Genomic DNA, 71,398 nt, shown 5'->3' on the forward strand with positions numbered 1-71,398 from the left:
ACAATAAAACGAAATTGACTAGAGAGAGAGAGGAGAGGGGCGGCCACAAGGTCTAAAGAGAGAGTCTCTCAATCTCTAACTTCAGTGGAATATGAAAAAAATGAGAAGAATGAGGCTCCTATTTATAGGAGAGGTCTCACCTTCAATAAGGTAGTTTCCTCTTCTATAGAATATCACATATTCATGAGCCAATTTCCTCTTTTCCTCTATGAGATACTCGGCCAAGGCAGCCTTCTAGAAGGCTAGGATTTGTTTCCTTTTTTGTTCCTTGCCTTGCCTTGACTCTACTTGGGCGCCCACCTTGATTCCTCTTAGGGGAAATTTGTTTCCTCTTTTTCTTTTGGCAAGTATCATGATACATTTATGCACAAAATATTCTCTCTTTCTTTAGGTATGTTGGGCGCCTAAAACAATTCTAGAAAGGCCTTCTAGAAGCTTTTCCATTTGTTCATGACAACATGAAAAAGGCCCATTAAGAATTTTCAATAAAATTCATATGAAATGAAATTAATCCACAAGGCCCAATTAATATAATATTAATATAATTTGGCCGAGTGATGTTAAGTCATCAAATGACCTTGTCAAAAAATTTATTGACATTCATTTCATCCTATGTCTCAAAAGACAAAAATACCATTTTGACAATTTTCGTTCTTGTTTTGACTTAGCTTCCAGTTTAACTATTCCTACTCGATGTGATTCGTGATAGTGACCTCATGGACCCAAATGAACAAAGCTTGAGCTAAACACTTGGACTCAAAAGTTCACAAACCTTTACCAAGTTTAGCTTAATGTCAACTGGCTCCACTAAAGAGTTGACACTGAAAATCTCTCGGTTCAAATGAATTTATTTTCTACTCAAGAATTCAACCTAATTGTAATGAGTGGATCCACAGAATATTATCAGTGTTTACCCTTCATGAATATCATCAGCTAGTCGGGATTTACAAAATTACCATTTTACCCTTCTAACTGTTATTTCCTCAACTCCTTTGTCGCTTGTGAATAAGTTAGAAAAAATGTATTGACGAGGAGCTAACAAGTCACATTGTTTCATCCAAAAGAGTCAGGACTCAATTTGGACACTGGCCACTTCATTTATTCACACTCCAAGGAACAAAGCATGAGGTGATATACATTGCATTTCAGCAATCTTGTACACGAATTCCATATCTATGAGAACTTCACAAAGTTACTCATGACATTCTCACAACTTAGTACTTCACCAATAGGCCTTGTTCGGAATCACATAGTGAGTCCGAACTCTGACTTTCTCAAATGAGAATACGTAAGGTGTGAAATGGCATGTCTCATTTCAGGATTAAGGTAAGCACGATGCAATTCATACGTAGTGACTTCGAGACATAAGAGGTTAAATGGTTTGTTTTTATCTTGTCTCTAGAAGTGCACTGGTCAATTCAGTACCTTCGGAAGATACCTAGAAGAACTATAGAGTCTCCAACTCTCAATGCCTCATAACCAGACATCATAAATTCTTCTAACAATCATACTGAGGTCAATAGTCCTTTGACCCTTAGATTGCGAATATATCGTTTTAAGCAAACTACGAAGAGTTTGTTCATGCAAATCTACATTTGTCTCTTCGCAAGTTGTTAAGTTTGTTTATGGACTAAAGACTAATGTTTTATCATAAAGCTTCAAACAGACAAGGAAGAATGAATGAACGTTTCAACTTTTTATTAATGAATAAGCAATTAAGAATGAATGAACGTTTCAACTTTTTATTAATGAATAAGCAATTACAAGCAAGAGTCTTCATGAGACTTTATTACATCAAATGTACAATATAAGGATTACAAGTCTTCTTGTGGGCACTATTGACAACAAACTCCCACTTGACTCAAAGAAGATGTGTGTAGTCCTTCATGCCTAATCTCTCTCGATGTTGGTCGAAGACCTTGTTCGCTAGGGCCTTTGTGAATGGATCTGCTAGGTTGTCCACCGTTGAGATCTTCTTCACTTCCACGTCTCCGCGCTGCACGATCTCTCGAATCAAATGGTATTTCCTCTCAATATGCTTAGAGCGCTTATGGCTTCGAGGTTCCTTTGAGTTAGCGACAGCCCCACTATTATCACAATAAAGGGTCATGGGCTCGTCGACGTTTGGAACAACTTCCAAATACTTAAGGAATTTTCTAAGCCATACAGCCTCTTTGGATGCTTCACAAGCGGCCACATATTCTGATACCATTGTGGAGTCAGCAATGCAAGATTGCTTAATACTCCTCCACACGACAGCTCCACCATTAAGGATGAACACAGATCCCGAAGTGGATTTCCTGGAATCCTTGTCCGCTTGAAAATCGGAGTCGGTATATCCCGTCATAGTCAGGTCAGTACCTGAGTATGTAAGCATCAAGTTCCTAGTTCTTCGAAAATAATTAAGAACATGCTTAACAGCAATCCAGTGCTCGGGTCCAGGGTTGGATTGGAAACGGCTAACTACGCCAACGGCGAAACAGATGTCAGGTCTAGTGCAAAGCATAGCATACATGAGGCTTCCTATGGCAGAAGCGTAAGGAATCTTCCTCATGTCTTCAATCTCTTGTGCAGTCTTGGGAGACTGTGTTGTCAATGGTGCCCACAAGAAGAGTAGTAGTGTCTTTTTATGTACATTTGATGTCATATAGTCTTACGAAGACTCTTGCTTGTAATTGCTTATTTATTAATAAAAGTTAAAACGTTCATTCAATCTTCCTTGTCTGAAGCTTTATGATAAAACATTAGTCTTTAGTCCATAAACAAACTAAACAACTTACGAAGAGACAAATGTAGATTTGCATGAACAAACTCTTCGTAGTTTGCTTAAAACGATATATTCGCAATCTAAGGGTCAGAGGACTATTGACCCCAGTATGATTGTTAGAAGAATCTATGATGTGTGGTTATGAGGCATTGAGAGTTGGAGACTCTATAGTTCTTCTAGGTATCTTCCGAAGGTACTGAATTGACCAGTGCACTTCTTGGGACAAGATAAGAACAAACCATTTAACCTCTTATGTCTCGAAGTCACTACGTATGAATTGCATCGTGCTTACCTTAATCCTGAAATGAGACATGTCATTTCACACCTTAGTATTCTCATTTGAGAAAGTCAGAGTTCGGACTCACTATGTGATTCCAAACAAGGCCTATTGGTGAAGTACTAAGTTGTGAGTATGTCATGAGTAACTTTGTGAAGTTCTCATAGATATGGAATTCATGTACAAGATTGCTGAAATGCAATGTATATCACCTCATGCTTTGTTCCTTGGAGTGTGAATAAATGAACTGGCCAGTGCCCAAATTGAGTCCTGACTCTTTTGGATGAAACAATGTGACTTGTTAGCTCCTCGTCAATATATTGTTTCTAACTTATTCACAAGCGACAAAGGAGTTGAGGAAATAACAGCTAGAAGGGTAAAGTGGTAATTTTGTAAATCCCGACTAGCTGATGATATTCATGAAGGGTAAACACTGATAATATTCTGTGGATCCACTCATTACAATTAGGTTGAATTCTTGAGTAGAAAATAAATTCATTTGAACCGAGAGATTTTCAGTGTCAACTCTTTAGTGGAGTCAGTTGACATTAAGCTAAGCTTGGAAAAGGTTTGTGAACTTTTGAGTCCAAGTATTTTAGCTCAGGCTTTGTTCATTTGGATCCATGAGGTCACTGTCACGAATCACATCGATTAGGAATAGTTAAACTGGAAGCTAAGTCAAAACAAGAACGAAAATTGTCAAAAGGGTCATTTTGTCTTTTGGACATAGGACGAAATGAATGTCAATAAATTTTTTTGACATTGTCATATGATGACAAATGATTTAAACCACTCGGCCATATTGATGAATTTGGGCCTTGAGGATTAATTTCATTTCATAGAATTTTACTTGAAAATTCTTAATGGGCTTTTCTTATATTGTCATGAACAAATAAAGAAACATCTAGAAGCATGTTCTAGAAGGCCAATTTCGTGCATACCCTAGAGAGAAAGAGGAATTTATTTTGTGCATTGATGTATGAAGATACTTGCCAAAAGAAAAAGAGGAAACAAATTTCCTATACAAGGAAAGAGGATTTCAGCCAAATGGGTCAAGGGAGAAGCAAGATAAAAGAGGAAACAAATCCAAGGACTTGCTCCTATAGCTTGCACGTCCAAGATAGAGAAAGGGAAGCCAATATTTGCTCATAATATGTGATATTCTATAGAAGAGGAAACTACCTTGTTGAAGGTAATCCCTCCCCTATAAATAGAGGCCTCATTCTCATTGTTTTCTCATTCCAAAGTTTAGAGATTGAGAGCTTCTCTCTCTAGACTTGGCCGATCCTCTCTCTCTCTCTCTCTCTCTCTCTCTCTCTCTCTCTCTTCAATTTCGGTTTAATTGTTTTGGCACCTAGGTCCTCATTTGACCTAGAGTTTAGCTCTGCGACTTCAAGACTCGTTCTTAAGTCGTAGTGTTTAAAAGTGTCCACTCACTGATTCCTTTTATTTTGAGTGATTTAGTGATAGAAACTTTCGTGGTTGCTCGAGTCGCCGAGGAAAGAAAGAAAGACGTGTTGCGAGGGAGACGAGTGTTGCAACTTTCCAAAAGCTTCTCAAAGTTCAAGCTTTAAGAAAAGTTAGTAAACTTCTATGCTCATAATAGTTTTATTTATATGTACTTGCTCTTTGTCTAGGTTAGTAAAAAACTATTTTTACTTGAAAAGAAAATTTTTAAAATTTCGCCGCTTAACGAAGCGTTAAACTTTTTCTTAAAGCCTAGATCAATTCCAACAGACTCATCCTTAGAGAGTGAGACTCCGTGCCTAAAGGGTGTTTGGCCATTCTTGGAGTCTTGCATCGAGAAGCGATCCATCACCTTATCAATATAAGATGCTTGAGAGAGCGACAGGGTCCGGTTTTTCCTATCTCGAAAGATTTGGATTCCCAGAATGTACGCGGCTTCTCCTAGATCCTTCATATCGAATCGCTTTGCCAGCCAGGCCTTAACCTCAGATAACTTACCCACGTCATTACCAATGAGTAGTATATCATCGACATATAGTACCAGAAACACAACTTTGCCTTCGTGTAATAACTTGTAAACACAAGGCTCATCTATTGACTGTTCAAAACCGAAGCTCTTTACAGTTTCATCGAATCTAATATTCCATGACCTAGATGCTTGCTTTAATCCATAAATGGACTTAAGCAACTCACAAACCTTGGTCTCTTGACCTTCTTCCACGAAACTGTCTGGTTGAGCCATGTAAATGCGCTCGTCAAGATCCTTCCCGGCGCCGGTGTCGGGAAGGATCCCACCCTCCCAGGTGAGGCTGCTGCGCAGGTGGCTAGCGACGCAAGAGGCCTGGGAGGCCTAGGCTTGGTCGAGCCTGAGCGCGTGCACGCTGGTGAGGGGTCGCCGGAGGCAGGCGACGCCGCTGGTTGGAGCGCCGGCGTCGGACACGAAGGGTGCCGGCCGGGCGACGTCGGCCGGGGGGCGGCGGCTGAGGCGCTGATCGTCCTAGTCCTAGGGGCTGGTGGGCTAGGGCTGCGCGAGGGGAGCCCACTTGGTCGTGGGTTGGGCCGCGCTGCTGGGCCGGATGCGCACGCCATCTGAACGGGCGCGAGCCTAGGTGGCCCAGGCGGTCCGAGCGCATGGAGAGGTGCCCCACTTGGGCTGGATGCTGGTGAGGCCGGCCCAATGGCCTTGGGCGCTCCACGTGGGGGCCTGGATGGGCCTGTCGGGCAAGACGTGCATGGAGGGGCCCGTTCGACCGGGCCGAGCGCGGGCGAGGCGGAGTTTCTGGCCAGCCCGGGTGCGGGCGAAGAAGCATGCCCGGCCGGCCCAACCATCGGCGGGGGAGGCCGCCTGGTGAGTCCTAGCACGGGCAAGGGAACCTAACCGGCCGGCTCGGGCGTGGGCGAGGGAACAAGATCAACCGGTCCCGAAAGCGCTGCGGACCTACGGAGCTCGGCGAACCCCGAAGGCTCAGGCGAGTCCCTTTTGCCTCGTTTGCCGGCGACGAAGGTGCGTACCCCGACCGCTCAAGAGGAGGAGCGCGCCTCATCGTTCCCTATCGGGGAGGCGGCGATTCGAGGCGGCTTCGGTTGTTCCGGGGTCGACTTCCCTAGCTCCCTTTCACTCGCGAGCTTCAGAGGTTTGAGGAAACGGTTCAGCATTCCGCTATCCGTATCGTTACTGCAACCGTTGCCTGAAGACCTTCCGACTCGCCCTCGGAAGGGGTATGCCGCCGTTCACAAGGCGAGTCTTCGCGGGGGGCTGCGATTGCCTTTTTAGTCTATGATCCAGGATCTCTTGGTCCGTCTCAACGTCCATGCGGCCCAGATGTCTCCATCCTTCTACCGCATGGTGGCCGCCTGCCACATGATGCTGCATCGAGCGAAGGGCCGGGCCGTGACGGCCGATGATATTAGGAACCTCGTGTCCGTCTTCGACGTCCCTGGGAAATCTGGCTTCTACAAGGTTCAACATCGGAAGCGGTTTCCCATCCTCACTAAGCTCACTTCTAAACATCGTTACCCTTGGGTGTGGGTATCCGAATCTGCCTTCGGGACGGCGCCTCTCACCTTCGGCCCCGTGGCCGATTACGTCATTGAGAGTTCCGAGCTCGCGCTCGTGGTCGGAGCAGTACCGGATCTCATGGCGACTACCGGGGTGGTTCGTACCCAAAGACGAAGGTCCCCGATGACCCGGACCCGGCGCGGAGGTCGTGGCAGACCCCGAGTCTGAGGCGGGGGGTTCGTCTGCTCCCCTCCCCGACGTGGGGGGTATTAACCATATACGCTTTTGTGCTATCGCATCTCCTTGTTGCTTGCGTTTATTCTTATGTTCTAATTGACTGACGCCTTTTCCTTTCTTTTGTAGATACCATGGTTTGAAACCGATCGTGCGCGCGAGAGCCGAGAGTAGAGCCCACTGCCGAAGCTCTGGCCGCGGCTCGTTCCCGAGTCGAGGCTCGTCACGGGGGATCGCCAGTGCGGGCGAGGAACGGACGATCTCTTCGAGCAAGCGACCGTCGTTGGACCACTTTTTCCTTCTTTGACGCCATGTTCCCTCCCCTGGATGACGAGCCACAGGTGGACGACCTGCGTCCCCAGGTTCCCGCGGAGGCTGCTCAGTCGACGAACCGCCCGCTTGACGGAGAGGCTACCGACGGGTCAGGCGCCCCTCGCCCCGAGGATGATGAGGAGCAGGTCGATTTCGGCTCAGAGTAGCCAACTTTATTTTAATCTTCCGCGCACTTATTTAGCGCTTGCATTATGTTTCCTTTCGGATACTCGTTATGTTTTTCCTTGTTGGATATTTGTCGTACTTTCGCGTTTTTCCCGTTGGGTTCTTTATGTGACACTGTTTGCTTTGGCTAAAGCTTCCTTGATTTATTATGCGTCTTATTTTCTCGATTCACTATGCTTAGCGTAATCGATCTGCGCAATCCGATTAGTGCGTGTCTTACGACCCTTGGTTTACTATATCTAGCGTAACCGGTTTGCACGGCTTACTGCCACACCTGGTGGTGGAGTTTCCCGCGGACGCGGGCTAGACCAGTTTCATCGGGCGGATGCGATTCTTTGCCGTCGATTAGTGACTCGCTGCCTATCGGCATGTGCGAGTTGGGTGGCTATCGCGCCCACCTTCCGGCCTGTACGCTACCTGTCGGCGTGCGTGTTGTGCACCGGAGTGGGTTTGAGGCGAGCGTAATTCCCAGTGATTGTGATACCTGTCGGTACATGCATCGTGTTTAGGGTCTTGGCTACCAAGATCAAGGATCCGGTGCGCGGATGTGATCGACCGATGCCGGTATGTGAGGCGTGGAATCGCGCGGGAGCGCCGCGCGAGAGACATACAGGGTCGGAGGTCCGGTGCGCGGATCCGATTTGTTGGCATTTCGCTACCTCTCGGTGCGTGAAGTGCTGGGTCGTGCATGCAGGGTCGGAGGTCCGGTGCGCGGATCCGACTTGCCGACATTTCGCTACCTCTTGGTGTGCGAAGTGTCGAGTCGTGCGAGGGCGTCGCACGAGGGATGTGTAGGGTCGGAGGTCCGGTGCGCGGATCCGACTTGTTGACATTTCGCCACCTCTTGGCGTGCGAAACGTGGAGTCGCGCAAGTGCGTCGCGCAAAAAATGTATACCTGTTACCCTCATTAGCCACCCAAGTTTCTTGTGTACTCGTAGATGAGACTAGAAATTATAATACTATAGGATAAAGGTTTCGAAGTGAAATGTAATTCAATTATCATGTCGAAATAGTCAAAAATTACATCCCCAGGACGTTGGCCTTACTTGAAACTTGAAATTGTCTTTGCTAAAATCGAAAATAAGATGAAAACAACAAAACATAGGGAAATCGGGAGTGGGCTTCTATTGGTAATATTGTCGTAGGTGCTCCGCGTTCCACGGGTGCGTGAATACGAGTCCCTCTAGGTTCTCGAGCTCGTATGTGCCGTTGTGGATGGCTCGGCGCACACGGTACGGGCCTTCCCAGGTGGAGCCCAGAATTCCCGCCCCTTGCACTTTGGTGTTTTGGAACACCCTTCTAAGGACGAGGCTTCCGTCGGCGAACTTCCGCAGCTTGATCTTGGAATTATAGTACTTCTCGACCTTTCTCTTTTGCGCGGCAAGGCGGGAGAGTGCGTCCGTCCTCTTCCCGTCTATGAGGTTCAGCTCGAGTCTAATTGCTTCATCGTTAGCGGCTTCTTCATACTCCTCGATGCGCAAGGTTGGCAGCTTGGTCTCGACAGGTACCACGGCCTCGACGCCGAACGCGAGAGCGAAATGGGTTTCACCGGTCGCATTTCGTGCGGTAGTTCGGTATGCCCACAAGACCATGGAAAGCTCGTCGGCCCAAGCCCCATTTCTTTCTTCCAGCTTCTTCTTCAGGTTTTCTTTGATTGTCTTGTTGACCGCCTCGACCTGACCGTTGGCTTGAGGATGGCGGGGAGAGGAGAAAGTCTTGTTGATGCGTATTTGTTCGTACATGTCCCGGAGGCGCGCATTGTCGAATTGCTTTCCGTTGTCGGTCACAATCGACGCGGGGATCCTGAAGCGGCAGACAATGTTCTTCCAAATGAAGCTCGTCGTGTTTGCCTCGGTGATCTTCGCCAACGGTTCGGCTTCTACCCACTTCGTGAAGTAATCGATGGCCACGATTGCGTGCTTGTACTGCCTCGGGCCCCCAGGCAGCTCTCCAATGAGATCGATTCCCCATTTCGCGAAGGGTCGAGGCACAATGATCGGGCACAACGGGGCCGGCGCTTGGCGCGGTACGTGGGCGAACCTTTGGCATTTGTCGCATTTTTTGGCCCATTCATGGGAGTCCTTTTTCAAGGTCGGCCAAAAATATCCGAGTCTCAGTAGTTTCAGTGCCAAAGATTGTCCAGCGGCGTGGTTTCCGCACACGCCTTCGTGTACCTCGCGGAGCGCTTTCTTTTCCTCGACTTCGGTCAGGCATCAAAGAAGGGGCATGGAGTAGCCTCTTTTGAACAAGTTGTATTCCTTCATTGTGTATTTCGGCGCCAAGCTTCTCAGCTTTCTGGCCTCTTCTTTATCTCTGGGGACGACTCCTCGCTTAAGGAATTCCATGAGTGGCGTCATCCATGAGGGGGGCGGAGTTCCATCAACTACCCCTACGTCGCCTCTAGAGACGTAGGGCCGGGTCAATACTTCTATCGGGACGCTGCCCTCTCCCTCCTCGTCTATCTCGGACGCCTCTCGAGATTGTTGGGAATATTGCCCACTTGAAGATAATGAATAAATGATTACTAAATTCGATAATAAGATTACTTTATTAGCATTATATGATTAGTGGGTTGAGTTCTAAACAATTAGAATCAATAACAACTATCTTCCATAGCCTCCGTATTAAACTGAGTCACGTGCTGGGCACTTGAGTTCGGGCGGTGAGCTAAAACGAGATCGATGACTGATATACGCCTGGAAAGCTATATCTAAAGTCATATATGTGGAACACATAGGTGAAGGCTGATCACTATGTGGGAGCATTCTACACTTGTGGTAAGTGTACGCCTTGGACAGGTCTTGGTTGTAGATGTGTCGTTTAAGGACCGTTACGACACACTAACCGAGGTCACTATGATGGTCACAGTGAGACTTGATCTAAATCTTGAAGTGATCATGGACACTGGGTTATGTTACTGAGCTCTTTGACTCATTCGCTAAAAGGCTATTCATGCTAATCACAACTTATGTCTTGGGAGTTTTCTCATAGCATAATTCGAGTGGGAAATGATTTACAGATACGGAATCCAGCCTTCCTGAAAGAAGGTTAATGTCCTCTCACCTAAGGATTGATTCCAGAACCGATAGTTTGCTAGCACTTTCGAAGTAAGTAACGTTCGAAAGAATCTTTCGCTGGGGAAGCAACAATGCTTAGGGCTGGTATGTATCAAGGGAAGTATAACGGAATAAATTGACTTCTCTCGATACGGGTTGAACAGTGGACACTCGTCACGATGAGTAAATATAATTCTAGTATAAAGGAGAGTTCAGTCTTGGCTTGCAAGGTGGAGTATTTGACCAAGATTAGACGAATCGATGGAAAAAGAGAAAGGACTATTTCGTCTTTTTCATCGGATTTGTTAAGCTTCTATTACTAGGTCCATAGTCCCCGATTCGGCTCTGATAAAGGCGGATAAGAACTTTCGTATAATAATGTTTATCATTATTAATCTCACTTGATGTAATTGTGATTGACAGCATTAATTCTGGAAAACGGGTATTCGTAGAATTAAATAAATATTTATGGTAGAATTGTTTATTTATTGTTTGATCAAGTAAATAAACAATTATTAATTATTTGTTTATTGTCGGACCAAGTAAATAAATAATTAATTGGGTTTTAAGCAATTGGGCCTTGCACACATGGAAAAGTCGAATTAGGTTTTTTGGCACTATGAATTGCGCAAATCACCTTGGCCGTGTGCCTAAAAAACCGAATTTTATAATATTGGTATTTACCAATATTTTCTCTTTAGTTGTTTAAATAAAGGAGAGAGAATAATATAAGATATTGTCTTTTATTTTCTCCTTATTTAAAGGAAAGTATTTAGGAGAATATATGAGAATATATTTAAAGGGAAATAATATATTCTCCTTTATTCTCTCACTAAATAAAATATTCTCTATTTAAATAGAGAATAATATCCCATAGATATTGATATGATGGATGAGAGAAAAAGTAGGATTCACTTGTTGAGATCCAATGGCCTAGATTTAATCCACCAGTGTGAACACAATAAAAGGAAATAAAATATTCTGGAAGATTCCATGAATATCTCCTTATACTACTATAAATAGGGGTTCATGAGAAGACAAAAATTAAGGATTTTGACCTAATAATTTCGTGGCTCTCCCTCTTGGCCGTGCGAAATTTTTTGCCTCTTCCCCTCGGAAATTCGTTTCCATTCTTAGTAAAATAAGAGTGAGATTTGAAACACCACGTTTCTCATCTAGTGAGATAAAGACTGTGCCCACTCATCTTTCTTATTCGTCTCGGAGATTACGTTTCGGAAGACTAAGGTGTCATCATCGAGTCCTTCATCAAGACGACGCAAGGAGTACGCGATTGGTTTAGGAGCGTTCTGTAGCTGAACCGAAAATCAATGTAAGTATTCGTTTTTCGCTCAAATCGGTTGCTTGATAAATATGCTCTCGTGAATTAAATTAATTAAACATAACTAAATCTTGTTAATTATAACCATAATTTAATTAGCTTATGATAAGCGTAATTAATTATTTTCCGCATTAATATGATTATGTAGTGGAATCATCTCAAACGAGTCGTATCAGAGCGATTGTTTGTGTCTGATACGAGCTTGATTCAACCAACAGGAACACCAGAATCACGCAGGTCACGCGTCCCTTCGCTAACTAAGTTTATCATGAGACGGGACGCAGCGCCTTCAGACATAGGTTGACCGGCACCCTCATCCGCGCCATGCCCAGTCGGCGCGCACTCCTCCCGAGGCTGAGGTGCGGGCGCGGTTGCGCCCAACTCGCCCTCTTCAAACCCTACTCCACTCCACTTGGATCCCCCTCCACGTGCAAAGGAACCTCCCCTAATCCCGAGAAGAGGTCGTCCTCTGCATGCTTAGAGTCTTGAAGCAAGAGAGAGAAATCTATCTCGGGATCCTCAGTTGAGAAAGGGAAGGGAATAACCATCGTGCAAAAGTGTAGAGAGAGAGAGAGAGAGAGAAAGAAAGAAAGTGGAAAAAATAGGAGAGTGGTGCCTGTATTTATAGACTCCTGAGGGGTAGGAATCCAAATCCTACTTCCACAAGGGGAAAAAAGGGAAAAAAAAACCCGTCAAAAGTCAACTTTTCCCATGCAAACGTGTCACCCCCATGCGCAGGGCGTGCACCACGCGGATATTCTGTGCGCCGCGCACCACCAAAAAAAATGTGTGTATCCACGCGATGGTGAGGACTTTGAAAATAAAGCTTCCTCAAACACTCGGGTAAAATTGAATGCCGAATCAAGCGCCCAAGCGCGCTCCCAGGGTTTTCTACCGAAAATATCCTACGCGTCCCGCGGGCCCGCCACAACAAGGGACTTTCGACTGAGAGTCTCTCACACCACCAAGGGAGAGAAAACACACATTCTCTCTCGGGTCACTCGATCCCAGAGTTCTGAGACCTCGCTGAGGACTCCTCTGCGCTCCGCCTTCTCTGTTGAGCACATCCTTCAGGCTCCGCGCTCATTCAGCGTTACATACGCCTTGAACTACGTTCTGTCCTGATCCCTGCTCACGAGGGTACGTAAGTAGCCTACACAGAAGGGCACGGTCACGGCTCCTATTCACTCCTTCTCCCCTCTGAGAAACCCTCCGTCTGGAGGAAACCCAACTCGAGACTTTCGAGTTCACACATTCGGCTCGAGTGCGGCCACTTGGTCCGACCTTGGGTCGTACCGCCCGAAGCTTTTAATAATTATTCATTTTCGTACGACAGCTACTATTAATATTTATTATCTCAATAATTTTCTTTAATGGTCTCTCTTTCCTCTGACAAGTAAATGAAAGAGCTACAAATTCTATTTATTAAGTACTTTCAATATTTATTAGCAATTTGTCTGTTATGAATATGAATTCCAATGGTTAATAAAGTACCACGTGTCATTATCACAAGAATCCACGTGCCATCATGGTAGCAAAAGCAGGAATAGGCTTAGGTTCTTATATTACTAGTTTTATCATCGCGCTACGCGCGAATGATTTGAGCATATTATAAATGATAATAGCAAGTAAAATTTGTAGATGTTAGTTTATGCTATCAAGATTCGCAAACAATGGGCACCAAAGAAATCGACAATTAAGAAAAAAAAACCCTTAAAAATCATGAACGAATAATAAAATGTAAAAAATTTATTTTGTACATTGATTAGACTTTCATGGGTAAATAAAACTTGCGTTCGCTTTCCAATGAAATATGGAGACACATATAAGGTGAAGGTAAATAAATATCAAAGAGAAAAAGAAAGAGAATTCGATAAAGGAAATGTAAAACTAACGTACCCTCAAAATAATGTATGTTATTGATATAATATAATATAGTATCAGTAATTATGATTATAAAATACTTAAAAAAAAATTACAAAAAATAAATTGATGAGAGAGGGAGGAAAAAAACAATATACATAAAAAAAAATTTCAAAATAGATTGAAAAAAAAACTAAAAAAAAATGATATAGTATAATTAAGAAAAAAAACCCTTAAAAATCATGAACGAATAATAAAATGAAAAAAATTTATTTTGTACATTGATTAGACTTTCTTGGATAAATAAGACTTGCGTTCGCTTTTCAATAAAATATGGAGACACATATAAGGTGAAGAGAAATAAATATCAAAGAGAAAAAAAATAGAATTTAATAAAAAAAATATAAAACTAACATACAGTCAAAATAATGTATTTTATTGATATAGTATAATATAGTATCAGTAATTATGATTATAAAATACATTAAAAAAAATTATACAAAATATATTGATGAGAGAGGGAGAAAAAAAACAATATAAATAAAAAAAAAATTAGGTGAAGGGAAATAAATATCAAAGAGAAAAAAAAATAGAATTTAATAAAGAAAATATAAAACTAACATATAGTCAAAATAATGTATGTTATTGATATAGTATAATATAATATCAGTAATTATGATTATAAAATACATAAAAAAAATTATACAAAATATATTGATGAGAGAGGGAGAAAAAAAACAATATCAATAAAAAAAAATTTACAAAATAAAAAAAATCTTAAAAAAAAAAAACTAAGAAGACGGAAGATCATCTTGGTTTTCTTCAGGTTTATTGAACGTATATTGGATATCAATTTTCTTGTATAGTTTTATACCCAGCTTTTCTCTCATTATATGTTGCACCGAGGGGCAAGAAATACATATAACATTTCTATAACATAAATAATAAACAAAAACTCCCCTCCCAACTCTCATCCACGTGGCGGCCTGTGGATGAGAGTTGGGAGGGGAGTTTTTGTTTATTATTTATGTTATAGAAATGTTATATGTATTTCTTGCCCCTCGGTGCAACATATAATGAGAGAAAAGCTGGGTATAAAACTATACAAGAAAATTGATATCCAATATACGTTCAATAAACCTGAAGAAAACCAAGATGATCTTCCGTCTTCTTTTTTTTGTTGTTGTTGTCTTCGTTGGCGTCCACTAATAAAACTAAGTCAATTTAATCATATTAATTTATTTTTAAATAAAAATAAACTAGTATTATAGTAATTAAATAAAACGATGGCATCACGTATTTTGATCAAAAGAATGGCACCAAAAAGAAATAGAAGAATTCATATATATAAGAGATTTTGTAACGAATTAGCCATTTCATAAGGGGGAAGTTAAAATTTTGGCCAAACTATCAATTCTATTAAGGAAATAGCCAATAAATGTATCATCTTCCTATTTTACCCTTTTGTAACTGATTACAGAGTTGTTCTTGTTCCTGTATCTTCACTTCTGCGATTCTGATCCTCTCTGCGTCTCACTCCTTCGACGAGAACGGAGACGATTGTTTTGCCCGCCTCCATCGCCGCCCAAAGCTAACCCTAACCTTAGCCCATCGAAGACCCAACCTTTGATCCACATCGGCCAACGGAGAAGAGCGTCGAACAGAGCCAGATCCGAGGGACGGCGAGTCGACGGGATCGCCCACGCGCCGCCGCTTCGGAGAAGGGGAAATGGCTTCTCCAGGCGTTTGCCGTCGTTCCCGGTGCCGGAGTCGAGCTCCGCGACGGCGATTGCGTCAAGATCGGCGAGGCGACCTCGATCTTGGCCAAATCTGAGACAGGTATGTTGTTTTTCAAATGGTAAATATTATTTACTATCGAACGGCGATTTGTAAATATTATTTACTATCAAGGTTATGATTTGGACAAATTGGAACGAGCCGACGAGTATGTGTAACATTACTAGAGTTATTTTTCATTTTGCATGTTTTACTATGAAAGATGAAGAGAAGAGATCACACTATAAACGATATTGACTTTCTCGCTTCAAGATGTTGGCTTTTTCAAATGGTAAATATTATTTACTATCGAACGGCGATTTGTAAATATTATTTACTATCGAACGGCGATTTGTAAATATTATTTACTATCGAACGGCGATTTGTAAATAATATTTACTTATCATTTTTATGAATAATCTAACCCAAAATCGTTCGGAGATGACGTCTAGGGTTCAGTTAATAATATTTACTTACAATTTAATGGTTAATCTAACACAAAATTCAGCGGGGATGAGGTCTAGGGTTTCAGTTTGGGTGTTTTATGAGATCGCAAAGAATTGTTAATAATATTAACTAACCAATTTACTTCGTCGGCGCCGGAAGTGGAGAGATTGAAGGATTTGAAATTACCAGAGATTGAAGGTTGAGATACTCACCATTTTTTCTTCGTCGACTTCGGAAGTGGAGAGATCGTCGGTTTCGTGTTCGCGAATGAGGGTAAAAGAAATTCGTTTGGCGGAGAGGTTTGTTTCGAATGAGGGAATTGTGTTTTGTGCTCTATTATTTGAACTAAGGGTAATATAGGAATATTAAATTGTTTGGTAGTGGATTGGGCTACTTACTTAAATTTTGTGATAGTTGGGCTATAATTTTAATAGAGGGGGTCAATTTGGGCTAGATACCTAGCCGCCCCTATATATAATGACGGGTGTGACTTATTAATAACTAAGAAGCATATATGAGACTACCGATCGATATATTAACACCGAATATGCATCATAACTATCAGAAATATATATATATATATATATATATATATATATATATATATATATATATATATATATATCAAATTCAAAAGAAAATAAAATTAATAAGAATATGAACGTAGTTCATATATACATTTTAAAACTATAATTCCCAAAAAAGAAATCCAACAACTTTAAATTAAATATATCTAGAAGAAAAAAAGTAGAGGATAATATTACATTGAAGTTTTTGATGATGTCGATTTCATAAAATAAAAAACTTCCCAACCATTATTATACATATACAGAGAACGTGTAATATCATATAGATAGATATATATATATATATATATATATATATATATATATATATATATATATATATGATCGTCCTTTCTCTCTCTCTCTCTCTCTCTCTCTCTCTCTCTCTCTCTCTCTCTCTCTCTCCCTCTCTCTCTCTCTCTCTTTCTCTATATATGTATTATAAACCCTACTACTTATTAAACTTCAAAATATCAGTCTCGCAGCCGAGGTACTGAAACGGGAAGAGTGTCTGGGTTGAAGCTGTAGGAGCGGGATGATGATCGGATGACGATGAAGGGTGACACTTGGCGGCTTGATGATGATGAATCAGGTTGTTGCTTTGGTGGTGGTGGTGGTGACTGTTGTTGTTATTGAGGAGTTTGTCAAGGAAGGTCCAATCTCCGCCATTGAAAGGGCGGTGATCAGAGGTGAGAGTGAGAAGGTTGTGATGAGTGGAGTGGAGGTTGAACGGGGTCGGGACGGAGGAGGGCTCATCGGGGACGGTGTACAGCTGTGGGAGGTGCATTGAGGCATCAAAAGGAGCACTATTACTCGTGTTGTTATGATGATGATGATGATCATAGAGAGCTTGTTGATGATGATGTTCTAGTGATATTGGAGCACTTGCCTTCATGTGTGGATTCATGTTGTTGTAGGAGATGTTATTATTGCCTTCTTGATTGTTGATACCACCGATTTCTTGTTGGAAACTAGCACCACCACCACCATTGCAATTACCTCTGATATGGTTCTTCTTCTTGAACACTCTACACACAACCCAACCATCTTCCTGCTCATACAAATATCACTCTCATCAGATTAAATAGTACATAATCTTACTTTATTTGAATGGTGTAATATGAAACACAATGCCTAAAGAGAGGGGTTAATAATTAGTTTAAGAAAATGACCTTTAAATAACGAAGAGGTGATTGGCTAACTTCTACTTTATTTCTATTTTCAAAAAATAAAACGCAAAAGCACGCATAGAGAAAAACACAATGGATTTTGAGACGAAACTCCACAAACAGGCCTAAACCTAAGATACTGACATTAGAATGATCAGTTTTGAGAGTTTATACACAATGATAGAAAGCTACTATAAATTAAGTACCTGAACGTGATCGGAGTTGTTGGTGTCGTTGTCATCGAGGCGGTACTCGTGCATGATCCAGTCAGTCTTGTGGCCGTGAGGAGCGCGGCCGGTGTAGAAAACTAGGGTTTTCCTCATCCCGATCCTCTTAGCGTCGCTGAGGTGGATGGCCTTGTCCCTCCCCGTCGCCTTCCAAAACCCGGCCGCTGTGGCCCGGTTCGTCCTCGTCCCCGTCGGGTACTTCTTGTCCTTGTGGCTGAAGAAATACCACTCGTTTTGCGGCCCCGACCCGATCCGGCATTTCTCTACACCACAACAACAATACCAAAAAAAAGAAAGATTAGTGACACAACTAACTAGCAAATAAAAGAGGATATATATATATATATATATATATATATATATATATATATATATATAATCGTATTACCTTTGAGGTCCCAAGGTTCGAGCTTGTTGAGATCGATTTCTCGGATGACGTCGAGATCGATGGCTTCGAAGGAGACCTTCTTGCGGAGGTAATAGTAGAGCAGCTCCTCGTCTGTTGGGTGGAATCTAAACCCTGGTGGCACTGTTAGTTGTCCGTTTCCGCTTCCCCCCATATTCATTTTTGCTTCTCTTTTTAATTTATACTTTAATTACTAATTACTCCTGTGTAAGAAATTCATCGTCAGGACACACAAATTGATGTCTTGGATCCATATATTATTTATATGAATAACAATCTTCTGCATATAAAAATTGAAGCCATTATTTAAATTTATATTAATCGACTCTCGCAATTCAATAAACAAGGTACATTATGAGATTCAGCAACGGTTTCATAAATATAGAAGATTATATGGATATATAATTCTGATCAGGGGATAAAAAGAATACGCATATTTCTTGGAACTTATGTAGTCTACATATCTGGGTACCTAGTATTATGTGCACCTATTTGCTATACCATGCATGTGTACAAGTATATAAAATGGAAATATTGATGAATAAACATAAGGCCTCAAATTTAACTAGGATACACAGGTGATAAAACCTTTTAGCTTGGCCTGACTTGCAATAAGCTTACCATAAGTAAGAACTTCAATGAAACCCTTGAAAATGTTCTCGAAGTAGGGTTTCAAATGTAGTACGGTGTATATGGCTTCATTATTATGTTATGGTTCTAGTTGTGACAAGAAGGCCAAAGTATAGATGCCCTTATTACTAATCCATGCAAGTACTCCATAGAGTGCTTCTCTTGTTTGTCTTTAGCTCTAGAGATCACGAACTAAGAAACTGAACTAAGAACAAAGCTACACGCGAACATGTATGTGTACTAAAAACGAGATGTGTATGTAAATCCTCAGATGTAGTCTATGTCGAAATAACTACTGTAATATTAGTGAAAGAGACAAGAATATTAGCTACAACGATAAGCTCAAGAAAAACAAAAAATATACAGCGGGAAAGATAAAGAGAATAAGAAGAGGAACGGGGTAGATGGGAGTTTAAGAAATATAGCAAACCTGGAGAGAATTTGAAGCAGGTGATTAATTAGGGTTTTCTTGAATGACAAAGAGCCTCTCAGAAATTAGGCCGACAGATATGGTTTAACACTTCTTGGCTTCAAGGGCACGATGTGTTGGACTTGGTTTAAAGACACATTTCTAGAGAGAGAGAGAGAGAGATGTGGATCAGTGCCGTATTGCTGGCTCAAAGGAAATGGGCACAGAAATAAAGACAAGGAAACAATAATACTATATTCACTCTTAGTTATTAAAATATTATTTTCTGAATCCAAATAAAAAAGATGTAAAAGAAAGGTATGAATACTTATAGGGATTCATTTAGTGGTAAAAAAAAAGGTAATTTAGCAAAATAATCTATTTAAACGTTGGAAATTGCTAAATAGTCAAAGTTTGATAAATAATAGATAAATAACCAATTTTATATATTTATAAACGTAAATATTAAATAAATAGTCATTGTCATATTAAGTCACGTCATCATTTATGACTATTTATCAAATATTGGCTATTTAGCAATATAAAACGTTTAAATTGGTTATTTTTCTAATTTTTTGTAAAAAAAAAAAAAAAGGGTTAATTTATTTATGGTTCTAGCGAGATGAACTGTATAGTATAACCATCGATAAATAGTATGTAAAAAAATGACTAATTAGATCTCATATCTGCATGATCATATATCAGTTGCACATTTCAACTGTACTAGCTCGAACTCCTGACCACAAACAAAAAAAAAAAAAAAAAAAAACGCTGTGCTTGAGCCATATTACACGTGATTTTAACACTTTACGACGTGTCGTAACTGCTGCCTATTTTTCTTAAAGCCTACCGTCTATGAATTTTGAAAATTTGACATATAGTTTTTTTTTGTCTTAACTTTCATTGTTTATTTTTGGATAAAATCTATAGCGTGAACCAGTTGACCTTATCATTCAGGATAACATAATACAAAAAAAAAAAAAATAATAAGGACTCCAATTGGTGGACAATACAAAGATTAATTACATTGGATACATATTGCTAATAGACAACATTTAGTGTAAAATCACATGAATCGATCATTTTGTCCTAAAAAAAAATAAAAAGCCGCAAAGATCGTAGACTTGGTATTATGTAAAAAGAAAAAGTGATGGGAATTAGGTAAAATTGTCACATATGTTAAGTTTCAAAGTTCAAGGATTATTTAGTCATAAAAAATAATAGAGATTAATATATCAAACCCATAAACTTTTCAGACACGATAAATGCAAATAGACAATATTTCTTCATAAGACTGACAATGGCTAGTAATTTCGGTGAGAGGAAAAAAAAATTGTAAAGATTATGTGAAATCATAAAAAAATAAAAATAAAAAGTAGCGAAGGAAGGGAAATGAAGGAAATTTTGTACATTGAAACAAGTTATAGGGGGGTGGGCGTGATGTCGGGTTCTCATTAAGAAAATAAATATTTGAACATGAAAATAAATTATATGATTGTGAAAAGAGTTTTGATAAATGCCGTTGAATGTGAGACCTTTTTCCTCAATACCGCCTCATAAAGATGAAAAATATGTATGTACATGGTTATAAATTATACCCAATCTAACATTTTACTGTACTACTATATATTAAATATGCAGCTTGTATTATTTATTTATTACAGATATCTGCTCATTTAACATCAATGGACTATAGTTTCCGTCTTTATCTATCACATTCAATATCTATGTAACGATCTATTTACATGTCAGATGGTCAAGAGTCAAAGAAGAATAAAGCATTTTAGCTTTTGTTTCTTTGTGTGATTTAAGAGTCACTTTATAGAGTTGAAAATGAATACCATATTTTGTTTGTATCATATCCCGGTTTATTATATATTTGCTTCTCTATTTGTTCCCCTAGGCTGTTAGAATTTAAAGCTTAATTTCCTCCTCCTGCCTGCGTATTTCGCTCACATCTTTGATTTTATTTTTTTTCACACTTAGGTTAGGATTTTGACCACATATATTTTTTTTTTTTTGCATCAATTTAGATTCGACCACATAAGTTCCAAAACAAACTCACCGGATATAGAGTTTGACCAATAGATAGGCCACGCAAATAATTACATTGGACCATACTTAAACTTTTTTATTATTTATTTATTTATTATATAAACTCATTCAAACTGCTTATAATATATTGACCAAAAAGGAAATTTAATTTACATGATCATCTACTTTTATAAGTTACGAAATAGTTTCATTTTATAACAAAATTTGTGTTCTATTATTAAAATATATGTTGTCGCTGTTTTTTGGACAACCATTTAGGAGCCCAAAGTGGTTAGACCCAAGGCCAGACCAAGTGGTCTCACTTCGGCTCGAGCGTGTCGGACTTGGTATCCCAAGTCGTCCCTTAGCTATTGTTGTAGCTGTTTTTCGGACAACTATTTAGGAGCCCAAAGTGGTTAGACCCAAGGTCAGACCAAGTGGTCTCACTTCGGCTCGAGCGTGTCGGACTCGGTATCCCGAGTCTTCCCTTAGCTGTGAATGTCCCTTGAGTTCGTCAGAGTACCTGAAAAGGAGTAAAGAACAGGTGAACTAGGAAGGGAAAACAGAGGGGGTGCCTCTGTTTACCTCTCCGACGCTCAACATTAGTAGGATTGAGGTGGAATATAGAGGTTTTAGAGGTGGTGAGAGGCCAAAGATGAGCGAAACGAGTGAAGTACGAGTTCGACAGCGTTTCGGGACTCAAAATTGGATTACCTGGGTCAAGGGAGGGACCCTTGTATTTATGGGCGGCCAAGAGGTGGTTTGAAGACCCCTTGGCCGAGTGAGCAAGCTTGAGTCGGCCATTGACCCCCTGAATGGTTGGGTCGGCCAATGGCCGAGTGAACATGGTGGTGAGGTTCACTCGGCCATTGGCCGAGTGAAAAGCTTGGGGCCGGCTGAGGTTCACTCGGCCAATGGCCGAGTGAACTGCTTTGGAGGTTCACTCGGCCATTGGCCGATGAACTGTATGGCCGGTTGAAGGTTCACTCGGCCAATGGCCGAATGAACTACTGGAAGGTTCACTCGGGCATTGGCCGAGTGAACTGCTGGAGGGTTCACTCGGCCATTGGCCGAGTGAACAGCCTGGCCGGCTGAGAGTTTCACTCGGCCATTGGCCTAGTGAATAGCCTGGCCGGCTGAGAGTTTCACTCGGCCATTGGCCGAGTGAACAGCCTGGCCGGCTGAAGGTTTCACTCGGCCATTGGCCGAGTGAAGGAGTTGGACCTTCGGCCAGCCATTGGCCGGCTGACCCTTGGGTCGGCCATGGCCGACTGAACCTGACCTTTGGGCTGGCCATTGGCCGGCTGAGCCTTGGGCCGGCAATGGGTTGGCTGGGCCCTGGGCTGGCCATTGGCCGGCTGAGCCTTGGGCCGACCATGGGTTGGCTGGGCCTTGGGCCGACCATGGATTGGTTGGGTCGGCCAGTGGCCGAGGCAAGGTTTCGCCGTCCGAGGCCTCGCGCCGGTCGCGCGGGTCGAAGTGACACCTTTGTCCTCGTCGGTCCGAGACGGGCCGATAACATTAGCCCCCCGAGTTTTCGGTCGAGCGTAGGTCGAGTGGAAACTCAATGCTAACGCCGGCGTGCGGACGCGGGACGAATGCTCTCGGGTTTGCGAGCGTGCCGCAAATGGGCTTTTAATGCATCCCGAGGGAAAGCCTCTGTGCGTCGCGAGGGATGGCCTCTGTGCGTCGCGAGGGACGGCTTTTGTGCGTCACGAGCGTCGCCTTTGTGCGTCGCGAGGGCAAGCCTTTGTGCGTCGCGAGGGATGGCTTTTGTGCGTCACGAGGGACGGCCTTTGTGCGTCACGAGGGACGGCTTTATGCGTGTCTTATGTTCTCGACATACTATCGTAGTCGATTCGCACGGTTGTGTCGGTGCGTGTCTTATTTTCTCGACTTACCAGTGGAGGCGTAATCGATTTGCGCGACTCGGGCCTCGGGGGCCCCGGTGTCACGTTCGTGTGACCGGTTTTCCCGCGGACGCTGGCTAGACCAGATACGTCCGGCGGACGCAAGCCTTTGAAACCCATTTGTGACTCGCTGCCTTTCGGATCACGAGCTGGGCAGCGAGCGCGGTGCCATATTTGTGTGGCCGGGTTTCCCGCGGACGCTGGCTAGACCAGATACGTCCGGCGGACCCAAGCCTTTGAAACCCATCTGCGACTCGCTGCCTTTCGGCTCACGAGCTGGGCGGCGAGCGAGATGCCACATTTGTGTGGCCGGGTTTCCCGCGGACGCTGGCTAGACTAGATACGTCCGGCAAACGCAAGCCTTTGAAACCCATCTGTGACTCGCTGCCTTTCGACTCACAAGCTGGGCGGCGAGCGCGATGCCACATTTGTGTGGCCGGGTTTCCCGCGGACGCTGGCTAGACCAGATACGTCCGGCGGACGCAAGCCTTTGAAACCCATTTGTGACTAGCTGCCTTTCGGCTCACGAGCTGGGCGACGAGCGCGATGCCACATTTGTGTGACCGGGTTTCCCGCGGATGCTGGCTAGACCAGATACGTCCGGCGGACGCAGGCCTTTGAAACCCATTTGTGACTCGCTGCCTTTCGGCTCACGAGCTGGGCGGCGAGCGCGGTACCACATTTGTGTGGCCGAGTTTCCCGTGGACGCTGGCTAGACCAGATACGTCCGGCGGACGCAAGCCTTTGAAACCCATCTGTGACTCGCTGCATTTCGACTCACGAGCTGGGCGGCGAGCGCGATGCTACATTTGTGTGGCCGGGTTTCCCGCGGACGCTGGCTAGACCAGATACGTCCGGCGGACGCAAGCCTTTGAAACCCATCTGTGACTCGCTGCCTTTCGGCTCACAAGCTGAGCGGCGAGCGCGATGCCACATTTGTGTGGCCGGGTTTCCCGCGGACGTTGGCTAGACCAGATACGTCCGTCGGACGCAAGCCTTTGAAACCCATTCGTGACTCGCTGCCTTTCGGCTCACGAGCTGGGCGGCGAGCGCGGTGGCACATTTGTTTGGCCGGGTTTCCCGCGGACGCTGGCTAGACCAGATACGTCCGGCGGACGTAAGCCTTTGAAACCCATCTGTGACTCGCTGCCTTTCGGCTCACGAGCTGGGCGGCGAACGCGATGCCACATTTCTGTGGCCGGGTTTCCCGCGGACGCTGGCCAGACCAGATACGTCCGGCAGACGCAAGCCTTTGTAACCCATTTGTGACTCACTGTCTTTCGGCTCACGAGCTGGGCGGCGAGCGCGGTGCCACATTTGTGTGGCCGGGTTTCCCGCGGACGTTGGCTAGACTAGATACGTCCGGCGGACGCAAGCCTTTGAAACCATCTGTGACTCGCTGCCTTTCGGCTCACGAGCTGGGCGGCGAGCGCGATGCCACATTTGTGTGGCCGGGTTTCCCGCGGACGCTGGCCAAACCAAATACGTCGGGCGGACATTAGCCTTTGTAACCCATTTGTGACTCGCTGCCTTTCGGCTCACGAGCAGGGCGGCGAGCGCGGTACCACATTTGTGTGGCCGAGTTTCCCACGGACGCTGGCTAGACCAGATACGTCCGGCGGACGCAAGCCTTTGAAACCAATCTGTGACTCGCTGCCTTTCGGCTCACGAGCTGGGCGGCGAGCGCGATGCCACATTTGTATGGCCGGGTTTCCCGCGGACGCTGGCTAGACCAGATACGTCCGGCGGACGCAAGCCTTTGAAACCCATTTGTGACTCGCTGCCTTTCGGCTCACGAGCTGGGCGGCGAGCGCGGTGCCACATTTGTGTGGCCGGGTTTCCCGCGGACGCTGGCTAGACCAGATACGTCTGGCGGATGCAAGCTTTTGAAACCCATCTGTGACTCGCTGCCTTTCGGCTCAGGAGCTGGGCGGCGAGCGCGATGCCACATTTGTGTGGCCGGGTTTCCCGCGGATGCTGGCTAGACCAGATACGTCCGGCGGACGCAAGCCTTTGAAACTCATCTGTGATTCGCTGCCTTTCGGCTCACGAGCTGGGCGACGAGCGCGATGCCACATTTGTGTGGCCGGGTTTCCCGCGGATGCTGGCTAGACCAGATACGTCCGGCGGACGGAGGTCTTTGAAACCCATTTGTGACTCGCTGCCTTTCGGCTCACGAGCTTGGCGGCGAGCGCGGTGCCACATTTGCGTGGCCGGGTTTCCCGCGGACGTTGGCTAGACCAGATACGTCCGGTGGACGCATGCCTTTGAAACCCATCTGTGACTCGCTGCCTTTCGGCTCACAAGCTGGGCGGCGAGCGCGATGCTACATTTGTGTGGCCGGGTTTCCCGCGGACACTGGCTAGACCAGATACGTCCGGTGGACGTATGCCTTTGAAACCCATCTGTGACTCGCTGCCTTTCGGCTCACGATCTGGGCGGCGAGCGCGATGCCACATTTGTGTGGCCGGGTTTCCCGCGGACGTTGGCTAGACCAGATACGTCCGGCGGATGCAAGCGTTTGAAACCCATTTGTGACTCGCTGCCTTTCGGCTCACGAGCTGGGCGGCGAGCGCGGTGCCACATTTGTGTGGCCGGGTTTCCCGCGGACGCTGGCTAGACCAGATACGTCCGGCGGACGCAAGCCTTTGAAACCCATCTGTGACTTGCTGTCTTTCGGCTCACGAGCTGGGCGGCGAGCGCGATGCCACATTTGTGTGGCCGGGTTTCCCGCGGACGCTGGCTAGACTAGATACGTCCGGCGGACGCAAGCCTTTGAAACCCATCTGTGACTCGTTGCCTTTCGGCTCACGAGCTGGGCGGCGAGCGCGATGCCACATTTGTGTGGCCAGGTTTCCCGCGGACGCTGGCTAGACCAGATACGTCCGGCGGACGCAAGCCTTTGAAACCCATCTGTGACTTGCTGCCTTTCGGCTCACGAGCTGGGCGGCGAACGCGATGCCACATTTGTGTGGCCGGGTTTCCCGCGGACGCTGGCCAGACCAGATACGTCCGGCGGACGCAAGCCTTTGTAACCCATTTGTGACTCGTTGTCTTTCGGCTCACGAGCTGGGCGGCGAGCGCGGTGCGACATTTGTGTGGTCGGGTTTCCCGCGGACGCTGGCTAGACCAGATACGTCCGGCGGACGCAAGCCTTTGAAACCCATCTGTGACTCGCTGCCTTTCGTCTCACGAGCTGGGCGGCGAGCGCGATGCCACATTTGTGTGGCCGGGTTTCCCGCGGACGCTGGCTAGACCAGATACGTCCGGCGGACGCAAGCCTTTGAAACCCATTTGTGACTCGCTGCCTTTCGGCTCACGAGCTGGGCGGCGAGCGCGGTGCCACATTTGTCTGGCCATTCCACCTCACGAGCGTGGCACCCTTGCGCATGTCGTGTGATAGGTGGGGTTAGGTGTAGACTTGATCCCCCGGCGAGTGTGGCACCTTAGTGCACTGGTCGCGTTTTCGGGTTGAGTCTCTGGGGTCGAGTCTTGTGCCCTTTGTGAATGCGACGCCATGGGGAGCGCGTCACGCTTGGGGACTCAATTGGTCCATTCTTTCTCTCACGAGAGCATCGTGGAGCGAATTTTGGTTTACCCTTTTTGGGCGATTTTTGTTGGTTGTGTGAGAGCATTTAGATTTATCATTGAATCTTGTGAGTCTATCGTTGACTGGTGACTCAGGAAGTTGTAGGTTCTTGACACGGGTACTTTCAAGTTGATTCGTGGATTTTGGGACTCAACTTGAGGAATAGAATCGACTCGAGGAGTTACACGTAAGGTCGACTCGAGGACCAGTAAGGTGTAGAGCTGGCACGAAGACTTATTAGTCGACTCGTGGACCCGGACCTGTCCTCGAGGAGTCGTGTAGAGCCGGCACGAGGAGTAGTTTGTCGACTCGTGGACTTGGAACTCGACTCGAGGGGTGAACTCAACTCGAGGAGAAACGTAGAGTCGGCACGAGTAGTGGCTTGTTGACTCGTGGACTCGGTACTCGACTCGAGGAGTGAACTCAACTCGAGGAGAAATGTAGAGTCGGCACGAGGATTAGCTAGTCGGCTCGTGGACTCGGTACTCGACTCGAGGAGTGAACTCAACTCGAGGAGAAATGTAGAGTCGGCACGAGGAGTAGCTAGTCGGCTCGTGGACTCGGTACTCGACTCGAGGAGTGAACTTAACTCGAGGAGAAGTGTAGAGTCGACACGAGGAGTAGCTAGTCGGCTCGTGGACTCGGTACTCGACTTGAGGAGTGAACTCAACTCGAGGAGAAGTATAGAGTCGGCACGAGGAGTAGCTCATCGACTCGTGGACTCGATACTCGACCCGAGGAGTGAACTCAACTCGAGGAGAAATGCGTAGATCGTCTCTCTCTGGGACATCCGGCCTAACCATCGGCCCCTTGAGACTTTGTTATGCTTTTAATTTTATTTTTCTTTTTGAGTTGTTTAGTTGATTGGGTATTGATCCCTGTTAGCCCCCCGAGTTTCTTGCGTTTGTGAGACGAAGAACAAGAAACTCTCGTGTTGGAGGTATACAATGGTGTGTGTCGCCATGTATAGGATAACTCTTTATTGCAATAAGGGGGTCGTTACAGGTTGTCATGGCACTTGGCCTTTTTTTGAAAAAATAAAATTGCATAATTGAAATGAAGCGATTACAAAGTCGAGCGAGTTCGGGCGTGAGTTTAATGGTCGAAGCTGCGACAATCATGGCTTGCTAGCAGATGCGACGAATTCCTTGAAGTCCCCACCTCGAATTAGGGAATCAATTCGCTTCCTAAGTTGGTCGCATTCAATTGTCGTGTGCCCGTGATCACGGTGATACTCGCAACGTTTGTTCTTGTCTCGCGTTGCGGGGTCCTTCTTCATCGGAGGCGGGGATCCAAACTTCTCTCTGTGTAAGCTCAGGATCCTGTCAGGTGTCGCGTTGAGAGGGACGAAGGACTGCTTCGGGGATGGAGAAGGGTGGTCATTAGGGACTTGACCATTTCTACGCCTCTTCTTTCGCGAGCCGGGACCGGCGGCCGGTGTCGTGAGTGTGGCATCGCGCTTTTTGTTGGATGCACGGTCAGCAACGTCGGGTGGTTAGTGTCCCAAGGCAGCCTCTCTCACGGTCTCGCATCGGGCGTCGAGTTTCTCTCTCAAGTCGCATCCACGGGATTCCCTTCGGGAATCGAGATGGTCTCTCAAGTCTCCGTTGGCCGTCCCTATCACCCTCGGCAAGGATACGTCGTTCAGGTGACGTCCTCGATGGGTGCCACGACCTTCGGTGTCGTCGCCCAATTGGAGGCCTTGGACGCGCTTGGAGCGTCCCTTTTTGGACCTTGAGATTGAGCATCCTCGAGCGTTGCGCGATCTTTGACGTCTCGATGCGGTCTCTCGAGGGTGTCCCCTTGAGAGCGCATGTGTTTGTTCGCTCGACGGTGGATGCCTTGACGCGGTCGCCTGAGGGAGTCTCCTCGAAGGCGTGCGTGCGCGTTCACTTTCTTGAATAGCGTGGTCGAGGTTTATCTCGCTGGTTCTCGACTTCGCCACGTAATCGGGGTCTTTCTCGTCACGGTCGACGTAGTTGTTGGAGTCGAGGAGGTCGGCGATGAGCGCTCCGGTGACGCCGGGATGGTCTAGGAGCTCGGCGAGCCTTCGAGCCGTGTCCTCTCGGACTGCGGCCTCGGGGTCATTCGTCGGGTCTCGGGGCTGGCTCTCATTATCATGAGGTTGCCCTTCAAGATGGTGCGCAGAGCTTTGGAGGTCGTGCCTCGAGCTAGTCGCTCGGGCGCCCACGGAGGTGGCGGGGACACGACTCATCTCTCGAGAGTCGTAGAAGTAGCAGGAGAGAGGAATGGAAGGGAGAGCGTCGCCAAGGTCGGGAGGTCCCCTTCTTCTAGCGCCAAAATGTTGTCGCTGTTTTTTGGACAACCATTTAGGAGCCCAAAGTGGTTAGACCCAAGGCCAGACCAAGTGGTCTCACTTCGGCTCGAGCGTGTCGGACTTGGTATCCCAAGTCGTCCCTTAGCTATTGTTGTCGCTGTTTTTCGGACAACTATTTAGGAGCCCAAAGTGGTTAGACCCAAGGCCAGATCAAGTGGTCTCACTTCGGCTCGAGCGTGTCGGACTCGGTATCCCGAATCTTCCCTTAGCTGTGAATGTCCCTTGAGTTCGTCAGAGTACCTGAAAAGGAGTAAAGAACAGGTGAACTAGGAAGGGAAAACAGAGGGGGTGCCACTGTTTACCTCTCCGACGCTCAACATTAGTAGGATTGAGGTGGAATATAGAGGTTTTAGAGGTGGTGAGAGGCCAAAGATGAGCGAAACGAGTGAAGTACGAGTTCGACAGCGTTTCGGGACTCAAAATTGGATTACCTGGGTCAAGGGAGGGACCCTTGTATTTATGGGCGGCCAAGAGGTGGTTTGAAGACCCCTTGGCCGAGTGAGCAAGCTTGAGTCGGCCATTGACCCCCTGAATGGTTGGGTCGGCCAATGGCCGAGTCAACATGGTGGTGAGGTTCACTCGGCCATTGGCCGAGTGAAAAGCTTGGGGCCGGCTGAGGTTCACTCGGCCAATGGCCGAGTGAACTGCTTTGGAGGTTCACTCGGCCATTGGCCGAGTGAACTGCATGGCCGGTTGAAGGTTCACTCGGCCAATGGCCGAGTGAACTGCTGGAAGGTTCACTCGGCCATTGGCCGAGTAAACTGCTGGAGGGTTCACTCGGCCATTGGCCGAGTGAACTGCTGGAAGGTTCACTCGGCCATTGGCCGAGTAAACTGCTGGAGGGTTCACTCGGCCATTGGCCGAGTGAACAGCCTGGCCGGCTGAGAGTTTCACTCGGCCATTGGCCGAGTGAACAGCCTGGCCGGCTGAGAGTTTCACTCGGCCATTGGCCGAGTGAACAGCCTGGCCGGCTGAAAGTTTCACTCGGCCATTGGCCAAGTGAACAGCTTGGCCGGCTGAAGGTTTCACTCGGCCATTGGCCGAGTGAAGGAGTTGGACCTTCGGCCGGCCATTGGCCGGCTGACCCTTGGGTCGGCCATGGCCGGCTGAAGCTGAGCCTTGGGCCAGCCATGGCCGGCTGAAGCTGAGCCTTGGGCCGGCCATTGGCCGGCTGAGCCTTGGGCCGGCCATGGGTTGGCTGGGCCCTGGGCCGGCCATTGGCCGGCTGAGTCTTGGGCCGGCCATGGGTTGGCTGGGCCTTGGGCCGGCCATGGGTTGGTTGGGCCGGCCAGTGGCCGAGGCAAGGTTTTGCCGTCCGAGGTCTCGCGCCGGTCGCGCGGGTCGAAGTGACACCTTTGTCCTCGTCGGTCCGAGACGGACCGATAACAATATAAATGTAATACCAACGTTGTCCAAATAATTGATATTTGTGTTACGTGCACATTTGATATAGATGTATTTGAATTCTAAAAGAGAATTTAGAAGGAATAAGTTATTAGATATTATCAGTAGTATAGTACTATTAATTAGTATTTCCTTTCAGAAGTAATCATGGCAAGCAATATCAAATAATGATGATTACGCCCTAATGTACATCTAATCATAATCAAAATAAAAAATATGCTTAGAAAGGGAAATTGATAAGTAAATGTAACGTCCATGACCTTGACCTTGTCATTCTACTTTACCTAAACAATTCTTATAGTTTAGGTGATTTACGTAGCCAATTTTATATATATATATATATATATATATATATATATATATATATATATATATATATATATATATATATATTTTGTGGGAAACAAATTTGGTTTTCCTTTTAGTTGTTCAAAAAATAATGTATCACTCATTTTTCATTTTTCATTTTTTTATTTTTTTAGATTTTTGGTATTAATCTGCGTATTGGACCGGTGCAAAATCTATATGAGAATATAGCTGGAATAATTATGATTCGGGACCCTAGGTAGACCTTTGAATTAGAAGGAATATATTCAAAATCACCTAACATATGATCCTTACATATTTTATAAAATGAAATTAGATTTCTATATTTGAACATTTGCTGCAGAATAATATAGAATTTACGGGGTTATATTACAATGATAGACATAAACCTCATATATAAACATAGATATGCTGAATGACGAGGTAGAATTTCAAATAAAAATTATTTAAATATGCTAGCAAGAATGTCAAGCAAATATAAAGGGTTTTGATCATCATCAGCAACAGCTAGCTGATGATGAATGCAAATAAATAAAATAATTAAAAATAAAAAAATTAGAAAAATAATCAATTTAAACGTTTAACATTGTTAAATAACCAACGTTTGATAAATCTTAGGTAAATAGTCGTAAATAATGACGTGACCTAATATATGAAGGTAGTTATTTATCTAAGATTCACGTCTATAAATACATGAAGACTATTTACCTAAGACTTACCAAACGTTATGGTATTTAACAATGTCAAACGTTTAAGTTGACTATTTTCCTAGTGAACCCATAAAAATATTACCAAGAAAGTGAAAATGGGCTGATTTGTATAGTAGACTATACATATATTCACGAAAAATTATAGCTGCTTCTTTTACTTCCTCCATTAAAATATTGGGTTTTAAATTTGGGTGCAAAGAGCTCTCGATCGTCTAGAGAGATTTATTTCTCTTTTTTTATCTCTACATCAATTTTTACCAAATTTTTTTACTAAAGGGAGTTTTTTTTACACTTCGGGATCTTTGTTCAGAGTTCAAATTCGTCACTATCCCCACTATTATGAGCTCGTCTCCGTCATGCACAACAATAACGGTCGATTGCGTCTCAAAAGAAGTTTTTTTTTTATTTTGTTCTCTTATTTTTATATTTCAATAATCCAAACACGAATATAATTATTGTATACTATCATAATCTTTGATCAATGTTGTTTTAAATTCTTTTTTTAAACTGAACTTTAGATTTGAGATATATGATTTATTTTTTTTTAACGTGAATCATATTCGGTCAAAGTATCCTAGAATGCAATCGGCAGTAGGTGATGGTATATTTTATTTAAAGAGACTAAAATCTATTTATTTTGTTGTATTATTGTAATTATGTTTATGATTCACTTTATGCTTTTTTTAAGGAGTTTTTCTTTTTTTTCGTCGAGCTTAATTTTGATTTTTGTAATATAAATCTCATGGAATTTTTTTTAAAAGGTGTAGTAGATTTTTTTTTTTTTTTTTTTTTGGCTCTGAAGAAGGTGTAGTAGATCATAACGTATTATAACGTATTAGTCAAAGAAAATATAGCAATATAGGGGGACTGATTACTATTATTATAATGAGAGGGTAAATTCCTGAAAGTGCGTGGCTTTTACACGTGCTGATCCCACACATACAACAAAATTCAAAGCCTAGTTTTGCTTATTCTATTGACCTAATATTATATTTTATACATATATATTCTATATTCATATAATACTACTCATATCACACACAAAATTAAGCTTCCGGGATCCGGATGCGTTTATTTCAGACTCAAAGGGATCCCCACGCAATCTCTCTCTCTCTCTCTCTGACTGTTAACATAATGTGTGTATATTAACATATGTAAGTTAGCATATATATAAATTATACTATTATGTATGTTGGTACAGCTGGTCAAACACGGTGATGAAACTCTCCATACCGTGGGCCATGGCTTTATTCATCAATTATCAAATATTACCCCTCTCTTCCAATACGTTTATTATTACCACATGATATATATTATATATTATTGTTTGTACGTAATGGATAGTATGTACCCAAATATATATATATATATATATATATATATATATGGGTGCCGTTGCCTTCACGGACACTGTACCTCGTTAAAATGTCTAAGGGAATCCTATAGTACAGCTGATCATCGTCGTGGTCAATTATTAGTATTGTATCATTGGTGTCAACAATCAAAATAGTAAATATGCATGCATTTATATCATCAATAATAGTATTTACATACAGCGTAACGGAGTACGGTACCGGTTCATTATTATGCATAGCTATCTTAATATTGCCTAATATATATGGTTTAATATAAATAATAAATTAATATATTCAGTGGGATTTGGTTAGGAATCCATATATATTATGCGACAAAAGTCAATCAGTCTCGCTGCATATTCCTAATAAAGGAAGGATTAGCTAGAAATTAAATTATAGAATTATGAGTTTTATTTGGAATAATATTGTAATGTCAATATATAGCTTGAACATATTATTGTCAATTATGAGTTTTTTAAAAGTTTTAAATGGTATGAACTATAAGAATGCGAGAATGTAACTTAATTAGCCGATATTATACATCCGACCCAGAGGAAAATATATTACCACGAGTCTACGACGAATAGAAGAGGAAAAAAAATAAGTTAGGATAATATAGTATTATGAGGTGTCGTATTTAAAGAAGCCACTCGGTTTGAGACAACCTTTATCCAGTTCACCGATCGCCAAGCCAAAATACTATTTCTTATTCACGATATCGGTGAGAAATGGTGATTTTTTTTTTTTAAATAATCACCTTGCATACTTGCACTAATACGCAAAGTATATTAAAACAAATGTTATACTTCTAATGATGTGACAGGTTAAATATGATGGACTTCAATCCCAAAACTTATTGTATTTATGTTTAGAAGAAAAAATGAGTGTAATCTTTAGCATGCAGCTACAAATAGTGGCTCACTAATGATTTTAAATCAGATCTCATTTTATCTTTAATTTGGTGCTCGGTTTTTTAGCTTTATGAGCTTTGATAATATGTTTAGTATCAAGGGTCCAATTCTTTGAGATTCGATCCAAGATAACGAGTCACTATTTCAAAAGCTATCTTGACGTGACATGTTAAGAAACTTACAAGATTTATGAATTACTACTTTTATCATCAATCAACGAAACTATGCCACTGTTTAACATAATTTCAGGTTTCACTTGGAAATTTTTCCAATGAGTGTTATTAATTAATAATTCACATACAAATCAAACAGACAGATTAAATGACGTAAAAGATTGTGTATTCCGAGAAATTGCATTTACAAAACACAATACACTAACCTAATTAATAATCAATGATTATGGACATAATCTAATGTCTAAGCAAAGTGTTCATCCCCTATGTCCAGTTGAAGCTTCAAAAGAGAGCAAACTCGGAACTATGAACATGTAATAACATCATGATTTGGAAGTGTGATACAAGAAACCCTATATTTTGAATAAAGAACAAAAAAACACTGCTGTGGAGATTGTTAAATCTTGATCGTTGCACAACCAACTTTCCATGTGTATGTAGATATGAATTTAATTGTGTTATTTCCATATTGAACACATAGCTAGCACATTACTCCTCAAGAACATTTTATAAAATCAAATAAGGGAGAATATGCAAATAAATGGTAGTAAAAAAAAAAAGTCAAATCTCGGAGTTAACTGTTCATGGCCTTGTGTGTGCTCGAAATTTCTCCGAACTTAACCCGAAAGACATTCTTTTTTTTCTTTTTTGGCCTCAAAACTCAGGGTAGGGCAACCAGTCTTTGACGAGGGAGCTCAGTGGACCCGAGACCATTGCCGACCAAGACTCCAATTCCGGCATCGGTCCGGTCAACGCCATCTGATTTGCACCGAATTCTTTGGGCTTTATTTTCCAGCTTAGCTGTGTCACATCATATTCTCAAAACAAATAAATTCATTCATTTGGTTTAAACCTTTATACATAGCACAACTGTGCATTCGGTCACAAAATAGAAGAGTATTTTTATTAGCACTAGCTAGCAAAGTTAACAGAAATCTGATTTTAATGTTCATAAACTCAATGTAACTGTCCCCTGATAATTGTGACTAGAGATTCATCACAAATATCTTGTAATTTATAGAAATAGTAGTACTATGATAATGTGAAAATGGATTTACAAAGAAACTGAGAAACGTACTTGACCCGGAAAAGCTTTAGATAACGCCTTGATTGTAGAATTCTGAACCAATGATGTGTTTCTTAACGAAGCTGTGGTTAGTTGTTCAGATGCACCAACAGTACCGCCACAATTCACCATGAACCGACCATTAGGCATCAGCAATTTCTTTAATTTTAACCAAGTCGAGACCTGTCTCATAACGATTAAACAAACAGGGCATAAATGAAAAGTAAAAAAACAATACAGAAAACAGAAAACAAACAGATAGCATGTGCTAGTGCAACTGTAAAAGTTCACACCCTTTGCACCAGAAAAAGAACATTAACGAAAGAGTTTGCCGTATAATAAATCCTACATGTTACGAGTTACTTGCAATACAATTCAATGAGGCAACCTTGTGTTTTTTTAGAAAGCCAGCTCAAAATGTAAAGAGAGGTTTCAATGCACAGTTTGTTCTCTGATTATTACCGTCTTTTTAATTTTTTTTTTTTAAGCATCATTTGCCATATGTGCTTCTCAAATAACTCCAATTGAGAATTTCAAGATCACTACCAAAATTCTGATATATTTTTACTGTGCATTTGTGCGTGTTTTTATTTTTATTTTCCAAGTTTAAATCTCAGATGTTGTTCTCAACAAGCGATTCCTTGCTTTCACAAGAGACAATGATCACGCGTAAACAGAGAAAGGTTCAAACCTCTTTTAATTCAGGCAAAACATCTGCATTGGAAAACAAGTCGACAATGATACCTGAAACGTACTTCCATAACTAGTTAGAAGACTAGACGAAAGATACTCTAGTGTGTCAATAACTGTTTTAAAGTATAATATTCTTACCAGCATAACCCCCGGGAATATTGATCGACGGAGAAAGAGCATCACCAATGTGAATATTCAGTACACCACCAGATTCAGTCGGCTTCTCAAGATCAGCAAGACCAAAATAATCTCTTGCACAGTCAATCAACTACAAATACCGAGTTTTGTAAAGCATACAACAAAAGAAAATAAGAGCAATGAAACGTCATGTACAGTGTTCTTCCTGGAAATCAGCACCTAAATTGTGGTTTTGATAAGAAAACTCCCTTCTTCTTCTTTTTTCAAGAAAGAAGCATTGTTTTTTATTTCAAGTAGTCCAGTGATTCTCGTTTTTTTGTCCTCAACTTTTCTTGGTTTCAGGTGAAGTTAAGCTCTCAGTGTAAGTTGAATATATAATTTAGCCCTTCTCTAAGAAAAGACTTGGCATACTAAACCAAATGATACTAAGTGCCTTTTTTAGTTTGATAGGAGTCAAGCTTCTATTTTACCGAACACAACACAATAAATTGTTCACAAAGCGACCTAATTCATTTTAAAAATAAAAAAAAAATTAAAAATAAAAATTAAAAAAAACTTTGGAACATACAACAAATAAACACATATATTTATCAGAACATTTAGCCATGTATATAATAAGTCCTTACTATTTTATCAATCTCCCAGCCTTCGAGCTGCAATTCAGGCCACAAGTCAAGCATCAAATGAGCTGAAGTTCCACCACCCTGAAACAATTGACAAAATCGAGTTTGTAAAATAGATTCTGAGTAAATATTTTATTTTGTTTTTTAACAGATATTTAATAGATTTAGTACCAATCCAAGGATGGCAATCGGACCTTTGGGAACAATTGGAGGCAAACTAGCAAACTCATCCTGTCAAACAAATGAAAACATGAGCCAAAAAAATGTTATTTCATAATTCTGTTCCTTAACGAAGAGATTTACATACCCAGTAAGAGTCAGACCATTTCTTTCCTTTGTAAAGAACACTATGAACACAAACTGCAATAAAATAAATAAATTTTAGTAGCTTTTAGAAACCAAAACAAAAGAATTTGAAATGTGGTAAATAAATTATTTACAGGAAGTGTCAAGAAGTAACATTCTGGATGATGGAGAGTCGACGATCATGATGTCATTGAAAGGACTTTTCATTTTCGCGAGTAGCACAAAATCTTCATCGTCTTCTTCTTCTTGTTGCTGTTTCGTCTCTGGAGTCACTTTGGGCTTTGGAAGACACTCCCAACGGCCATGGCTACCGCGCAACAAGGGTCGAGACCCATTGACGGTACGGACGAAGACGAAACTAGGTCGGTAATGTGGACCGAGACGATGAGGTTCAGGGTTCGTCAGGTGCGTGAGAAGCACTGGATTGTAGCTCAATGCTGGCATTGCTTCCACTTCGTTCCTTCTCTTTCTCTTGCTTATTTTCTTTCTTTATCTTATATTACCCCCTGTTTTTTTTTTTTTTTTAAGAAATCTTAATTTTACCTTTTGCATTCCTTACATCTAGTTCAATTTTTTATTTTACTCGAGACGATGCATAATATTCTCTTCAAATTACTGGCGTCTACTGAATCCACCACTAAGATTTATATTATGTTAAAATTACTGCAACAATTTGAATGTTTCTACTTTTTTCTGTTATCAACCCTCGAACTTAACTAGGCAAATCTGCGTAAGTGCCCAACACATGCTCACTAGAGGAGAAATGTTACTGTTAATGTTAGTATTTTGGTCAACACTTAAAATCATCTTTGATTCGAATCAGGAGCGAAAATAAAATTTTCTCTTCTCGTTATCTTTTCCTTGCCGGAAGAGGTTTCCGATTTCTAATGTTGGAAATTTTGTATGGTTAATGATATTAAAGAGTATCTATTATCATTGTATTGACTAATTTGTAGTAAATATTCAAATGGGGTCCACTCATCGAAACTAAAATGTTTTGATTGATTCTTATTTCTCGTTGCAAGTGGTATAAGATCGGTTATTTATTTGTCAAAATCGAGCTAAGATGAATGAGAAATTAATGCTCAAAGAGTGTTGAAAAAAAATAAAAATAAAAATCTAAAAAAAATTGTATGTATTGTGGTTGATTGTGCATAAGAGTCCCAAATGAAATGAGAATTGAAAAATGTGTGAGATTATATAACTAATTTGTTCCAAAAAAAATTGGGTTCCCAATGCAATTTTGTAGAGGGCCAAGGGCTCAGGTAAGCCCAAGTCCACAACACAAGCTCGTCGTCGCCGTCCGGTCAGCCGTAGGGATAGCAGCTTGGTCCAAACACGAAACATGAAATGATTTAGATACGATTCAAATAGGATTTGGATCTCAATGAATGAGTCGGTTCTTAATTGTAACACGCTAACACGATTAAATAAATGTAGATTTGCATGAACAAACTCTTCGTAGTTTGCTTAAAACGATATATTCGCAATCTAAGGGTCAAAGGACTATTGACCTCAGTATGATTGTTAGGAGAATCTATGATGTCTGGTTATGGGGCATTGAGAGTTTGAGACTCTATAGTTCTTCTAGGTATCTTCCGAAGGTACTGAATTGACCAGTGCACTTCTAGACACAAGATAAGAACAAACCATTTAACCTCTTATGTCTCGAAGTCACTACGTATGAATTGCATCGTGTTTACCTTAATCCTGAAATGAGACATGTCATTTCACACCTTAGTATTCTCATTTGAGAAAGTCAGAGTTCGGACTCACTATGTGATTCCGAACAAGGCCTATTGGTGAAGTACTAAGTTGTGAGAATGTCATGAGTAACTTTGAGAAGTTCTCATAGATATGGAATTCATGTACAAGATTGCTGAAATGCAATATATATCACTTCATGCTTTGTTCCTTGGAGTGTGAATAAATGAACTGGCCAGTGTCCAAATTGAGTCTTGACTCTTTTGGATGAAACAACGTGACTTGTTAGCTCCTCGTCAATACATTGTTTCTAACTTATTCACAAGCGACAAAGGAGTTGAGGAAATAACAGCTAGAAGGGTAAAATGGTAATTTTGTAAATCCCGACTAGCTGATGATATTCATGAAGGGTAAATACTGATAATATTCTGTGGATTCACTCATTACAATTAGGTTGAATTCTTGAGTAGAAAATAAATTCATTTGAACCGAGAGATTTTCAGTGTCAACTCTTTAGTGGAGTCTGTTGACATTAATCTAAACTTGGAAAAGGTTTGTGAACTTTTGAGTCCAAGTATTTTAGCTCAAGCTTTGTTCATTTGGATCCATGAGGTCACTGTCACGAATCACATCGAGTATGAATAGTTAAACTGGAAGCTAAGTCAAAACAAGAACGAAAATAGTCAAAAGGGTATTTTTGTCTTTTGAGACATAGGATGAAATGAATGTCAATAAATTTTTTGATAAGGTCATTTGATGACTCAATAACACTCGGCCATGACTTGATTATTGGGCCTTGTGGATTAATTTCATTTCATAAGAATTTTATTGAAAATTCTTAATGGGCATTTTTCATATTGTCATGAACAAATGGAAAAGCTTCTAGAAGCCTTTTCTAGATTGAAATAGGCGCCCAAATACCCAAGAGAAAGAGAGAATATTTTGTGCATAAATGTATCAAGATACTTGCCAAAAGAAAAGAGGAAACAAATTTCCCCTAAGAGGAAATGAGGTAGGCGCCCAAGTAGAGTCAAGGCAAGGCAAGGAACAAAAAAGGAAACAAATCCAAGCCTTCTAGAAGGCTGCCTTGGCCGAGTATCTCATAGAGGAAAAGAGGAAATTGGCTCATGAATATGTGATATTCTATAGAAGAGGAAACTACCTTATTGAAGGTGAGACCTCTCCTATAAATAGGAGCCTTATTCTTCACATTTCATTCATCCCAAGTTTTAGAGATTGAGAGCTTCTCTCTCTAGCTTGGCCGCCCCTCTCCTCCCTCTCTCTAGACAATTTCGTTTTATTGTTTTGGCACGTAGGTCCTCATTTGACCTAGTGTTTAGCTCTGCGACTTCAAGACTCGTTCTTAAGTCGTAGTATTTTAAAAGTGCCCACTCACTGATTCTTTTTCTCTCGAGTGATTTAGTGATAGAAACTTTCGTGGTTGCTCGAGTTGCCGAGGAAGGAAGAGAGACGTGCTGCGAGGGGAGACGAACATTGTAACCGTTTTCCAAAAGCTTCTCAACGTTCAAGCGTCTAAAAAGGTTAGTAAACTTCTATGCTGATATTACTTTTTATTTACATGTGATTGCTCTTTGTCTAGGTTAGTAAAAACTGTTTTACTTGAAAAAGAAATTTTTTAAAATTCCGCCGCTTACCGAAGCGTTAAACTTTTTCTTAAACCCTAGATCAATTCCAACAGTTGTACTATTGACTACTTATTGATTAGTGAATTTCCTTTCCACTTGGCACAATGCCCCCCCCCCCCCCCCCCCCCCCCCCCGGTAGCCTCGAATGATGCCCATGATCATCAATAAACAAAGCATAATAATTGAAAACATTTACATGAACGAAGAAAGAAAAAAAGATTTCATAATAACTAAGTTGATGCTCAACAATATTTAAAAGCAACTAACAATAAAAAGAAAGGAAGAAGGAAGAAGAACACGTGAAATAGAGTTCCTAAGTCTCGTCGGATGCGTCGATTCCAATGAAGAACATTTTTTCTCATCTCCAGAAGCTCTCCAAAGTAATTAAACACTATGAAAAACTAGAATAAAAGTTAGTGTGTTTTTAGGTTACAATTTTTTAGTATGTAAGTCTAAGGGTGATTTTTGGAGCCATCTAGACCTTTGAATGAAGTCCAATGGCCCAGATGCGCTAAAAAGGGTAATTATAGAGTCTGGAAACGTCTTCATCACGCCGCGTAGGAATCCAGCGCGTCGCGCTTAATATTCACCGTGATGCGCTCAACAACGTGTTTGAGCACAGTGTGTTGCAGTCATTTCACCAAGCCGCGCTCAAAGTCACCGCGCGCGGTGAAAGTTGACTTTTCGCTTCTATTTTTGACTTCGTCTATAAGGTGCCGTTTTTCTATGTATTGACTTACGATAGCTCCAAAATAGCTTCAATGTTGTCCCGGCACTCGATTATGCACCCAAATTTGAAATTCTCATGAAAACCTCGAAATAGCTGTCAAATACACTTAAGAACAAGCTAGATTCAAGCCGAAAGAGAGTGGATTCGCACATATAAAACGCACTCATCACCACACACACGTGCCACCTCCATCATCTGGTCGGGCAGCCAAGCCAAGCTGAGCCGAGCTGGCTGGCTGGTTGGATTGGCTAAATCTAAATTTGTTTTGGGCTGTTTTCCTTCATTAATGTTTTATGTTACAAATGGTTGTTTAAGTGCAATGATGGGTTGATTATACCATGTACTTAGCCTGAACGTTTAAGTGCAAAATTAACACACTTTGATGGCTTAGATGTTCCTTAAAACCATATTCATTGTGCAAGGGCTGAAAATTGTCCTCAACGATTTTACCTCATTGAGGAGAGAAAAGAAAGCAAAGCTAAGAGCTTGTGGCTGAAACAAACAAACATAATTTCATTCTAACCTTCCCCTCAATTCTATTGTCGTGGTGGTAGTGTTTTGGCATAGTTCAAATTCGCCGTTGTATGTTGCTCAAGTTATTCTAGCATCAGTGGGAGAGCAATTACGATTTAAGAATATTGACGAATAAGCTCCAACGGCGTTCTCCTTTTCCCTTTCTATACTGATTTCTTGGTGATATCCGGTTTATTTATTTTAGTTTATTTGTTTTAATTTTTATTTCATGTCTCCATATTGCATTATTAATTGGGTTTTTCTTATTGTTTATTCAATATTATGCAATGTGTCTATTATTTTTTCGTCTATTATTAGCAGTATGACTAACATCTATTCGTCTCGTCAATGGTTTGTCTTCGTGTTTGTGATGCTCTTCGCGTTCTTCATGTTCGTTTTGTTCTTCGCATTTTTCGTGTTCGTCGTAATCTTCACCTAATAAAATGAGAAACGTGACCTAGAGCAATGCGGATGGATTTTCCCTGGGACCCGCTCCGACGCTGAACATTAGTTGAGGTGGGGAAGGTGGCTAATGTCTCGTTTTGAGTGTTGAGGGTGAAAAATGTATCCAATGAGAGAAAGTAAGGTGAGAGAGAGGCATAGATTTTATATGTCGAGAAAAACTTACTTTGAGAATGAATGGAGATGGGTATTTATATGTGTTGGTCTTAGAGGAATATTGGGCTTTGGGGGTTATTTTTGGCCGTGAGCCTTGGTCAGCCTGGTGGTTGAGATGCAGTCGGGTGGTGGCTGGCGGGGTGGTCGAGAAGTGATTGGGTAGTGGCTGGCCGAGACCTCTCGACACTTGGCCGAGTGGTGGTCGAGAAATGCCTTGCCGAGTGGTTGGCATGGTGGTCAAGACCTCTCGACCTGGCCACGTGTTCGAGAAATCTCAGCTTAGTCGAGAAGTTTTGGTCCTTTCTGAGAAGAAGTCTCGATCAGGCTGGTCGAGTGGTCTAGCCGAGACTTCTCTGCCTGCTCGAGAGAAAATCACCAAGTGCTCTTAGTTTGGCTGAGTTGTGCTTGGACGAGTACTTTATACTCGCCGTGTTCAAGGAGTGTTTTGAGAATTTTGCTTAGAATTTGTCTTAAATTTTTTGCTTAGAAAATCAGTTTGAGTGTCTCGATTTTGAGGTTGGTTTCAAGCTCAACTCTAGGACTTTGGGCATGTTTTGTGTTTCCGCTCCGAGAGATTGACTTGAAGGTTAAGCTTAAGTCGTTGTCCTTTTTTATTCTTGAGATGTCGTTTTTACCTTGTGAAAACAATGGTAATGTGCTACAACTATCAATCAATGGTGATGCATGTCATTGCCATTCATAATACACCAAACATATTACCTTACACGTTGTACCTAACATAGCCTAGTTGATAATTCCACACGACCTTCAAAATGGAGGTTATGGGTTCAATTCCCACGAGCGGCAAAGCTGCCCTTAAAAAATAAAATATAAAATAAAATAAAATAAATAAAAGTTAACATTACACCTTAGGGCACAAACTTATCACATTATTACTAATACTCTAATTATTATAGTATGAATGCCCATCAGACGCACATTTCACCTTGCTCTATTTTATATATGCTTAAAAGTTAGAATAAAAGACATATTCGCCCCCTAAATTATGGCGGTGACGAAAATACACTACTCGTACTATAAAATCGACCAATTTATCCCTTAATATCAGTTCTTGTAACAAATTTAATCTTTCCGTTTATTTTGAGTTTGATCTGTCAGTTAAATATGAGAATTTTCATAAATACCCTTGACATCTATTAAAAAAATATATATTCCTGAATAAAAATAGTATTAATAAATGAAAATAAATTAAAAAAAAACATTTATCTCTCTCCCTCTAAATATCTGAAGTTTCTCTACCCGTTCGTCACTTCAACGTGAGCTACCACCACTCGCCAAATCATATTCTTTAGCAACACAGTCTGTGAGCCTTTTATCTTCAACCTCTAACGTCTGTCCCCTCTGTATTTCCCGGCCAGTTTCACCCCGACCCGCGGAACGGGTACCTGGTCCCGGTAACGTTTTCCTCTCAGGCCGTCCATTTTCAGAGCCGCCGTGATGATGACTTACCAACGACGATGTCGATGAAAGAGAGCTCAGATTTGAAACCTCCAGAATCTTGATCTCGCAAGGAAGTCCCTCGCTGGACCCATTCCCCTCCAGATCTGCAGCTGGATCCCCTTCCTCGTCGAGCTAGATCTCTCCAACGACGCCTTGTTTCATACATATATATATATATATATATATATATATATATATATATATATATATATATTATTGTTTTAGACAATTGACTGTGAAAAATGGGTATAATTTTCCTTTAGGAAAAAAAAATATTGGGTATATCCCCAGCCCGACTTGGAGAAATGGTCAAACACTTTGCAGAGACCTTCCCATTCTAACCGTCTCAGCTTCACGCCGCTCTCCGCGTCTCAAAGCGATCGGTAGACTCGGCGGGGTCGCCGAACGCCACGTCGGAGTGATTTTTGCACGCCGCCAAGTCCAAACCTCGTTGTCTTCCAATTTGGGGTACGATTTCTCGAAATCAGAGTCGTCATCATCGTCTTCTTCTTCATCTTCTTCTTTGAAACGACCGGGTTTGATTCAACGCCAAGATCGTTGGTCTCGTCGCCATCGTTCAGAACTGAAGAGAAGGATCTTCCGAGGTCAAGGAATTCTCGGCTTCTGGAAGAAGTTGAATCTGTGGTGGAGACAAATTACCGGGTTGAGAAGCTGAAAGAATGATTAGGAGTGGAATTTTGGGGAGCCAATCAATCGTTCCTTGTGTAGGTGGAGATAAATCCCAATCTGGAAAAATTAGTCACGTCGTGTCGAAAGAAGGCTTTTGGCCATTCTCTAATACCAATTGAGAATGATAGATGAAATAAGAATTCAACCTTATTTTTTACAATTTCTATTTTATTTCTTTTAAAATAGATGAAAATACTCTTATTTTATTTACCATATGACAAAAACGTGCCGATTAACTGACGGCATATAAAAAAAGTTAGACAGAAGGACTACATTTAAAAAAAGTCGAAGATTAAGGAGGAAACATTAAGATTTTAATGTACGAGGAGTGTTTTGTCATCAACGCCATAGTTCAAGGAGCAAATGTCTTTTATCCTAAAAGTTAACAAGACTGCTCCAGACTCACATTTACTGTATTACTAGTGCAATTCAAGTATTGCTTATTTTCTCAATAGTCTACTAACAGTTGGCGCCATGTCGTACCTACTGATAGGATTTTATGAAAGCTGCATCCGAAAGTAATTAGGGTTTAATATAAGGAGAAAAATATTGGGCAATTAAAAATTTTGGAAACCAAATCATCATCGATACAAAAATACAGGCTAAGTAAACTTCGCAAACCCCAGAAAACAACTCAACCTCCAACTTGCAACTGTTAAGACATGTCAACTAGAACAAAACCCTTCAATTAACGGGCCGGTTAAAAAAAATAGCGAACTACTTTACTAGCTTTTCCCATTCCCATTGACGAAAGACTGGTTTAAATTTCCTGCTGAACCCTATGCACCAACCCCTGTGAACCTCGTATAACTTCAGAAACATATTTGGCAACCTCTATTTACAGATTGCATATACAAATGAGAACCAAGATACAAACTGGAAGCAAGAAAAAAAAAATCCAGAACCAAAGAAAGCTATTCCCGCCCAAAGGGAAATAAAAGAATGGTGTAAAAGCCACCCAAAAAGCCTCAAACTTCAAACTTCGAGGTTGCCTAGAGACAGGAGGAAAAAGAAAAGTATTAGAAGACCGTAAGTTTTAAATCCCAATGTTTATCAGAAACATTTGATATGCTTAAGCAGCCATAAACACAAACAAACAAACAAACAAACAATACCATATTTATCCTAGATTGCCTTTATTGTCCCTTCTTTCTTTTCCCTAACTAAGCATGAAGATCGAGAAAGTAGAAATTAGGGAAAGGTTGAAAGACTCGCCTAATAACTCTGCAATCCAGCAACTGTATATATTTTGGAGGAGCCCGAACCTCCGACAGATATAGAAACCCAGCCGAGAAAAAGGAAAAAAGAAAAAAAATAAGAAAAAAAAGAAAAAGAAAAGGATGGCATGATCATGCCATCTTCAATGCCTGTTTCAACTGTGCAAGCGCTGAAGGATGCATGCTATTAATGGCTGAATTGAAAGATTCTCCATAGAGACCCGCACATGTCTGAAGATTTTCCCGCACACAGGCTTCGAGTGACAACTGGTTTATAGGGTCTGAAAACTTGATCTGCAAGCAGGTATCAATATTCAGGATTAACCTTTTTTTTTTACTAGACTATACTCAGTTTGTAGAAATGTTCGGAAAGTTACTTTACCTGTCTGATTCGGGATTCTTTACCAGGCAAGCTATTTTCATCACGAGACTTGCTAGAGCTCATGCTATCACCACTATAAATTTAAGCCGAAATAACTATTCAGTCAATGGATGGACATAAAAATATAAAACAAACTAACAAAAAGGAAAAAGAAAAAATAAGTGTTTGACTTATGGTCGATGTACTAGTTAAGTATACAACCTGGACTCCTCTTCCAATGAATCATTGTTTCCAGCCAATATTACACTCGTACATACACTGCAAAAAAAAAAAAAAAAAAAAAAAAAAAAAAAAAAAAGGGTTAGATGCAACACCAGAACCATTGCTTTCAAAGGAATTGGTATTCATTGCTGAACTCAGTACCTCAATATTAGATCAAGTTTATCAAGGATCTGAGGCAATCCTAATTTCAGCACTGTGGATAAAGCTAAACCATAAGTCTTTTTCTGGACTGAAGTTACATTGTCGACCTATCACCAAATAAAATTTGCACATCAAGCATATGATGGATAATTTAACAGCATCAAAAACCTTTGTAAATATTGCAGGTTCTGTTTGATAAATAACTCTCCTTTCTCACTCATTGTATTATCATGATCCAAAGTCTAAACTACTACCAAGCTGTTGAATTTTCTGCTATACATAGCAATACAATACCCACAGTTTTATATTGATACAGAACCCATGTACAAAGAATGTAAAACATTTCAGCGTGATTACTTCAGATCCAATCAGAAAATTTAAATTATAAGAATGGCGGGAACAGCTCATGATTGAGGGAAAATTTATCATTATATTATTTTATTTGATAGCCATCCTGTCCGGGTTGAACCCGGCAAAATACACGAGGCCCTGGCATATCAACCGGGAGACTACCCCAGTGGCTCCAAATGTTGCATCCTCGGTTGCGGATTCAAGCTATGGAAAATTATATCGGGTGCCTAACAATGTGTGCTGCTTTACTAACCTCGTCTAGCCATACGTCGACGAGAGCAAGAAGTATATTGTCTGGAACTGAAACGCCTGAACTTTGAAGAAGCGATAATACTGATGGTTCAGCTGTCATCCGAGCTAAATAACTGGTATTCATAACCAAGATTCTCGCAAATATGGCAGCTGAAGACGCTTTGACAGCGGTCTTGATTGGATCGTGCTCATCTCCTCCGCTCAGACATATAACGATCAATTTCTAGCAATATTGAACAAACATACCAGATTGTATCAGAAGTGAAACATTTTATATAATGCTAATTGCACATATGTCTTGGCACGCAAAGAACTTCACTTACTTCTAAAGTACTGCTAATCAACGGGGGTGCATCTCCTGGGAAACACTGCAAAAGTACAAAATATCTTGATTATTGAGATTAATTTAGACGTCATGGTTCAAAAACTCCCAAGAATATAATTGCAGTTTCAATGAAACAAAAATTACAATTTTCTAACTACTTGAAAACCATGTGCGGAAAAAAATTGCAAATTTGTGTTTGCAGTAGTGTTCACAAGAAAATGTGAAATAAATCATGAAAGAAAACAAGTACAATACTGAAGGTGGAATGAATGCGCTGAAAGTTGTGCTATATTAGGAATGTCCTGAAAGTTGTGCTATACTAGGAATGTGCTGAAAATTGTGGTATATCACATCCCATTGATATCAAATATTTAGTTTTGTATTGTTTTGCTGTATATTGTCTGTGCTTATCGGGGACCTAATCCTTTCAAATTCCAGCATCCCTCTCAGTTGAAAAGAAATAAACAGTTTAAAAAACAAAGAATCTTTTGAAGCAATGCACTACATCTTGAATTGGATAAAGATACCTGTACTAGGGTATCAATAACCGGAAGTGTTGAAAGTAACCCTCTATTATTGACATTTCCAACAATCAGATCAAGAAGTCTGGCAACATTAGAAGCATGCATACGGATAAACTCTATTCCACCCAAGATGATGTAATCCTCCGTGATCTTCACACCAACCTAGATCAAGTTAGAGCTACCGCATTAGGCAATCAGCAGTGCACATTATAAGTATGCACGGACAAAGGCTATATTTTGCAGATCCAAGATGCAGATTATGCCGTGACTAATAAATAAAGGATAAAATACAAATAAATAGAAAATGAAAAAGACGTGACAGTATCCTAGCTTTCAGGTATTTAAAAACGAACATAAGAATCAATAGGAGTGGAGACCCAAGCATAAGCTCAACAAAGCAGCAAGTTAAATTAGAGCGTGCCAAACCCAAAACAAGTATCTATGACATAGTACATTGTCATTGGTTTAATATGGCTGACCTGCAAATGGTCAAAGTTTCTTTGCATGATTTCCACAAGGCAACTGAAACATGTTAATAGTTGAGGAACCATTGATGGAGCGTGAGAAAGTGTGGCTTCCCACAACTGCAAAGAATAACTCTATTAGACCAATAAAATACAACATAGCAGAAGAAATTTCCCCAATCATGAATAATCATTGCTAACCAGCATGCTGTCCTCAAGAAGATTTAGTTCATCCGGGTTATTGATATCAATTCCCTTTTGCAGAATGGGCAGAAGCATATTATAGCATATAGGCGACTGATAGCCCAGTGCAGCAACAAAATTCTTGAGAGCGACCAGAAGTTGAATCTGTAGAAGACTTTCACCAGAAGATTCCTCCCAAACCTTTTCAAATGAAGAAAACAAAATAAATTAAAGGAGAGTCTCCTTAGAAACTGGAACTTGGAGGACAAATAATCCACTCTACCTTTTGGAAAAAATGCACCAACTTGCTAGCAAATGGAAGAACTCCATTAACATGTTCAGTAAGAGTTGACACCAAATTCAAGACCTGGACCTGGAAATTTGAAGTGCAGAGTCAAACTGAGCTGGAAATCAAAAATCAAAATATACTGTGAAACAAAATGTACGAAAAAAAGGCTTTAGCTTGTAGCACAAAAGTGACTTAATAAAACGAGAAGAGGGAACCAAACTCTTCTATGTTACAAGGCACATATGCAAACCATAAATTTCGTTCTCCATGCATCGCTCGTCATATTCGACTTGATTTCAAATTCCATTTTATTTCAGAAATGCCAATTCCCTAAAATGCATAATAAAATAAAAAATCTATATTGTGAGTTTCACTTTTCTTTTCAGGACCCTGCCTAATTACAAGTGAAGGGGATGTAAAGCAGCTTTACAGGATTATAAAATATCTTATAGACCACAAAGATAGAATAACATATGAATCAGCACGATATATTATCTTTACCTTTGAGTCAAACTCTTTAACATCCTCGACCAACTTAAAACATAAATCCCAACAAATTGGAAGAAGATCTGTGAAATCTCTCTCCGAAAAATTAGCATCTTCAACATGCAGACACAGTGACCTACAAGCTGCCAACTATAATCACAGAAATACTAAGCTTAAAAAAGTGTTATTTGAGAAAACTAATGTCCATATTGGTTGAGAAAATAGATGCGTGCAACATACTCTAACAGAAAGATCGCTATCCTGTAGCAATCTGATGAGAGCACAGTATACTTGTCTTTTTGTGTCATCTTTGACCTAGCAGAACATAAATAAACAAGAGTTACAAATTATCACATAGTAATAGACAGAAAATAAAAACAACAAAAAAATATCCAGTAAACTAAACTTCACCACGCATTTGTTTCAACTCAAAATGTTATGCTTGTCCTCACAACAAGCAGTAATAGAACACACCACAAAGATGAGATCAGACAAACTGAGATGGATTACTCTTGCGAAATGAGGTATTTGGGAGACCTCCCAACTCTAATTGCAATCACCTCACACATAATAGCTTTGCAAGAGACGTCTCTTCTCTCACAACACTCGCACTTTATTCCCTCCCCTCATTTTACTAACTTTGCTGAGTCAGTATAATCTCACACACCTTAGATTCTCTCACCTCACTTCCCTGCCCACATACCCTAAATACTCTTGTATCAGATAATTGCTTTCCGCAGTCACTCCCCGACTTTTATTTTCAAGAGGCTCTCTGTTTTAATAATGAGTAAAATTTAAGCAGACAAATAAACGAGGCTCACAAGATTAAATCACCTCAGACACCCATTGTCCCAGTACAAGTGCAACTTTCCGATAGATGATACGCATATTCGGATGATCATTTGAAAGATCAACAGATAACGCACCATTAAACCTGCAAGTATGATTACAAGAAAATGAACCCTAACATAATCAACTGGTATAACAAAATAAAAAGACGAAATTTATAAACCATTCGAAAACAGTAATACAAGGCGGCACCTAAATATAGAAATCATAAACATCAACCAAGAATAAAGCAGTTTTAGGAATTAACAAACCAATCTTTAAAGCTCATGTAATTCGAGAGCTCGTAATAAACATATGCAGCCGCCCCATATGCTGCGTCTTTAAGGAGCAGCTCCGGAGTAATTTCAGTGACCGATTTCGGGCAACCATTCATTGCCTCTTGAAGAATAGAAACAACAACTGGACCTAGGAGCTAAAATTAAAGCATCAAACAAACACAAATTAGTTATATATATTCAATTATAATATTTTAATATATCTAGCCATATGAAACGTTAGAAATTTTGAAGTAGCCAACGTTTCGTTAATTTTGAAATAGCAGCAAGACTACAAACCTCATTGTGGTTATGAAACAGGACAATATACAAAGCCTCAGCACATGGCCTCAATTTTTCTGTCCACTGCACCATATCTTGCTCATGATGAAATGATTCTGGGTCCTGGGACCAGTTCGCCAAATCTTCAGAAGTTAAAACAAAGTATCTGTAGAAACCCCAGAAGACGATGTAAGCAAACAATTTAAAAAAAAAAAAAAAAAAAAAAAAAAAAAAAGCATGCCTTATGAGATGATGTTAAATTGTTTATTTTTTATTTTAATGAGGTGACGTTATTATATGTTTGTGTTATGGTCTTGGGGGATACGGACCATTTTCCTCGGAAGCATGAGGATTAATTCTCTAGTTAAATGTATGGAGAACCATTTAATTTAATGATGCATACCTAGGGAGATTAATAAAACATGCCAACTCTTTTCCTTACAGATATCAGTCGCAAACACAAACTTGGTGAGTAAACCAGAGGATACTTCTTTAGCTAAATTTATAGGCAATCGTATACATGCCTAGGGAGGGAGACCACTAAAACATGTCAGGATGGAACCAATCCAGGTTCTTTCCTTGCAGATATCAGTCTCAAACACAAACTTGTAGAGTAACCCAGACCTTAAAGAGATATTATAGCATACAAGATCAAGAGATATAAATTCACCTAACTACCATGACAACAAACTTGTGTAAATGTACCTAAAAAAAAAAAAAAAACGAGAAAAAAGAAAGAGAAGAGTCCATAACATGGGAGATAAAACTAAAGTGCACTATAATTCAACGTTGCATTACCTTCGTATTAAAACATTACATAAGAGAACTACGCGTTCACTTGTCATGAGGGACGTCAAGACACCATTGACAGCAATTGAGATGTTTTTCTTCAACTGCTCTGGTGTATTTCCATTTTCTTCCATAACCCGACCAGTAAGACTGCGCTTATATTCTTTACATTCCAGTATTGATTTCACCATAACCATGCATTGAATCAAAAACTGCTCAAATGATAATACAACTGGATCTGGATCGACTATCTTATTTAAACAGAAAACCATAATAGGAGGTAGAACATTTTTTTCACTGAATGAATACGGATGTGTGTCTTGAATTACAATCAAAACTTTCATTAGTTTAATACAAGTTCTCTTCAAGAAGTCCCAAAATTTAGAGCCCTTCTGGAATGCAGAATCTGTCATATGAAATACACGAGCAAAAGCTAAATAAAAAAAATAATAAAAAATAAAAAACAGCTTGACTCAAATGACTAAACAAAATAATGCACGTTCCTTTCAAATGCAGCACACATCGAAAGGCACTACTTGGAACTTGAGGTTTTTAGTTTATATAAACTAGGTGGTTGCGATGGTAAAATAGGGAGGCATGCACGTGTTTTTCTTCTTAATTCATTTTTCTAAGAGATGAAAAGAAAGTATTGGATTTTAGCTCTTAGCGGTTCCTATAAAATTTGGCGGTAACAGTTCCGTGGCTTTCATTACTTTATCTGATTGGACATAATTATTTCTATATAGAGATCAAGACAGGTATAGCTAATCTAATAGGTGCTGGAAAAGGAACCAGAAACTCACAGTAAGAAAGAAATGACTGAATTGCGTTCAAGAGCATAGGAGAAACCTCCATCACTGGCCTGACCTCCTAAATGGGAGACACAAAAGTTATAAACAATAAGATTTGAATACAGACATTAAAAATTACTTAAACCCATAACCTTGTCGATGTCAGTGGAGGTGCTTATTGCTAAGCTAACCTCAACTCTCGAAGGTAAACAGATACTTTACCCTTATAGAAACAAAGAGGTAGCAGAAAACTGTCTATGGTAAACATTCTGGGGAAAGTCTTTTCGGCTGAGCCGCATTTTTAGTAAAGTCCGAGTTTCTTTAAAAAAAAAAAAAAAAACATTCTGGGGAAAGAAAAGAACTGAATTTACCTTCACACTTTTTGCATCGCTTGGAAATCCAAAAATTACAAGTTGGCGTATTATCTTTAAGCATAACAACCACCGCTCACACTTTAGATAAAGCTCCTCTTGATGCTGCTCTATGGCATTTGAGTTACAGCTGTTAGTAAGAGTTGAAAAACCCTGTAAGATCGCTTGTACATCACATTGCCATAGCTTCCAGCAAAAATCAAACAAATGGGATGATATCTGCAAAATAAAGTTCACCAGTTATCAAATCCATGGTTGAGTCATGTTGACATTACCGTTTGCTCCTGTTCTAAGATCAGTACACTTTTTTTGTATGATGATGTCACAGCATTAGCAATACCTCAGCAAATGTCTTTAGCCCAGATTGGAGCCGCCTAGTGGACAGTTCTTTTAAGGTTCTAAAAAGGATCAAAAAAATTCTGTAGGAAGAAAGAACATCAGCTGCTTGAAGGCGTTCTGCTAACACTGAAAAGAGCTCTGGCCTGCAGAATTAAATAGATTTATGAATTAGTACAAATCATCATTAATGATTGGCTATTTTTTAAAAGCAAAAGAAACAAAAGACAGTTTTATTGAAAACAGACAGGCTGTAAAGATACAATGCTTGTTGAGGAGGTCCGTTTAAAGAGAAAAAGAGCACAAACTAGTTGAACACACCACACCGACTCTCAAACCAAACACTCAGCCGACCGAAAAACAAACCAAAGGTTAAAACGCACAACCAGTCCCTAGACAAATCTGCTAAAGAGTACAAAACGAATTTGTTACAAAAGGAGGAAAGCCATAAAACAATACAATGACTCTTATCAATCAGCCCAAAAAAGTCTCAAGGCCTGTTGTTGAAGAGCACATTGCCAGAATACTTTTCATCTTTCCCTCTGGTCCTTATACATTCATTTCGGTCAACTCAGCCCCTTAACTTGTTAATCTTTACAATTTAGGGCCTGTATTAAACTTTGACCAATTTCAGGAAAAAGATTTGGTTGCATGAATACCACCTTTTTCAGACTGAATTTCATAGAAAAAATTATTAATTTAAAAGTACCGGCAATTCCAGTTGTTGAGAACTTATTTGGTAGCAATTTTTGGTGTTGATAAATTTACTTATAGATTTAACAGGTGGGCCTATTTTTCAAAGATTCCAAAGTTTAGGAGCTAAATTAATTTATTTTTTCAACTTTAATGGCCAAAATGAAAAATATAATAGATAAAAAAAATGAAAAGACGAAGAAGAAGATGGGGGGCCAACAATACCAAATAATTTCCATAAAGGTGCTTAATATGCTAGAAGAAGAAAAAAGATATGAATAACAATGCCATGCACCAACGATTTCTTTAGCATTTGACAAGAGAAAGCACGGCAACAGTTTCGAAGTTCATATTATGTGGTAACTTCAGAACCTATCAATTCAAATTGTAAAGCCACGCATTCAAAATTGCAAAATAGCTAAAGTATCGAAGAATATACCATTCCTTGGGATAATCAAAGCGTGCAATTTTTGAAATGAGCACTGCCAGTGTTAGAGCTATCTGTGTAAATACAACAGGTAATGAAGTGAACAACATCTCATAGAAATAACTGGAAGCAATATGGAAGGAAAGATGATTTGTGGCACAAAGCAAGAGGATTTAACTAGAAAGGCCGTACATGGTACATAAAGTTGGGAGGAAGAGAGAGCATGCTTCAGGCCAATAACAAGAATGAGATAAATATCCGATTTAATGTTCTTTTTCACAGAAGTCCGGCAAGATGCTACAAAAACTTGATAATGCAGATAGAATCGATATGTTGTTCTCTTGGCAGAAAAATTAAAAAAAATTTGCAGAAAAATTATTTGATATATTGCTATCCTAAGCAATCTTTTGGGAGTTCAACAATGATACTATTTATATGATCTTAAACACTTACCGACTTGTTAACATAGAGCCATCTCATTTTATATATCCATTCTATTCATATATTCAGGATGATTCATAGAGCATGGCCACTTCATATATCCACTAATAGTATGTCAAATTACATGTTACAGTTTCTGTTTCAACATTATGCTTGTTGTATTTCTGATAATTCCTTATCATGTTAAATTACTATTCCCTGTAATTTTTATAAAAAGGAAGACTTTTTTTTATCTTCAACTTTTGCACCATGACTAAAACCCATCACCACATATGAAAAGGTGGAGGTGCTTACCAACTAACTAGGCTAACCCCTCTTGTCCAAATACTAGTCAATGTACTAATCCATTATAAAAACACTACGAAAAAAACGAATCATTACTTACATAAATGTTCTTAATCAGTTCATAACACAGTCTGTTTCTTTAAGTAGAAAAAAATCGTAATATATCATCTTTTTCATTTTTGTTTCTCTTCCTCATTCTTCTCAAATGTTATTTGACTTCAAATTAATAAATTAAACCTTGATCTCTCTTGCTCAATTACCAAAAACAAGATTTGGACAGAAATAGATTTCAAAATAGGAGATAAACTAACAAAGAAACCAGTCAATACCTGATAGTTTTCTTCTCTCAAATGGGACAAAAGCTTCTGCCTTAAATGTGCTTTTTCCTCGTTACTAATTCCCCTGAACGAAAAGCACTTAACATTGTTAACAGCATAGCTAGGCTAATTTGATAACAACCTGCATCCTAGCAGTTACATTCTTCAAATGGAAACCGAAACAAGAAAATAAAATTAGCTCAAAAACACTTAAAAATAATATCTCCGGAGAGACAACAAACATCACTGCCATGTTCTTCTCTAACTCACTTTTCTAATTCCCCCAAAAAAAGACTTTCATTTTGTTTTCCCAGGCAAATGCAAGTAATATTCGTCCTCATAAACATTAAAAACTAAATGCCTGAACAAACTCACGAGTCACGTCTGGTCCTCCAATATCGACTGATGTTGTTCTTAAAGTACACTGAAGCCAACAAGCGAACATCCACCTGAGCTGCCAGATCCTTGGCGCTAATAATTTCCTACATTTGTAGGTCAACAAAAAAAAAAAAAAAAAAAAAGATTACTAAACTTCGAAACTTGACCGACCACATCAAAATTTAATCACCATTGGAAAGAGATACACAATGAAAACCATAGAAATGCCTAACCATTAGACAAGAGCAAAAACCCGCCCTGGTCTCACACTGAGCCAGTGCCGCCTCAGCCGGCTTTCGCACGCCTTCGTCGCCGCTCATCGAGTTCGTCAGAAGGGTGTATATCACCGGCAGGTCGGAAGCGGAGAGCGCCATTGGGAAAGAGAATAAAAAAATCTCCCAATCCTCAGACTCTAAAACCAGTGCCACAAAAACGCATTTCTCAAAAGTTCCGTCGCAAATATTCTCATTATGATCAATCGATAGCATCGAATGATCGGTATGGTGAAATATGAGAAATACACAAAATGCCAGCAGCAGAAGAAGAAGAAGCAGAAAAATCGACGAACCTGAGTGAGAGCTCCGATCGATAATTGGAAGTTTCGATGAGCGAAAACTAATCTTGATTGTTCTTCGTTGTTGATGGATTAGAATCGGAAGCGAAGACGATGAAGAAACGCAGAGAAGTAAGCCCTAAAGTCCTTGAACTACTGGGCTTTGGAATTTGTATATATATGTTTTACAGATTTGTTTTGCTTAATCGTTTATTTTTTAAATTACTTACTTATTTACTGTAGCGATGTGTTGGGGTGGGACTTCGGACGCCATTCGGACAAGTTTTTCGCTCCGACTGTGTTACTATTCGAGTGTGTGAAACGGCGAGTTTCGGATACAACTTGGAGTGACACGTAATTTTGGTATAAATAAACGACAAGGATAGGGGTTGTGTGAGCGTAAAACTAGCATCAATTGCTTCTACAGGCTTATATGCATTTTTTAAATTTTTATCATAATAACAATACTCAAATATACATATAAGTTTACACAACAAAAAGCATTGATTTTAAATAACAAAAAAATTAGAAAAATAGCAAATTTAAACGTTTGATATTGCTAAATAGTCAAGGTTTGATAAATATTAGATAAATAGCTATAAATGATTACGTGAATTAATATGGCAATGGCTATTTACTAGAGCATCTCCAACCATGATGCAAATTTTTTATCTAAAATGCATCTTTGCATCAGTAAACAGTGTTTTTCACTCCAACCTATCTCTATTTTACATCTCCTTAAAGAATATTCTGGGTATATTCTTTCCCACTTGAATTTTCTTAAAATTACAGTTTTAAACCTATACTACTTTTACATTTAACAAATTTGCCCAAAATAATTATTCTTTTCATATCACCAAATTTGTATATGTGATTTAATTTTATGTATAAAAACACATGAAATAAAATTTGGATCTATTACATCAAACATGCCAATTTATTAATTGATAAGAAAGTACATAAACCAAATCATTACATTTTAATAATAAAAAGATACACGCCAAAACAAAATACATAAACCAAAACACTACATTTAAGAAGTTGAATATTGTTCCCACAAATGATCTATCAGTGCATCACGTAATGAAAATTGTGCATCTTTATCTCTAATTTGTCGATATCTGCTCATAAATTGTTGAAACCGTACGTCTTCATCTACCACCATTTCTACTTCACGAGATGCCGACATTGTGAGTTTTTTTTTTCATTTGTTTATATTAATTTTTGTAGGTCACATTGTGTCATAATATTAATTTTCCTATAATATTTTACAGATGACTCGAGCTAAAGCCTGTTTATGCAGACTCCGATTTCGAAGTATAAAAATGGTTTTAGATTTGACCATGTTTGGCATATAGTTAAAAATTATGTCGTAGTATTTTTTTGTTAATGTATGAGTTGTATTTAAATTGAAGTATTTTAGAATATATATTTAATCATTTAAACAGTTTTATTAAAATATATACATAAAGGACAAAATTTTAACTACAAATTCAAATAGGGTCAATAATAGAATTATTAAAAGTTTTGTTATTAAAAAAAGTTTATGCATCTATGAATAGTGGTGATCTATATTTGGATCACTACTATTGAAACAAGATGCAAATATAGATAATGCATCAAATTATACATCATGGTTGGAGTGAAATCTCTAAATATTGATGCAAAATGCATCACCATTGGAGATGGTCTTAATATTTACGTTTGTAAATATATAAAATTGGCTATTTACCTAATATTTACAAAACTTTGGCTATTTAGCAATTCTCAACGTTTAAGTTGGTTATTTTGCTAAATTACCCTTTAAATAAAGGTAACCTAACCACTAACAACTAACAACGTAGCCAATTTCAAACATGGTTTTAAGGATGCAGCTAATGTTTGGTAAATTTTGTAATCTAATCATTTACAGAAATAAACGGTAAGAAAATATTGGAAATGTCCTTATGTAACATAGATTATAGAAACCAATTACCAGCCAATGTTTCAGTCAGCCCTCAAACCTTATCGCGTGTAAAATAAACGAAAATTAATTGAAATTAACCCAAGAAAACAACCAATTACTAACCAACGTTTCAGCCAGCCAAAACTGATAGCGTGTAAAATAAACGGAAATTAATTGAAATTAAACCAAGAAAACCTGTCTTACATTATGGATTATGCATATTTGAATGCCCTTTTCAAATCAACTAATTAAAACTATAAAAAAGGAAATAAAATATTATGGACTATTAAAAGTTGACGTGTATTCTTTTTTTATTAAGGAAAAAGTTGACGTGTATTAATTGCATTATTTGGCCGATCAAAACGTAGTAATTTGCTAAATGAATAATAAAGTCACTGTTGTCGGTCGTTTTCGGAAAACCCGAGACGCCAAGAAGGCACGTCACTCAAAGGGCCGATGGTCAGGCCGGAGGTCCTGAAGAGCGGCAGGTCTTCAAGCCTTCGCCTAAACTCTTGACTCCTCGAGTCGAGCTTCGCTCCTCGAGTCGAGCCTTGAGTCAATCTCCTCGAGTCGAGCTTCGCTCCTCGAGTCGAGCCTCGAGTCAATCTCCTCGAGTCGAGCTTCGCTCCTCGAGGCGAGCCTTGAGTTGTTCCTCGAGTCGAGCCTCGAGTCGGTCTCCTCGAGTTGAGCTTCACTCCTCAAGACGAGCCTCGAGTCGCTCCTCGAATCGAGTCACTCTCGCCAAGTAAAAACCCTCATATTTCATGTGGCAAGAATGGTATTCGAAGGTCCGCAAGAGCCCGACGAGGCGGGCCATGCGCCGCGCGCGCAGCCGCGCCGGCCAACCAAGCGCAGCAGCCCGCGCGCCGCGCCAGACGGGCCGCGCGCCGCGCCAAGCAGACCGCGCGCCGCGTGATGACACGCCCGCGCCGCACATCCAGCGCCGCGCATCGCGCGCCGCGCCTGGTGACCCGCGCGCCGCGCCCCCTGCGCCGCGCGCCGCGCGCCGCGCGTTGTGCGCCGCACTTTGTGCGCCGCGCGCGCCGTGCGCCTCCAATTAATGCCACGCGCATTCCTAGTCCCACATGGACGAAAAAGGAGCCTCTTAAGGCCCCCAAACACCTATAAATACCCCCTCTCATTGAGGGGAAAGCCATCCCATTCTTTCTCAAGGAACTTGAGACTTCTCTCCGCTTCTCTAGATGCCATCCTTGGCCTGAAGCGGATTCTCCACGATTTCTCGCTCTCGGAGATTCTGAAGCGCTTTCCGGGGACTCCCGAGTGCCGCCTCTCTTGATCGAGCGATTAATCTTGAGCCCACGAGTGCTCTAACGGTTTTCTACTGAAAATCGCCTACGCGTCTAGCCCCCTAGACGCGTCCGCCATTTCTGACAAGAAATCGCCTACGCGTCCGGCATTTCCGACTAGGAATCGCCTACGCGTCCGGAATCTCCGCCACAACAAGGAACTCTTGACTTAGAGTCTTCCACGTCTCCAAAAGAGAGAAAACACACATTCTCTCTCGCGCTCGCGATCTCCGAAGTCCTGAGACGCCGCCGAGGACTCCTCGCGCCCCGTCTCCTTCGTCGAGTACGCTCCTCCATCAAGGCTCCGCGCCTCATACTGCGTATCACACGCTTGAACTACGTTCTGACCTGATCCCATACACGGGTACGTAGGCAGCCGACAGCCAAGGCACGGTCACTCCTCCTCCTCACCCCCTACCTCTCCCGAGAGGCGGGTTGATCGGAGATAACCCTAGCTCGAGACTATCGAGTTCACACTCTTGGCCCGGGTGCGATCACTTGGTCCGGCCTTGGATCGAACCGCCCGAGGTTTTAAATAGTTGTTCATTTTCGTGCGACAACATTTTGGCGCTAGAAGGAGGGGACTTCCCGACCTATTCAGCCCGAAATCCCTTCTATTCATCTTCTTCTTTTCTTCTACAAACTCAACTTTCTCGAACTTGAGAAAAGATGAGTACTCAACCACCTGTACGTTCTGAGGGCGTGAACAACCCCGAAAACGTCACTCGGACCAAGAAATACTTCTTGCGCTCCCGAGCGCATGGTGACGAAGAGTCGCTCCACGAAGAGAGCTCGACCCGCTCACCATCTCCATCTCCTGATAGCAGGGACAACCGCATCATGGAGCTGGAGGAGAGTATCCGCCAACTAAAGGCGAAGAACGCGAGGTACCACAGCCAACTGGCTACCAGGCAACCCGCGCATAACGCAATGACCCCCAACGGGGATCCTGAGAACCTCAACGAGGAAAGCCACGACCGTGACCCTGACTATGAGGGTACTTGCGATCCGGAGGATATCGAGACTTCTCTCACGAAGGACGGAGTACTCCCCGCCATGTTTGAAGCCGGTCCTCCGAATCCCCTACCCCGGAAAGGCGACGCGCCGGCTGCTTCTCAAGAGGGAAACTCCCGACGCTCGGCCCTCGACCGACTGGGTCGAAGGGAGAACGTTGAGGAAAGTCAGGGCACGCGGAGAGCGCGCCGTCGCAGACGAAGCCTGCGCCTCCGAACGACCAGCCCAGATCTTAGGGATCACCTCACCGCCCAACGCATCGAGCGTGGCGATGACCTAAGGGAGCGACTAAGCTCTCGGCCAAACATCCCCGTAGCAGCCCCAACTAACAGGAACCGCCGAACGGGTCAAGGGTCAAATGAAAGACGACAGGTGACTCCTCCCGAACAGGGAGTTACTCCGACTACCGGTCTCGATGTGATCACAATGATCCACAATCTTCGAAATGAAGTACGTGATCTCCGAGAACACGGAATAGGCGGAAGTGCCTATGGGGTCGTTGAGGAGAAGTCCTCGCCTTTCACGGCTCAGATATTGGCCGAGGTATGTACGGGAAATTTCAAACTCCCGAACCTCGCTCCATATAATGGAAAAGCAGATCCTGCTTACCACATCCAGCACTATGAAACCTGGATGACGATGCAGGGTGTCACTCCCGGCGCTATGTGCCAAGCTTTTAGTCTTACCCTCGCCGGACCCGGCTTTGAGTGGTTCAAGAACTTAAGGCCGGGAAGCATCCGCTCGTTCAAAGACCTGAAGGACATGTTCCTAGCACGGTTCGCTACGTCTATGGTCCAAAGGAAGACCAAGATGTACCTGTGGTCAATCAGGCAAGAGGATGGCGAGTCCCTTAGACGATACCTCGCCCGATTCACTGAAGAATCGAATAAGGTCGACCGCTTTGACGACAAAGACGCAATCACCGCCATCACTGAAGGCTTGCGCACAAGTGACTTCCTTAAGTCCATCGTCGGCCGTGTCCCTTCTACCATGGCCGAGTTAATGACTCGAGCCAAGACCTTCATGGGAGTCGAAGATTACCTCGATGGTCGCAAGGGCAATGATCAAAGCCCTCACCACCGAGACGAGCCTAGCAACGAGCAAGGAAACTCCCGTAAAAGGCGAAACAGAGGAGGTCAGACTTTTAATAGACGACCTCCGATGCCCCAGAAGCCGCGACTTGCGGAAGACTTTAAGGGCTACTCGTCGTTCACACCGTTGAACGCAACGCCGGAGCAAATCCTAGCTTTAGCGCGTGACAAGTTCACTCCCCCGGCTCCAATGAACAAAGATCCCGCGACTCGCGATAGATCTAAATATTGCGAGTTCCATCAGGAATACGGTCACTTGACCTCTGAATGCTATAGTCTTAAAAGGCAGATCGAGGCATTGATCCAACGGGGTGAGCTAAAAGAGTTCGTGTCACGCATGATTAGCGCTGCGGGCCCCACCTCGACAGACCACAGTCTGGCAGGGGAGGAGGAACAGCCGCTTCTGCCGACCGAACCACGGCTACTGCCAATGCCAATCCACAACTCCACGTTGTGACCACCATATTGGGAGGTCCACAAGATGGAGATTCGGCCCGACAACGGAAAAAATTCCTAAAGGCCGTGGCTCAAGAAGACGCTGCTATGCACGTCAACCTCACGTATGAAGAACCTCCGTCCGTGCCTCACGAGACGATGCATTTCACCAACAAAGAGGCCAAGCGAGTTGTGCATCCGCACAATGACGCAATTGTGCTCAAAGCCCAAGTAGCTAATAACTTGGTGAAAAGAGTTCTCATCGACAACGGCAGTGCTGCCGACATAATTTTCAAGTCCACCCTAGAGCGCATGAAGCTCGGGGGGCTACGCCCAACTCCGACCCAAACGCCTCTATTCGGGTTCACTGGGAAGAGAGTCATGACTGAAGGCGTCATCGATCTGCCGGTCACCTTCGGAACTCCCGGAGGCATTGAAGTCGTTCACATGGTCCCATTCCTAGTGGTCGACCAAGAGTCCCCCTACAACGTAATCGTTGGGCGACCCACGTTGAACCGGCTAAGGGCAATCACTTCAACATACCACCTACTGGTGAAGTTCCCTACCAAGGATGGAATCGGCATCATGGCTGGAGATCAATCCCAAGCCAGAATATGTTACATCCAGGGAATCGATGGAAAGACCGCTAAAAAGACGGTTAACACGATCTCTCAGCTCAGAGATAGCGTCGAGTCGACCAAGGTCCTCCGCGAAGTCCATAAAGACACCTGCATGACACCCAAGTGCAAGGTAATGGCGTCCTCATCAGAGACCCCACACGGTCTACCAGGTCATACATGGACGAGACACCGATCTATCGCCTGTGGAATGCGGAACACTTGAAGAGAGTACTACCACTAGCCAGCGCTCCCCCCATTTATTTATTTGCTTTCTAAACAATAAGGCCTACGAGCCAACGTTTTAGGATTTCAAATTTTTTGCAATGTTAATAAAGTTCGATGTTTTTCTTTTAAAATCCACTTTATCAAAGATTTTTAATCATCAAGATTACACTTGTAAACCCAGAACTCGGGGGGCTAGTCCTATAGGCAATGGTATGTACACTAAAAATCCTCTAGAAAGTACGCTCCACAAAAAGAAAGCACGCTCCATCAAAACAAAACACCCGAACACAAAACGGGAACAGGCGTGCACGTAAGACGCCTCCGTGGCGCGCCGTAAGACATCCCCGAGATGCAGGCTAAAGACGCCCCCGCGGCGCGCCCACGAGACATCCCCGAGATGCAGGCTAAAGACGCCCCCGCGGCGCGCCCACGAGACATCCCCGAGATGCAGGCTAAAGACGCCCCCGCGGCGCGCCCACGAGACATCCCCGAGATGCAGGCTAAAGACGCCCCCGCGGCGCGCCCACGAGACATCCCCGAGATGCAGGCTAAAGACGCCCTCGCGGCGCGCCCACGAGACATCCCCGAGATGCAGGCTAAAGACGCCCCCGCGGCGCGCCCACGAGACATCCCAGAGATGCAGGCTAAAGACGCCCCCGCGGCGCGCCCACGAGACATCCCAGAGATGCAGGCTAAAGACGCCCCCGCGGCGCGCCCACGAGACATCCCAGAGATGCAGGCTAAAGACGCCCCCGCGGCGCGCCCAAGAGACATCCCCGAGATGCAGGCTAAAGACGCCCCCGCGGCGCGCCCACGAGACATCCCCGAGATGCAGGCTAAAGACGCCCCCGCGGCGCGCCCACGAGACATCCCCGAGATGCAGGCTAAAGACGCCCCCGCGGCGCGCCCACGAGACATCCCCGAGATGCAGGCTAAAGACGCCCCCGCGGCGCGCCCACGAGACATCCCCGAGATGCAGGCTAAAGACGCCCCCGCGGCGCGCCCACGAGACATCCCCGAGATGCAGGCTAAAGACGCCCCCGCGGCACGCCCACGAGACATCCCCGAGATGCAGGCTAAAGACGCCCCCGCGGCGCGCCCACGAGACATCCCCGAGATGCAGGCTAAAGACGCCTCCGCGGCGCGCCCAAGAAACATCCCCGAGATGCAGGCTAAAGCCGTCCCTCGCGATGCAACAAAGACGCCTACATGGCGCACGTAAGACGCGTAAAGGCGCAGCCCGTGAGACGCCTACATGGCGCAACCTAAGACGCCTACATGGCGCACGTAAGACGCGTAAAGGCGCAGCCTGTAAGACGCCTACATGGCGCAACCTAAGACGCCTACATGGCGCAACCTAAGACGCCTACATGGCGCACGTAAGACGCGTAAAGGCGCAGCCCGTAAGACGCCTACATGGCGCAACCTAAGACGCCTACATGGCGCACTTAAGACGCCTACATGGCGCACGTAAGACGCCTACATGGCGCAACCTAAGACGCCTACATGGCGCACTTAAGACGCCTACATTGCGCAGCCTAAGACACCTAAACGACGCACAAAACCGTCTCTCACAACGCGCTCTGAGTCGCCACGAGGTGTTGCATATGATGACTAAATCGCAACGCACCTGAACCACCGTACGAGGCGCGGTTCATGCCATCTTCGCCATCGCCAACTAAACACGATCACCGTGGGAGAATCCCCGTTCCATGCGAGTTAATTGAAGCTGCTCGCAAAAACTCGCGACCCCCGCCTCTGAGCAAGAACCTCGCTCAGCCTGAACTAGCTAAGACTTCGCTCCTCGAGTCGAGTCATGCTCCTCGAGTCAAGTCACTCTCCTCGAGTCGAGCTTCGCTCCCCGAGTCAAGTAATTCCCTTTGAGTCGAGCCTCGCTCCCTGAGTTGAGTCATTCTCCTCGAGTCGAGCCTTGCTCCTCAAATCGCACCATTCTCCTCGAGTCGAACTTCGCTCCTCGAGTCGAGTCATTCTCCTCGAGTCAAGCTTCGCTCCTCGAGTCGAGTCATTCCCCTTGAGTCGAGCCTCGCTCCCCGAGTCGAGTCACTCTCCTCGAGTCGAGCCTTGCTCCTCAAATCGAACCATTCTCCTCGAGTCGAACTTCGCTCCTCGAGTTGAGCCATTCTCCTCGAGTCGAGCTCTGCTCCTCGAGACGAGTCATCCTCCTCGAGCCGAGCTTCGCTCCTCGAGCCGAGCTTCGCTCCTCGAGTTGAGCCATTCTCCTCGAGTCGAGCTCTGCTCCTCGAGACGAGTCATCCTCCTCGAGTCGAGCTTCGCTCCTAGAGTTGAGCCATTCTCCTTGAGTCGAGCATCGCTCCTTAAAGTCGAGCCGCTCTCCTTGAATCGAGCCTTGCTCCTCGAGTCAGGACATCCTCCTCAAGTCGAGTCACGCCCTCCTCGAGTCGAGCCATGCTCCTCGAGTCGAGTCGCTCTCCTCGAGTCGAGCATCACCCCTTTCATCAAGTCATTCTTCTCGAGTCGAGCTTCGCTCCTCGAGTCGAGTCATCCTCCTCGAGTCGAGTTTCGCTCCTCGAGTCGAGTCAGTCTCCCCGAGTTGAGCTTCGCTCCTCGAGTCAAGTCATTCTCCTCGAGTCGAGCTTCGCTCCTCGAGTCGAGTCATCCTCCTCTAGTCGAGCTTCGCTCCTCGAGTCGAGTCATCCTCCTCGAGTCGAGCTTCGCTTCTCGAGTCGAGTCAGTCTCCTCGAGTTGAGCTTCGCCCCTCGAGTCAAGTCATTCTTCTCGAGTCGAGCTTCGCTCCTCGAGTCGAGTCATCCTCCTCGAGTCGAGTTTCGCTCCTTGAGTCGAGCCATTCTCCCCGAGTTGAGTCTTGCTCCTCGAATTGAGTCATACACCTCGAGTCGAGCATCGCTCCTCGAGTAGAGTCATATTCCTTAATGTCCAGCCAGTCTCCTTGAGTCGAGTCTAGCCCCTCGAGTTGAGACTTGAGTCGGCTCCCCGAGTCGAGCCTAGCCCCTCGAGTTGAGACTCGAGTCGGCTCCCCGAGTTGAGCTTCGCTCCTTGAGTTGAGACTTGATTCAGTCTCCTCAAGTCGAGCTTCGCTCCTCGAGTCGAGCCTTGAGTCAGTCTCCTCGAGTCGAGCTTCGCTCCTCGAATCGAGCCTCGAGTCAGTCTCCTCGAGACGAGTCCCACTCCTCGAACAAACGCCTGGAGCGACCTGAAGAACAGGTCAGCCAAGGTAGAGACCCGCGCTCGCGCCTGGGGAATAAGGACCGATCTTCCGAACGCAGACGAAGAAGCGTCACCAAGGCGGGAATGGCGGATGCCCCGTGAGGCCGACTTATGCTTGATGCGTGGTCAAACTTTTAGCGTTTATCCCCGAGCAGTCGAAGCCCTCCGGTGCGGCAGAGCCTTCCGCCAGGTGCCGCTCCGTCTTCTCGAAGCATCAGCCCGCAGCATCAACCTCCGTCTTCGAGACCTCGGAATGAGCATGCCTTTGCAAAATGCAAAAGTGCAGTCGCCTTCCAAGCTGGCCGAGACGGAAGCCATGATCTTCCCCTAATAGGTCACGATTACACAATCATCACCCTGCTAGTCACCGTCGAGTCCCATGGACTCCGGATTGATGACATTATCAAACAAAACGCCATCGAAGGTTAACTCGGGCGTAACATCGCCAAAAGATCAATAAGCCGCGACGCGCCGACACACCTCTACATAAATGCACGCCCTACTCGCGCATGCATATCCCATTTGCTCCGGGGCTAGAGCGACGAACGCAAGCGCGTTCGCCTCGCCCACGTTGAGCTACGCCTCCTATCCGCTTGGATCCTCCTCCACGTGTACATCACACACTCGTGTCGAGAGAGAAGAAAAAGCGAGAGAAAGCACTAGCAATTGTGAGAGTATTCTTTATAATCACAAAGGCTTCGCAACAGTGAAGCTCTGGAAAGTCTATTTTCCTCAAACACCCAACTAGAAGAACAAAAAGTTCATCGCTGGGACGCCTCCCGAGCGACGAACTTGGGGGGCTAATGTTGTCGGTCGTTTTCGGAAAACCCGAGACGCCAAGAAGGCACGTCACTCAAAGGGCCGATGGTCAGGCCGGAGGTCCTGAAGAGCGGCAGGTCTTCAAGCCTTCGCCTAAACTCTTGACTCCTCGAGTCGAGCTTCGCTCCTCGAGTCGAGCCTTGAGTCAATCTCCTCGAGTCGAGCTTCGCTCCTCGAGTCGAGCCTCGAGTCAATCTCCTCGAGTCGAGCTTCGCTCCTCGAGGCGAGCCTTGAGTTGTTCCTCGAGTCGAGCCTCGAGTCGGTCTCCTCGAGTTGAGCTTCACTCCTCAAGACGAGCCTCGAGTCGCTCCTCGAATCGAGTCACTCTCGCCAAGTAAAAACCCTCATATTTCATGTGGCAAGAATGGTATTCGAAGGTCCGCAAGAGCCCGACGAGGCGGGCCATGCGCCGCGCGCGCAGCCGCGCCGGCCAACCAAGCGCAGCAGCCCGCGCGCCGCGCCAGACGGGCCGCGCGCCGCGCCAAGCAGACCGCGCGCCGCGTGATGACACGCCCGCGCCGCACATCCAGCGCCGCGCATCGCGCGCCGCGCCTGGTGACCCGCGCGCCGCGCCCCCTGCGCCGCGCGCCGCGCGCCGCGCGTTGTGCGCCGCACTTTGTGCGCCGCGCGCGCCGTGCGCCTCCAATTAATGCCACGCGCATTCCTAGTCCCACATGGACGAAAAAGGAGCCTCTTAAGGCCCCCAAACACCTATAAATACCCCCTCTCATTGAGGGGAAAGCCATCCCATTCTTTCTCAAGGAACTTGAGACTTCTCTCCGCTTCTCTAGATGCCATCCTTGGCCTGAAGCGGATTCTCCACGATTTCTCGCTCTCGGAGATTCTGAAGCGCTTTCCGGGGACTCCCGAGTGCCGCCTCTCTTGATCGAGCGATTAATCTTGAGCCCACGAGTGCTCTAACGGTTTTCTACTGAAAATCGCCTACGCGTCTAGCCCCCTAGACGCGTCCGCCATTTCTGACAAGAAATCGCCTACGCGTCCGGCATTTCCGACTAGGAATCGCCTACGCGTCCGGAATCTCCGCCACAACAAGGAACTCTTGACTTAGAGTCTTCCACGTCTCCAAAAGAGAGAAAACACACATTCTCTCTCGCGCTCGCGATCTCCGAAGTCCTGAGACGCCGCCGAGGACTCCTCGCGCCCCGTCTCCTTCGTCGAGTACGCTCCTCCATCAAGGCTCCGCGCCTCATACTGCGTATCACACGCTTGAACTACGTTCTGACCTGATCCCATACACGGGTACGTAGGCAGCCGACAGCCAAGGCACGGTCACTCCTCCTCCTCACCCCCTACCTCTCCCGAGAGGCGGGTTGATCGGAGAGAACCCTAGCTCGAGACTATCGAGTTCACACTCTTGGCCCGGGTGCGATCACTTGGTCCGGCCTTGGATCGAACCGCCCGAGGTTTTAAATAGTTGTTCATTTTCGTGCGACAACAGTCACATCATCATTCGTGGCTAAATTTGAAACTTAGGTGAAACGTTGTCTAGATTGCAATACCAACGTTTTAAATGGCTTAGTTCGATTCATTTTTCTTTAAATAAACTTTGTATAGGGCATAAATGTCTAGCCCTATAAAAAAGAACACTTGAGAAATCAAATTTCATAATACCTCACATTTGAAAATCAAGCTTCATGTTGAACATTTTAGGAAAACCAAATTTTTAGGTAGCTAAGGTCATGTTTGGTTACAAACTCAAAAAGTGTTTTTCACTTTTTGAGTGAAAAAAATAGGAAAAAAAAAGGAAAGTAGTGTTTGGTTAAAAATTTTCGGGAAAAGTTTTTAAAAAAATTTGGAAATGTTTTGAAAACAGGTAAAGAAATTGAAAACAAGGTAAAGGTGTTTTCCGAAATTTTTTTCTCTTTTTTCTCGCGTGTGTAGTCACGGGCCTCTGTCCTTGTCATTGTCGAGCAACACACAAAAAAAAAGAAACGTAGAAGAGAGAGAAGAGAGAGCGAGAGCGAGAGAGCAGATCTGAGGAGGGTTTTTTGAGAGCATCTGAGAGAGCGAGAGCGAGAGAGAGAGAGAGACGCCGGAGTTTTGGGTGAGTTTTTTTCTTCTTCTTCTCCGTTCGTCCTTATCGAATGTCTCTGTTCGAATTTGTCTGCGTTCATCTTCTTCATTCATGTTCTGAAACGCATCTTCTTCGATTTTGTTCTATGTACAAGGTTTGAGCGTGATTTCTCGGAGTACGAGAGGCGGACAGTGTGGGTTCGCGTTCTACATCAAGGTAGAAATCCGAATCCTTTTTTTTTCTCTTGGAAATCTGATTTCTAGGGTTTCGAATTAGGGGTTTTGATGTCGTTTGGAATTTCTCGTGGTTTGCTTTTGTTTAGGCGCGGGTTGTGATTGTGGTCGTTGTTGATGTGAAATTGTTTGTGTGTGCTCAGTTTGATGATTAAATTGATTTCGTTTGATGATGTGAAATTATTTGTGGTGTGCTCGGTTTGGGCTCGGTTTGATGAACATGTGTTTTCCGAGATTTTTGTTGATGATTTTGATTTGGAATTTGGGTTCCGCCGTGGGGTTGCTTAGCCGTGTGACTTCTTGGCCGAGTATTGTTGACTGTGTGTTTTTGGCCGTGAATTGATTTTGGATAATATGTGTTGGCCGAGTATAGTCATCCTTAGTTTTCAAGTTTTCTCGTATGAGTTCAGTTAAAGTTTATAATCACAACATAGCTCTTAATCGTGATATGTATTAGATCTGTTTGGGTTGGGTTGACCATTTTTAGAACCTGTCTTTTTATTATATACTTTTATATATATATTGCTAAATTTCTGTCTTTTTTTATATCATCATCATCACTTAATTTTCTTTCTAGCATAATTCACAGCAATTTGTGTTTGAGAATTATAAATAATTTGAGGACTGGCTTATTTTTCGTGAAACATAGTGTGAATTATTCTGTGAAGATTTTTGTTGCAAGTAATCACATGTTAGGTAGTGAATTTTTTTTCTTCTTTTTTTATACTATGTTTATATGGTTCAGTTCTTTGAAAAATGGGTGACGGCGCTCATTGGCCGGACGCGGCTTTGGCTAAGTTCATTGACCTTTGTCATGAAGAAGTCCAACGCCGCATGGGACCAGCTCAATTTGACAAACGTTCTTGGATGAAAATTGAGCTGGAAATGGTCGGTACGTTTGGTAACGCCTATAAGGTTGATAAATTGAAGCAAAAGTGGCATCGACTTAAAACTACTACTAAGATCTTCCAAGGACTTACGGAAGCCACTGGTTTTGGATGGGATACGGACACGAATACAGTGACTGCCGATGACGAAGTTTGGGATACGTATATACAGGTATGTTTCTTTTTTTTGTGTATTTAGTTTATATTTGTATTTATTTGTTTTATATCTGTGTATTTAAGAATCAGCCGGTGTGTAATATTGTTTGAAATTGTGTGAATTAGATATAGGTATGATTTTTGGATTTGTTGCTCGAATTAGGAGAGGCTATGATGAATTTGGGAATTGGTGAGGTTTGGTTTGGAAATACATTTGGCTGTGTGACTTGTTTTGGCCGTGTGACCTGTTTTGGCCGTGTGTTATTTGGCCGTGTGACCTGTTTTGGCCGTGTGACCTGTTTTGGCTGTGTGATTCATTTTGACTGTTTTGTGATAATAATTCTGAGCCTCAACAACTGAGATGGTTGATTTGATAAAAATTATGAGCCTCAAAAACTGAGATGGTTGATTTGATAAAAATTCTGAGCCTCAAAAACTGAGATGGTTGATTTGATAATAATTCATTTTGTCTTGTTAGCCCCGTGTGACCTGTTTTGGCCGTGTGTTATTTGGCCGTGTGTTATTTGGCCGTGTGACCTGTTTTGGCCGTGTGACCTGTTTTGGCCGTGTGTTATCACTAGTGAGAGTGACAAGTCCTTATAAGCACAATTTACTGCTCCCTTTATCATGTAACAATCATCTTGATTTTTAACCATTTTTGTCTTTATATACTACATAATCTTTTGATTATTTTTATTTTTATTTTTATTTTTATTTTTATTTTTATTTTTATGGAACACGTATTATTACTTTCCACACGCCAATGATATGAGAGACATGTCCTTAAAACCTGTACACAAAAAAGATGGTGCAATGTTGTTGTTGTGATAATACTTTTTTAATCTACTTGCAATCTTCTTTAATGATACATGTACAATTTATAATGATGAACTCATCTTTCATCGACGTACTTGTACACAGATAATTCGTTTGATGTATTATACGAAGTACCACCATGAGTTGGACTATATTATTTGTGGGAATAATTTAATACCATAAAAGAAAAGCTAGAAGAAGAACTGTTAGGGGATAGGCTCTGGTAATATATCAATGAATATAAGCTCATGTGTCCAATAATTTTAAAATTTTATGATGGCATTATCAATCAGAGAAAGAAAAAAAAACATTACATGTGAACAAATTGATATGTGACACCACTAATAATATGTATGTCTTAATCATGCAATCTTGGATAGTTTTTATCGTTATTAAACAACATTATTAAACTGAGATTTATCATCCTGTTTTGGCCGTGTGACCTGTTTTGGCCGTGTGTTATTTGGCCGTGTGACCTGTTTTGGCCGTGTGACCTGTTTTGGCTGTGTGATTCATTTTGATTGTTTTGTGATAATAATTCTGATTGCTTGCTTTTAATTATTTGCAGAAATATCCAGATTCAAAAAGGTTCAAGAAAAAGGGATTGCCGCACTACGACAAACTGAAGGAAATATTCGCTGGTAAGTCCGCAACCGGTGCGTTAGCGATGGGACCAAGCCAGGTAGCCGCCATCGGCCAGGCTGCAATAAGCGCTCGGGAAAAGAATCTGTGCGTATCGGCTGCGGGAAGTGCGCGTGATGGGGAAGAGGGAGGGGGCTCATCTGATGAAGCCCGGGAGGTCGAGAAACAAACGGAGAAAAAATCTACGGCACGCAAGAGGAAATCCTCGAGTAACAGTAAAACCAGGTGGGAAGAGGCAGTTGAATCCCAAAATGAAACTGAGCGCTTCACAAGTCAGCAGTTGATTTCTTTTAT

General features: G+C 42.7%; 3 protein-coding genes across 6 annotated transcripts; all 3 read right to left on the minus strand.

The window, feature by feature from the left end:
• Positions 1-16,482: 16,482 nt before the first annotated feature.
• Positions 16,483-19,205, minus strand: LOC149378666 (NAC domain-containing protein 76-like). Of its 3 annotated transcripts, XM_089602878.1 has the most exons (5): positions 19,153-19,205; positions 18,075-18,295; positions 17,666-17,949; positions 17,180-17,341; positions 16,483-17,062 (listed from the first exon to the last, which is right to left on the minus strand). In XM_089602878.1, exons 2-5 carry the CDS (start codon positions 18,250-18,252, stop codon positions 16,742-16,744), a joined length of 945 nt encoding a protein of 314 aa, XP_089459004.1. In that variant the 5' UTR covers positions 18,253-18,295; positions 19,153-19,205; the 3' UTR covers positions 16,483-16,741. The 3 variants fall into 3 exon arrangements, with proteins under 3 accessions (XP_089459004.1, XP_089459002.1, XP_089459003.1); XM_089602876.1 differs by having other exon boundaries at positions 16,483-17,341; XM_089602877.1 differs by lacking the exon at positions 19,153-19,205 and adding an exon at positions 18,714-18,795 and having other exon boundaries at positions 16,483-17,341.
• Positions 19,206-34,193: 14,988 nt separating this feature from the next.
• Positions 34,194-37,374, minus strand: LOC149378667 (uncharacterized). 2 transcript variants are annotated; one of them, XM_089602344.1, is made up of 8 exons: positions 36,843-37,374; positions 36,710-36,762; positions 36,574-36,633; positions 36,406-36,483; positions 35,780-35,861; positions 35,640-35,692; positions 34,961-35,131; positions 34,194-34,683 (listed from the first exon to the last, which is right to left on the minus strand). In XM_089602344.1, the coding sequence occupies exons 1-8, from the start codon at positions 37,150-37,152 to the stop codon at positions 34,537-34,539; spliced, it is 954 nt and encodes a 317-aa protein (XP_089458470.1). In that variant the 5' UTR covers positions 37,153-37,374; the 3' UTR covers positions 34,194-34,536. The 2 variants fall into 2 exon arrangements, with proteins under 2 accessions (XP_089458470.1, XP_089458469.1); XM_089602343.1 differs by having other exon boundaries at positions 35,780-35,909.
• Positions 37,375-44,598: 7,224 nt separating this feature from the next.
• Positions 44,599-55,848, minus strand: LOC149378668 (ARM repeat superfamily protein). The gene is made up of 25 exons (XM_089603165.1): positions 55,688-55,848; positions 55,353-55,531; positions 55,117-55,223; positions 54,754-54,826; positions 53,711-53,772; positions 52,583-52,724; positions 52,243-52,461; positions 51,884-51,950; positions 51,090-51,486; positions 50,310-50,457; positions 50,007-50,167; positions 49,741-49,840; positions 49,147-49,221; positions 48,922-49,056; positions 48,415-48,504; positions 48,150-48,332; positions 47,964-48,068; positions 47,488-47,646; positions 46,959-47,003; positions 46,637-46,858; positions 46,033-46,139; positions 45,871-45,927; positions 45,670-45,742; positions 45,286-45,581; positions 44,599-45,062 (listed from the first exon to the last, which is right to left on the minus strand). Exons 2-24 carry the CDS (start codon positions 55,491-55,493, stop codon positions 45,420-45,422), a joined length of 3,030 nt encoding a protein of 1,009 aa, XP_089459291.1. The 5' UTR covers positions 55,494-55,531; positions 55,688-55,848; the 3' UTR covers positions 44,599-45,062; positions 45,286-45,419.
• Positions 55,849-71,398: the final 15,550 nt, after the last annotated feature.

The sequence above is a fragment of the Urtica dioica genome, chromosome 12 (genome assembly GCF_054948205.1).
Source record: "Urtica dioica subsp. dioica isolate 48M chromosome 12, U.dioica_male_clone48M_v1_H2, whole genome shotgun sequence".
NCBI lineage: Eukaryota > Viridiplantae > Streptophyta > Magnoliopsida > Rosales > Urticaceae > Urtica > Urtica dioica.

Excerpts from the sequence above, each read along its gene's own strand:
- LOC149378666 (XM_089602876.1), bottom strand. The coding sequence starts at position 18,252 with ATGAATATGGGGGGAAGCGGAAACGGACAACTAACAGTGCCACCAGGG. Across the intron at positions 17,950-18,074 it reads CGAACCTTGGGACCTCAAAG|AGAAATGCCGGATCGGGTCG; the intron begins GTAATACGATTA and ends GTTGTGGTGTAG. Across the intron at positions 17,342-17,665 it reads ACAACTCCGATCACGTTCAG|GAAGATGGTTGGGTTGTGTG; the intron begins GTACTTAATTTA and ends TTGTATGAGCAG.
- LOC149378667 (XM_089602343.1), bottom strand. The coding sequence starts at position 37,152 with ATGCCAGCATTGAGCTACAATCCAGTGCTTCTCACGCACCTGACGAAC. Across the intron at positions 35,693-35,779 it reads TATTCCCGGGGGTTATGCTG|GTATCATTGTCGACTTGTTT; the intron begins GTAAGAATATTA and ends AGTACGTTTCAG. Across the intron at positions 34,684-34,960 it reads CTAAAGCTTTTCCGGGTCAA|CTAAGCTGGAAAATAAAGCC; the intron begins GTACGTTTCTCA and ends GATGTGACACAG.
- LOC149378668 (XM_089603165.1), bottom strand. The coding sequence starts at position 55,493 with ATGGCGCTCTCCGCTTCCGACCTGCCGGTGATATACACCCTTCTGACG. Across the intron at positions 49,841-50,006 it reads TACATGAGCTTTAAAGATTG|GTTTAATGGTGCGTTATCTG; the intron begins GTTTGTTAATTC and ends TCATACTTGCAG. Across the intron at positions 47,647-47,963 it reads GAAACTTTGACCATTTGCAG|GTTGGTGTGAAGATCACGGA; the intron begins GTCAGCCATATT and ends AACTTGATCTAG.